Source organism: Quercus lobata, chromosome 3, assembly GCF_001633185.2.
Source record: "Quercus lobata isolate SW786 chromosome 3, ValleyOak3.0 Primary Assembly, whole genome shotgun sequence".
Classification (NCBI taxonomy): domain Eukaryota; kingdom Viridiplantae; phylum Streptophyta; class Magnoliopsida; order Fagales; family Fagaceae; genus Quercus; species Quercus lobata.
Window position 1 is genome coordinate 10,244,789 of NC_044906.1, and position 67,259 is coordinate 10,312,047.

At 36.5% G+C, this 67,259-nt stretch overlaps 4 protein-coding genes and 1 long non-coding RNA gene across 5 annotated transcripts; 2 read left to right on the forward strand and 3 right to left on the reverse strand.

Annotated features, from left to right (window-relative positions):
* Window positions 1-6,144: 6,144 nt before the first annotated feature.
* LOC115982454 lies at window positions 6,145-12,744 on the forward strand. The gene is made up of 4 exons (XM_031105064.1): window positions 6,145-6,770; window positions 9,281-10,724; window positions 10,812-10,890; window positions 12,412-12,744. Exons 1-4 carry the CDS (start codon window positions 6,485-6,487, stop codon window positions 12,565-12,567), a joined length of 1,965 nt encoding a protein of 654 aa, XP_030960924.1. The 5' UTR covers window positions 6,145-6,484; the 3' UTR covers window positions 12,568-12,744.
* A 5,001-nt stretch (window positions 12,745-17,745) lies between these two features.
* LOC115979270 (putative pentatricopeptide repeat-containing protein At1g12700, mitochondrial) lies at window positions 17,746-20,839 on the forward strand. The gene is made up of 2 exons (XM_031101252.1): window positions 17,746-20,325; window positions 20,436-20,839. Exon 1 carries the CDS (start codon window positions 17,964-17,966, stop codon window positions 20,148-20,150), a length of 2,187 nt encoding a protein of 728 aa, XP_030957112.1. The 5' UTR covers window positions 17,746-17,963; the 3' UTR covers window positions 20,151-20,325; window positions 20,436-20,839.
* Window positions 20,840-24,365: 3,526 nt separating this feature from the next.
* Window positions 24,366-25,640, reverse strand: LOC115981652. Its single transcript, XM_031103939.1, has one exon. It carries the CDS (start codon window positions 25,573-25,575, stop codon window positions 24,742-24,744), a length of 834 nt encoding a protein of 277 aa, XP_030959799.1. The 5' UTR covers window positions 25,576-25,640; the 3' UTR covers window positions 24,366-24,741.
* Window positions 25,641-33,450: 7,810 nt separating this feature from the next.
* LOC115981487 lies at window positions 33,451-45,951 on the reverse strand. Its single transcript, XR_004089368.1, has 14 exons — window positions 45,510-45,951; window positions 45,088-45,135; window positions 44,793-45,000; window positions 44,509-44,641; window positions 43,561-43,675; window positions 43,208-43,384; window positions 42,143-42,614; window positions 41,566-41,698; window positions 40,162-40,517; window positions 36,790-38,982; window positions 36,435-36,611; window positions 35,713-35,945; window positions 34,775-34,907; window positions 33,451-34,124 (listed from the first exon to the last, which is right to left on the reverse strand). It is a non-coding gene; the product is annotated as an uncharacterized LOC115981487 (long non-coding RNA).
* Window positions 45,952-46,409: 458 nt separating this feature from the next.
* Window positions 46,410-60,596, reverse strand: LOC115980295 (putative disease resistance protein RGA3). Its single transcript, XM_031102559.1, has 3 exons — window positions 60,579-60,596; window positions 46,716-48,378; window positions 46,410-46,497 (listed from the first exon to the last, which is right to left on the reverse strand). Exons 2-3 carry the CDS (start codon window positions 48,329-48,331, stop codon window positions 46,410-46,412), a joined length of 1,704 nt encoding a protein of 567 aa, XP_030958419.1. The 5' UTR covers window positions 48,332-48,378; window positions 60,579-60,596.
* Window positions 60,597-67,259: the final 6,663 nt, after the last annotated feature.

Here is a 67,259-nt window from a genome sequence, read left to right on the forward strand (position 1 = left end):
TTTACCAGTTGAACTAATTGAAATCCACATATTTCAATATTTACTTTTAGCAATGTTGGACAAATTGATGTTAATGTCTTTCATGTATTTAATTTAAATTAATCTCTTGTTTTGGTTGTTATTTGATAGTATAATTTTTTATGATAATTATGGTTGCTTACAATGTTTTATATTTATTTTTTAAAGTTTTTTTTTTAATATTTAATTTAAATCTTGGCTTCATCATTGTATATATTTGATATCCATGATCTAATAAAATTTTATATAAATATTGTTATGATGTTTCCGCTAGTCATCTGATTGATTCTGAATGGTATAATTTTTTTTTCAAGTTAATATCATTATGATAGTTGGTCTTGGTCCCAATCAAAAGGCACAGAACCGCGCGCCGTTGAGATTTGCCAAATACATGTCCAACCCTAAGAGATATAAAGATACACATGTTATAAGTTGAGCCATGTGGCAATACGAGATGAAAGTTCTACAATCTACATGGAACATCTAATTAAATCCAAGATTTAATTCAATATTGAATCCCATTGATTTTTTTTTTTTTTTAATTCCAAATAAAATATCCTAAAATTGCCCATAAATAAAGGCTCTTCATGTGAGAAAAGAATAAACTTAGAGAAACACCATACTAACTCTCTACCAAAAAGAAGAGATCTCTAAGTTCCTAAAGAGCACTCTTGCTCATTCAAGATCAAAGTCATTCATATTCCCTTAAATTGAAGTAGGAATTTTCTTTCAACTTTCACTTGACTTAGCTTGAGATCAAGCTAACAACTCTCGGCATTGAATCAAGTACTTCCATATACACATCTAGCAAGATGATTTCAAGAAATTATTAAAGCTCTTGGGTTGTAGAGTGTATTGGAGATCAAATTAAATGAATTTCTAATATTCTTTCTTTCAAAGAATCATTTAGATAATTGTACTCAAATTCATACATATCAATACAAAATCAACTATTCGTCATCGTGTGATTCCACGTGAAATTTGTGTATATGTGTACATTAAAATTAACAAGGAGTTGGGGGCAAAGTATAATTTAAATTCAACCATTAAAGTTTATTGACTTGCTAGAATGTGTGCTCGTGTTTTGCTACAATAAGTTGAGGTACGTTGCCTAGGATTTGAACATGTGCTCTCTCATGAGTCATGTGAAGAGAGACATAAATGCCAATAAAGTTCTGTTGCTTTGGTAGATTTTTTATTTTATTTTTATTTTTTACATTTTCTAGTACTTAATACATTGGAAAATATATGTCAAAATAAAACATTTTTCATTGTCAATTGAAAACAAGCCAAATAGAGTGGAAAATGCTTTCCACTTTTTAAAAGCCGAAAAAATAAATCATAAAACATCACTTGCTTAATAAAATCATCACAAATAAACTCCACAAAAAAAAAAAAAAAAAAAAAAAAAATCCTTCCCAAACGTAACCTCTCTCTCTCTCTCGATAACGATCTTTAACAAACTATTGACTAACCAGTGACATATTTTTTCCTAATGGCATTTTTGCTCAAACTTGTTGCCTTCTCATTTAATATTCTGCGCAAAAAATCCAAATTACTTGGGGTGTAATTATATAGAAAATAGAAAATGTTTTTTTTTTTTTCCTCTTTGGGTCTTGTATTAGTAAGGCAGCTGAAATCTATGCTTTGGATCGCTTCAACAAACATACCCCTACGAAATATTTCATACAGGTTGGCTGGAAAAAAACCTCCTAAGGGTTGGTTTACCCTAAACATGGATGGGTTGGCTCTTGGGATCTCGGGAAGGGCAGGAAATGGAGGTCTGCTCTGCAATAGTGATGGAAATTGGGTTAATGGTTTTACTAGAGGGTCAGGCAACACTAATAGCTGCCTAGCAGAACCCGCCTTGAGAGATGGGCTCAACATTGCTTTTGATTTAGGAATTCAATACCTAGGGTCTGTTTGGATACAGTTGAAAACTGAAAATTGAAATTGAAAACTGAAAAACACTGTAGCAAAATAATTTTTAAATGTGTGAATAGTATCGTGAGACCCATTTTTAATGAAAAAGTTGCTGAAAAGTGAAATTTGTGGGTCTGTGAACAGTACACGATGTGCACTGATTGGCTGAAAAAGGTTAGAAAAGTCAAATTTTGCGGTTACTGTTCATTGAACAGTGCCTGAATAGTAACCGCAAGTCTAAAAAACGCGTGAAAAAAAAAAGGAAAAATCGCAAACACTCTGGAAATCAGCGCAATCCAAACGTACTCTTAGTGTGCATTTGGGAAGCGCGTTTGCGTTTCCCAAACGCACGTTTTGCGTTTTCAGCTCTTTTTTTTTTTTTTTTTTTTTGCACGCGTTTTTGGCCAATTTTTTACTGTTCAGTCACTGTTGCGGCTACTGTTCATGAACAGTAGCCACAATATTTGACTTTTTTTTTCCGTGAACAGTGCACGGTGTACATTGTTTACGGACCCACAAATTACACTTTTCAGCAACTTTTTCATTAAAAATGGGTTCTATGGTACTATTCACACATTTAAAAATTATTTTGCTACAGTGTTTTTCAGTTTTCAATTTCAGTTTTCAGTTTTCAACTATATCCAAACGGACCCTTAGTGTCCGTTTAATATAATTAATTTTGCTAACTTATTTTACTATTCAACTTATTTTTGCTACTATTCATGGGTTCCACTACACTTTTTGATACTATTTATAAGTTTCACTATACTATTTCAGCTAACTTTTACTTTTATCTACAATACTTTCAGCAAAAGTTTTCAATTGCAGAAAAATAAGCGGATCTTAAACAGATCCTATATGTTTGGCTCCAGATTAAAAAACCAGTTTATTTTACTATTCAGCTTATTTTTGCTACTATTCATGGGCCCATTACATTTTTTGGTACTATTCATGAGTCCCACTATACTATTTCAGCTAACTTTTACCTTTATCTACAGTACTTTCAGCAAAAAAATTTCAATTTCAGAAAAATAAGCGGATCTCAAACAGACCCTGTATATTTGGCTCCAGATTAAAAAGCCAGCTTATTTTTACTATTCAACTTATTTTTGCTACTACTCATGGGCCCACTGCATTTTTTGGTACTATTCATGAGTCCCACTATACTATTTCAGTTAACTTTTACCTTTATTTATAGTATTTTCAGCAAAAAATTTTCAGTTTCAACAAAATAAGTAGATCCCAAATAGACCCTTAATTGTTGAAATGACAGCTTTGTCTATTGTTCAACTTATGAAGAATTTTACTCCTAACCATCACTTGTTATTGATTTCAGGAACTTTTTGATGAGCATGCCTTGGATTCAGATCAATCACATCTACATAGAAGTCAACCAATGTGCTGATGCATTGGCAAAACTTGACGCTAATTTAAACTAGGATTTTGTAACTTTTGATACCCACCGGATGTGGTGGAGAACTTGCTTACCCTAGATAAGGTAGTAAACATTTGTAATAAACTTATTTTTATTTCTAATTAGTCTAATATATTAGCCTTTTTAACCAAAATTATTTGGAAATTATATGAAATATTATTATTTTTTTCATGTGAGTCAAACATCATTAAATATTTTATACTTTTTTGTGGGTCATATTCTCGGTGACAACCAAATTACCGCATGAAAATGAATAATTTTTGTCAAAAAATAGTTTCCAAGTAGGACCTTCTTAAGAAAAAAAAAAAAAAATTTAAAAATTCCTGTTAGGACATATGGATAGTTGATCAAGAGACTCTCGTTTGCCGGAGTGTGTTTTGTCTTGTAACATTAATTTGTAATAATAATATGTCGTAGCTTTCTCATGCTACGAATTGGCACTTTAAAAATGGAAACCTTAATTTTAGCAAACTGTAGAATCCATGAAGGGATAGTTGAGACATTGAACAAGCTAGCTAGAATGAAGCATACATATACTAATTAATTAAAATAGCCCTTTGCGTGTAAGACCAAGTCAAGTAATTCCTTCCCCACAAAAATGGCATACCATTCGTGAGCCACTTGCGAGGTTACATTTTATATTTTGTTAGAGGAAAGTTATGGTGCAGATTGCAGAACCCTTATTGCCTGCACTGCATAGATCTCATCTCTTCTGTTCTCTTCTCTTTCCACGTAATTTTCTTTTATTCAGAAGTGGTTTTAATGCGTAACCAAAATATTCCTTTTACATTAGAGTCGATCATGTAAGAGGGATGTTACATACAATGGTTACACAAAATAAAATTTTTACATATAAAAAGGTATTTCCAAAACTCATAAAGGAGTGAATATCACACGAGATACTTTCTTATATTTTTATATCGACCTTTCACATAGTGGATACTCTTTAGATTGTTATACAAGAAAATTTTCTTATTACCTAAAGATGATTGATTGATTTATCATGAAGATCTCAAAGATAATATAAATATTACTAGAAAAAAAAAAATCTACTTTTTACTGGATGAAAGAGTGCAAACAGACGAATTTGTGAAGGTGGCAAGATGTCAAAATAATTGGTCTAAAAATATATATTATTGGAAAGAGTTTTAAAGGAGATTTTTATTGTGGTATTGCAAATTTTTTTTTTTTAATACAAGATAGAATTCTATTTTAACTTAATCTAAGTGTATATGTGTGTGAAATTCTCTTCTGGAGATTTGAACTCCGGCCCTTACCTCCCACACTCCACAAGTATACAAGCATTTATACTTGTGAAGTGACCATCGCATCAAGGGTGTGTGGTAGTTTTGCAATATTTGTAAAGAAAGGTGCACTTTTTTCTCACACAAATAAAGGAGAAAAATGAGCAGGGAATTGGTAAAACTTATCAAACTTCAAATATACACTTGTCACTGTTATCCGATCGAGTAGATAAAACCTAAAAAGCTTACAAAACATACTTCTCATTGTAATTTAACACTGTAATTAAGTTGATACTAAACTTGATTAAATTATCTTCCTCTCTTAACAAAAGAATCTGTGAACTGATCACAAATTACTAAAGATTGAATGAGGAATAAATTCCTAAACCATACAGAAGATTAAAGCATTAATTAATTTTCAGACGCAAATCTAATACCTTTAAATTTCTTCAATGAAAAAAAAAAAAAAAAAAAGAAGAAGAAGAAGAAGAATAAATGCGATTTCCTAGATAAACTCTTAAAAAGAAGTGACAAAAACAGTAAAGTGATCTCATAACCCATCTTCATATATTCACATATTCTACGTATTGAGATTTTATAGAGTTTATAAAATTCTATCTTATCCACTTTGAAAGAAGTGAAGTAGTTTTTTTTTTTTTTTTTGCATCATTACTAAATTAAATGGATACGAAAATGATTATAGTCAATATCTGATAAAATATATTAATTACTAGGATCATAATCCACCTTCTTCCTTAATTAGTTTAGAGACACAAAATTTTTTACAATTTTTTTCATAACTGCTGTTTTGATGTTGCTCATTATCATAATTCTTTTTTATTTCACTTTATGACAATTGTTTTTTTTATCATCAAGCCAATATATTAATTGGTTTTATTAATTTGTTTTTATTATAGGTAAGATTGGTATCCTAAATCTTATTTAACAATCAAAGACTTTATCAGTTAAATTTTTGGTATTTAGAACCTGTATTCAAATAACAACTTATTAAAACAGATTGGAGAATGGAATGGAAAACAAATAATAATTATCATTTCACATAAAAATGGCTATATCTTCACATTAAAAAAAAGGCTATATCCTTATTTTTATTAAATAATTTATTTCTTATTCAGTTCCCAAACAATTATTTTCCCCCTTTTCAAACATCTTAAATTAATAATCTAATTTATTTTCCTTTATAAACCCACAACTCTCACTATCAATCAAGACCACAACAATTATTACATTTATCTTATGTAGTAATAACGGCTTGTTACTTTTACATAAACTTACTGTTTTTTTCAATACCACTCGCAACTTGTCATCTTATTAGACATGGTACAAAGTTGTGCCCCAGTTGCGGTACTAGAATTTTTGAATCAAGATAACTAAGAGACCTTGTTAGGTAAGAGATTTCTAGTAATGTTTTTATTTTTTAAAAATACGTATAGATAAAAAAATATATAAAAATACATGTAATGTTATTTAAACACTGAAAACGGTAACAAACTACCCTCATTCTACACCAACAAGGTACAACAACCAAAACACACGACGAGTTACACGACAAGGCAAGACATGAGAGTCCCTTGACTGACCGATTCTTCTCGTTGCACAGTGAGTCCCACAAGACAATATAAAAAGGTAAGGAAATCTACAGCCATAGATCTCTCTCCAATCCTCATCATCAAATTTATTCGTCACCAACGCTTTCACATCACGGCGACTGACACAACTGTCACAGAAAAAACAACTGCAACTAAGTCAACCAAAACCAAACCAACTTAATCTCCTCCTTTATTTATTAGTATTAGACTCTTTCTCCAAACCAAACCAAACCAAACCAATTCTATCCCCAAAAATGGTGAGCACCACCAGCATCAACAACAATGGTGGTGGAAGCAAAACTACGGGGTTTGGTTATGGTGCGGCAAAGACATCTGTGTGGTGGGACATAGAAAATTGCAGGGTTCCAAAAGAAGGGTACAACCCAAACGCCATAGCTCAGAACATAAGTTCTGCGTTGATGAAGATGGGTTATTGTGGACCCATCTCTATTGCTGCCTATGGTGACACCAATGCTATCCCTGATCCTGTCCAGCATGCTCTTTCCAGCACTGGCATCTCCCTCTACCATGTCCCCGCTGGTATAAAATTGCTAACCCTTTTTATTTTATTTATTTATTCATTTTTTTATATACTTTACCATGTGCTGTGGTGATTTTTTTTTTAATGGAAGTTGGTCAATTGAGTTATGTGTATGAAATTTTGGAGCTTGATCTATGATTGGCTTTAAGGGGATCAATGTTTTTGTTGTGCTTTTGGGTAGAATCTGGCTTGATGGGTTATGCGTATGAAATTTTGGAGCTTGACTCATGATTGGGTTTAGGGTGATCAATGTTTTTGCTGTGCTTTTGGTTAGAATTTGGCTAGTTGGGTTATGTGTATGAAATTTTGGAGCTTTACCCATGATTGGTTTTTGCTGTGATTTTTTTGTAGAATTTGGCTAGTTGGGTTATGTGTAGAACTTTTGGAGCTTGATCCATGATTGGTTTCATTATGGTCAATGTTTTCGCTGCAATTTTGTGTAAAATTTGGCTAGTTGGGTTTTGTGTATACAGTTTTGGAGCTTGATCGGTGACTGGTTTCATGGACTTTGTTTTTTTTTCCTCTGTGGTAATTGTCTTTGCTGTAATTTATGTGGAAGCTGGCAGGTAGGTTTTTGTGTATTACCTTTTGGAGCTTGACCCATGATTGGTTTCATTAGTTTTGTTTTATTTTATTTGTTGGGGGGGGGGGAGGTGGTGTGTGGAGGTGGAGAGGTTTTGACGTAGCAAATGTTATGTAGTTGCCTATTGGGTTATGTATACTTTCAAGCTTGAGACATGACTAATTGTATGATTTTTTCCATCATTTATCTTACATTTGCAAAACTCATGTTGATGTTATTATTTTCTTGCAGTAGAATATGTGTGTGTTTAAACCTTAATTGAAGGTGCACTGGGTATATAGGTGATAGGGAATTGATCCAAGTTTTTTGGAGGAGATTTTATCATCCAAACTAGTTGACATTCATATAATTGTTTTATTTTATTATCGGTAGAATATTATATAAATTTTAGTCATCTCCTATTTGCCCATCTGACATGCATAGAGATTTTAATTAATTTGATGTGTGTAGAAAATTTATGTTCTATAACTTTATGATGTGGTTTTTGTTGTTGGTGGTTAATAATATTTAAGGTAAATTTCACTAACCTACCCTGAGGTTTGGGCTAATGCTAACTAGGTCCAAGACATTTTAAAATTGACCAATTTGGTCCCTTAAACCAATGTAGTCCCTAAACACCGTTAATGACGTTAGTCCCTCTCTTCTCTCTCTCCTCTCTCTGATTCTAACTCGTCCCTCTATTTTCTCTTTTGTCCTTCTCTTCTCTCCCTGTTTGTACACCAAACCTAGCCAAACCCATACCCCTCTCTTTTCTCTCAGTTTGTACATCAAACCCAGCCAGATCAATACCAAATTGGTGAGACATATACACAGAAAATATATGCACAAATTTTGACTAATGAATCCATCAAATTCTTCTCCTGTACAAAACCAAACAAAATCACTGCCTCACCTGCCCAAAAAAATCTTACCCATCACTGATTCAGGCACATATACTGATATACACAGTACATCCAAACCCATTTTGAAATCAACCCCAAAATACCATTTTCGAAACCCTAATAGCCAAAGCTCGAAACACTTAGAACTCCATTTTACAAATCCAAATCAAAATCACTAAATCCCTACAGCCAACAGAAAACTCAATCCCTAAATTAACCAAACCAAAAACCAATCACAAAACCAAACACAAAAGGGGGTTTGTTTGTGAGAAAATAAATGAGAAAAAAAAAAGAAAAGAGAAGAGAATAAGAGAGAAATAAAGAGTAAGAGGCAGTGGCTGGCGGTTGTGGTGGTGCTGTTGAGCTCACTGCCATTTGTGGTGGTGTGGGCTTCGTGGTGTTCGGCCATGGCTGAGCTTGAGAGGGAAAGAACTGAGAGACAGAGAGAGAGAGAGAGAAAGCCACTGCGGTAAAGGCTTGCAGTGACTGTGGCTTGATGTGGTAGCCATGAGGTTTTGGAGGATCTGAGTTTAGGGTTAGGGAATGATGAGAGAAGATAGGTAGATGAGAGAATCAGAGAGAGGAGAAAGAAGAGAGATCTGAGCTTAAGGGACTAACGGATTGAGATGGGCCTAACGGTGTTTAATTAGGACCAAATTGGTTTTAGGGACCGAATGGGTCAATTTTAAAATGTGTTGGACCTGGTTGGTATTAGTCCAAACCTTAGGGTGGGGGTTAGTGAAATTTACCCTAATATTTACTGCTAGCAATTAGCATCATAAAAGCTATGTTATGTTTTTTTCATTGTTCTTCTACTGTCAAAACCTTGTAATATCTTAATCCTTTTGGTAGTGTGTGTCCTATTTTGTGAAAAAGTTGCATTTGGTTTATTGAATATCCTTGACAATGTAGTGTAATACTGCTATGCTCTATACTTTGTTAATATTTGATTTTTCATTTACTTGTTTTGGTTGATTGCATTGCATCTGGTATTTTTGTTCTGTTATGATATATAATTTTTTTTCTTTCATTAATGTGAATATAGGGGTCAAAGATGCAAGTGACAAGAGGATTTTGGTGGACATGTTGTTTTGGGCAGTGGACAATCCTGCACCGGCTAATTACCTCTTGATTTCTGGTGACCAGGATTTCTCTAATGCTCTGCATCAGTTGAGCATGAGGAGGTACAACATTCTTCTAGCACAGCCTCAGCAGGCTTCTGCACCTCTTCTTTCTGCTGCTAAGAGCATCTGGCTTTATACCAGTCTTTTAGCTGGAGGGCCACCAATAATGAACGGTGAATTGCAACAGCTTGTTAATAATAATAGCTATTCATCAAGTTCCAACACATTACAGATGCCAGTTTCTAATGCCATTGGTATAACGCAACCTATGAAAACCTATCAGGGTAATCCCCATATTGGAAATCATACTATGGCATATATAGGAAAGGGGGTGGACAGTAGATATCAAGGAAAATCAACTTCAAGAAACTTCAGTCAAGCTAATGGATCAAAAACTTTGAGTTCACCAGTAGAACATTACAGCAATGTAAACTCTCATCAACCTGGTAATTTTTCTTATATTCCAAATGTTCCTCCAAGTGGACCTGCCCAAAATTTTGTTCATGGCAATCCTGGTCCTTCATGGAGCAATAGCAGTAACCACCAAAAAAATCACCAATATAATTATTCAGAGTCATTACGGCCAAACAACTTTGCCACTCAACCTGCATTTTCACCTCGTAGTATGCATCTACCTCCACTTAATACTAACACTTTTGTTCCTCCCTTAACCCCTCTGAGGCTTAATGGATCCAACTTTACCTCAAGACCACCTACAAAGGTGCCTGATATTAATTTCTTGAACATCTCTGGATATTCCAACAGTGTTCACAACCCTCCTACTGTCCAGCAAAGAAATCAAGAGCCTAGACATATTTCTATTACTAAGTCTACAAATCATGCATGCTTAAGCGAATCACAAAATGGATATATGGTGCAGAAGAAGCTGTCAGTTTACCCTAACATGCTGAATAATGGATATCCTCGTGACCCAGAGTATCCATCCTTGTCTTCAGCAGAAATGGGTGGCACTAGTACCTGTATATTGGAGACTCCTGGATTCCCAAAGCCTTCTGGGTATGTCCAAGGCCTACTAGGGGTAATCTTGCTTGCATTGGACACCCTAAAAAATGAAAAGATAATGCCTACTGAAGCAAATATAATTGATTGCATTCAATATGGAGACCCCAAGCATCGGAATATTGACATTAAAAATGCTCTGGAGAGTGCTATTGAGCAGCAGATGGTAGTGAAGCACATTGCCGGTGATGTGCAGTTGTATGTTCCTAAGAACGAGAAACTTTGGCATTGTGTGAACCCTATAGATGGTAATCCTAATCGATACTCAAAAGTTACATGGGATGAAACTGAAAATTTTCTAACATCCCCTGCCGGACGATCTGCAATAATCGCTTCTCAGTGCAAGTAACACTTCTAACTTTGCTTCTTATTATATGGCTTACTGGAATTTCCCTCCAGTTTCTCTTATCTTCTGTTCTATCTTTTATGTAGGTATGAAGCAGCTAGTATTTTAAGGAATATGTGCCTGAAAGAGCTTGCCTTGGGTGACATACTTCAAATTTTAAATATGGTAATTACTGTAAAGAAATGGATTGTGCATCATCTATCTGGATGGCAACCAATTATAATTACTGTTGCCCAGACTGAACTCACCTAGGGGCCATAGCTATTCCATAAGTGCAAACTGAAGCTAAACATGGGAAGGGAAAAGGGCCTGAAGAGATCTAAATGGTGCCATTTAATGATGGTGGTTTGGACTATAGATAGTTGAAAGGAGGCTCTTTTTCCCTAGAATTATAATATACTTAGTAATACCTAAAGGTTATAGAATAGTTACATATAATTTTATATCATATTTTAAGTTTTATTGATTCTATATATATTTTAAGTTTTATTGCTGGAGTTCTCAAGTTTATCTTGGGGAGAAATTGAAAGCAGTGCTTGGACAGAGTTAGATCAGAATTATATGATACAATTTTCTGAGGTTGTGGAGTTGCTAGTTGCTACAGTGGACTTCTTGTGAACCATTTAAATGGGGATTTAAAGAGAAGATCAAACCATTGGTTTTTTTTGCCTATGGAGCATCAAGCATGTTAGTTTCCCATCACCGAGACAGTTATATGTATCACAATAAGTATTCACTATTTGTTCGCTCCAATTGTTCATGAAGGTCCACAGAAAAGTGCATTTATATTTTGTGGACAGTAGTTTTTTATATTGGTCATGTCTTCAAGTTGAGGCAGGAGGTTGAACTACTGGACAGAGAACAGAAGACACTACTTACACAGTTGACAAACAAATGAACACAAGTTATACGGCTGAGGAAGCTTTTTATTTATGCAATCATGTAATTGGAATATGGAAATCTATTGGTGGAATCTGATTAGCCTTCTATGATCATATCATGCTATGAAAGAACATGGTGGGATTAAAGAAAATTGAAGCCAAATGACAAGGACATGTCATATTTTTAGACAGGAATGCAGCCTACAGAGCCTTTGAGTTGCTCTCACTGCATATTTGAATCATCTTGCTACATCTTGGTCTTTGGTTTTTTTTCCTTTTGTCATGGAACTTTCTACTGTAGATGCATGAATATGTTTCATGGTAGAGACATTGTTGTGCTCATAATGAGTTGAAGAATGTTAATAAATTTGTTGTCTGTATCCTTATTGTTCTCCTTCGTGATTGTTGTGTAATGGAAGCCCTTGAGAAATGATATGTTTATAACTTTATTGATGCATGCCTGTGCATTTACTTATACATACATATAATTGAATTTATGTATTAAGAGCATTCACATCAGATCATCTAAAGTCTTCTAAAATAGAACTACAGTGCAAATTTTACACATTTTGAGCAAAAAAACACCCACATCAATGGGTGTAAAAATGTGTATATATTTCCATGAGCTACAGTACCCGTGTATATTTACACGGATACTGTAGCTCGTTCATAATTATTTTATTAATTTCTTCTCTCTCTCCTACGTCTGACTCTCATCTCAACTCTCTCTTTCTCATTTCATCACTTTTCTCTCATCTCAACTCTGCAAAGCTGATTAGCTTCTCCTTCTTCTTCAAAATCTCAGGCTTTGAAGACGAAGACGACAATAGCTCGGCGAAGATCTAGTGCAGCACGGACTGAGTCCGATCGGCGAGTTTGGGTGGCGAGTGAGTTGGGAACGACGATCAGCCTCTCCGATCCAACAATCCGTTTGGAAACGAAGACGGTGACAGAGAATTGATCGGACATGGAGGGCGAGTGGGTCAAAGTTGTTGTGATTGTGTTGTTGTTGTGGAAGATCGGTGAATCAGTGGCCGGATTTTGTTGAAGGGTGGTTGGTTGGGTGTGGGTGTGGACAGAGAAGACAAGGTGATGAGTTTGTGTTAGAGAGGAGAGGGAATGAAATAATAAAAAATGTAAAAAGAATGAATATTTTATTAAATAAATATATAGAATAGATAAATTAATGTGGGTGTTTTGTAAAAGTGAATGTGTAAAATAGAAAAAGTAGATTTTTTCTTGCAAAATAGACAGAAAATTTGCACGAGCTGATGTGGTTGCTCTAAAATGGAAAGTAACTATTTCTAACAGCAGTGCTTGAAAGTTCTAGTGGGGGAAATCAGCCACAGCATCAGAAGCCACAACCTCAAATGTGATAAAATCGAGAAAAAGTTTTTAGCCAAACATGCAATTTGTTCTGAATATGATTCTTAAAGAGTTAGCCTTGGCTGTTGCGTTGCTGTGGACCATATATGGATAATGGATGCAAAGGAATGCCAAATTTCACAATATTGGGTACATCAATATAGAGGAGGAAATTATTTAAATGATTTCTAGTAACCAAAAAAAAAAAAAAAATCAAATGATTAGATTGGATGTTAAGGCTCGGATAAGTCGTGTAAATGAGTGAAAACTTGTACACAAAGTGCCTTGTGGTCTCTTTTTTCCGTAGAAAGGATGTTACTTGTTACTTTGTTAGCAAATAATTGTAAGGACATGGGCTTCCTGTTATTTGAATTGTAATTTGGATTATATATTATTATTTTAATAAAATGTACTTATTCATTAAAAAAAAAAAACACAATGTTATATATCCTGAGGGTAGAGCGTAGAGTATTATTCTTGGTAGAGTAATTTTGTTCTGCCTGCTTTTTTTTGTTTTTGTTTTGCGTACTTTATATTTGATATCATATGATTTATATCCCACTCAAATTAGGAATGGCAACGGGTCGGGTTTTTCCATACCCGGACCCGACCCGCGGGTCTTAGCCTGAAGCCCGAACCCGACCCGTTTATTAACCGGGTTTTTTTCCTAGAGCCCGGACCCGCCTCCGCCGGGCCCCGTGGGCCTCATCAAGCCTTGCTAGATTTGGGCCCAATCCGCAGCCCAACCAAAAAAAAAAATTTGAATGGCCATTGCCAATTTCTCTGCACATTTTTTTCCTTTTAGTACACAAAATATAAATATCTCAATATAAATATGGAGATGAGTAAATAATAAAATTTATAGAATATAGTTTTAAATGAGGAATCCTCTTTGGCCTAATCAGATCTATGATTTTCACTTTCAAAATTACAAACCAAACTGATTCTAAAAAAAAAAATTACAAACCAAACACAACTTTCAGATCTATGATTTTCATTTTTCCCTTTCAGAAATCATAAAATCAAACACAAACACAAACTCACACGGTTGAGGCAAACTGAACACAGAAAAAAAAAAAAAAATGGAGAACGAGAGGCCGTGTCACGCTTGTGGCCATGGGCGAGGAAGATGAGATGAGAGGGGCAGGGGACTGTGCGACAGTGTGAGATCGGCGACGGCGAGGATGAAACGGAGTTGAGAGAGTAGAGAGCTTAGGACCGGTGACACTAACAGAGAGCTTGGAACGGTGGCAAAGGCTTGGGACGGCGGCTAGAGTTGGACCGGCGGTGAGAGAGTTGGCTGATCTTGCACTGTCGGAGTAAGGGTGAGGATTGAGGGAGGGAGGGAGGCGTGGGTTCTGAGTCTTCTGACTTTGAGTTGGTGCTGAAGAACAGAAGAAATGAGAGAATGAGAGATTAGATTTAGGGTTAGATTATAAGGGTTATATATATAGGAGGGGTATTTTTGTAATATACAGTACCGGGTTTTTATCCGGGTCGGGTCTTGGATTTTTTAATAAAACCCGGACCCGTTTCGGGGTTTTTTTTTTTTTAAAAACCCATACCCGACCCTATTCTTAATCGGACCGGGTAAAATCCGACCCATTAGGGTCGGACCGGACTGGGTACCCGCAGATCGGGTAAAAATTGCCATCCCTAACTCAAATGTACCAGTAAAAAAACATAAAATTCATATAAATTTAACTCAATTCAAATGCCTTCTTCAAAACACATGAATGAAGAATTCAGCCAGACTCACATAATCATATTTATCATGGAAGAAAGTATACCTTGCATTCGTTGTATGCGGTGTAAACTTTCTCCTACCGTATGCCAAATAGAGTAATAGGAATTCAGCCAGACTCACATAATCATATTTATCACGGAAGAAAGTATACATTGCATTCGTTGTATGCGGTGTAAACTTTCTCCTACCGTAGGCCAAATAGAGTAACAAATAAGTGAGTTAAAAAATGAAAGAACCAAATGCAACGTGAAGTGCTATTTGATACATGTCGTACCTTTTTGTTATCACTACTTTCTTTCGAGATAGGATAGGAGTCTACCACCTGTGAAGGGGTGGGCCGTGCTAGTAGTATTGGGTTGCCTCCTGTTGCACTAAGCCCAAGTTTTCTGGATAAAAGAGTTGGGACCGGTCCAGCTTCAACTTAAGTTTGGTTCGGCTTGTGCGCAAACTAGGCCAAGTCTGCCAGGAACGTATTCACGACAGACGAAACTGTTTCAGACAAATTGTGGCAGGCAGACATAATAATAATAAAATAAACAGAAAATATCTAGCCACTTAATGGGGAATTGATCGAATAGCCCTTAAAATCAATTATAACAACAATACTATTTGTTTTCTTTTTTACAGAAGAGAAAAAGGCATAACAAAGGACATCAAATGTTAATAAGCATGGGTTAGTCGGAATATTAGAGGAAATCGACCGGAAGTCCAATCCGCAGAAGCAGAACCACAAAGGGAAGAACGTTCCTCCTCATAGCAGTCAATTTCTCAGGAAAAGAGTCCTGTCGTAGAGGTTAACTGCCTTGAGGGAAATGGGTCTGAGTGGTTTTCTGCGTAGATACTCTCGAGTTTTCTTACAGAGGGCCGGATTTCATGAGGGAGAGAAGGGACCAATCTACCGGTGCATGCCCACCTTTCTAATTCTCACTATTTTCTTTCTTTCTTCTCACTTCTTTTTCTTTGCTATTTCTTTTAAGTTTTTTATTTCTTAGTCAAAGTTCCCCTATTGTTCCTCTCCCTTTCTGTTCACGGCAAGACCCTCTTTTTATAGTGCCTGCCGTGACCAGATTTTACTGTTTTAGCCCTTAACTCCCTTTGTCTGGTCTGGGTGTACTGGCCGACCATCACTGTTCCATCTGTGCATCGCCCTCCCATCGCCAGACAAGGAAGAGTATTTTGTTTGCTAGTCTGCCGTGACACCCTTTCCTATTACGGTTTGGGTTATTTCTCTCTCCCTATCCATCATGGCATGCACCTAATGGTTCCAACTCAGTTTGTCTTTTTTGGGTAGTAAGCCATCCCAGTAGGACACCTCCCCGAAAGAGCCTGAGCCGGAGCCGGAACCTTCAAAATAGATTTTTCCCCTCTCCCCACCACCAAACCATACCCTCTGAATCTCTGACCCCCCGACCTCGCCATGCTCTGTATTGGCTAGGTACAGGTTGGTGGTGCCTGGGCCCTGCGCGTGCCTTCATTCCATATGTGTCCAAAACTTGCCTGCTGCCCGTTCGTCTGTCGTGGTCTGGAGGCTCGCCGTTCGTGTTTTTTGACCTCTTATGTAGGCTGGTTTTTGTTTTCCCGCTCCTTTCAAGAGTTGAGCTTCTGTTTGATGATGGGCCTTACATTTCTTTGGCCCATTCCTTGGTTTCCTTTATTTCCTACAATGTCGTTTTGTTATTCCTACTGTAATAATTTAATCCTGCTGGGCCTTTTTTGGGCCAGCCGTTTATTTCTTCTCTCAGTGGCTTGGCATGGCCACTGGTTTGCTTTTACTCATGGACTTCTATGTCCCTTTTGGCTTTCCCTTGGGTATCCTCGACCCATTTGCTTTCTTTGGGTTTTCTCGGCCCTTTTGCTAATTCTACATTCCCATGGGCTTTTTTACTAACTTCATTGGGCTTCCTTGGGCCAATAACTTTATTATCATCCTTGGGGTTTATGGGCCTGTCATAAATCCCTTACTTTCTTAGTTTGCATTACTTTGGGCCTGCGGCGATCCTTTCTCGCTTTTCTACCTCATACACTGCTCATGGGATGCTATTTTTCTCTTTCCGGGCTTCTTTGAGCCCACTTGTCTCTTCAAGACCCATTTGTTTATTTCTTAGACCTGTGATCCATTATTCTTGCCGTTTGGGCCTAATGGTTTTGCTGTCTGCCTTGTTAATTCTTTGTTTCCCTTGTTATTGGGCTTTCTTTCTTTTCACCGGGATTCTCACAAATGGCCCTCAACACCACCCATATAGATAATATACATGACATTATGTATTATGTAATTGTGTGTGATGTTATATATCTGCTACATAGGAACAAAAAACTACTATAACCTTTTAGCTTATTAATATCTATGCTCTTTTTCCCACCAAAAAAAAAAAAAGAGGATTGACTAGGTACTCCGTTTATTCAGGAGGAAAAGGATTATGAAGTTTTGTTTCAAACAAATTATATTCATGCACATGAGGAAGATTTTTGATTTAATCTACAACAAAATTAACTCTATCTTCTTCATACTTTGGGGGGAATCACGTCGGTTAATAGATACGAGTCTATAATTTATAAATATAATAACATATGAACTTTTGAGGTTTATTATTCATTTATAAGCACTAATTCATCATGTTCCTTCCACCCTTTTTTAATTCTTACACGTTTTTTTTTTTAATAGATATGATAGAATTTCAATTTATGATATACACTTCATAATGATTACTCTTATCATCACGCTAAAACACTAATCAATTTTTGACATAGGCAAGTTTGAATCCCATATCTTTTAATTGACGATAAAATTTTTTACTAATTGAATTAACTAAAATCCAAATTCTTACCCACTTTTCTAACAGAAAGTGATTAAAAAATGTGCAATAAAATGGTAATTCCAACTTCCAAGTGCAAAAGAGAGTCCATAAAGAATTAAGTAATAAAGCCCAATGGCCAGTAGCTTGGTAATATATGGGCCGGGAACAAACAGAGATGAATTGGGTGCACAGAACAAAACCCTTGCTTTCTTCCACATTTTAGCAAGTAAAATGCAAAAAACCAAAAGTCCTCCATTGACACTATCGTCTCTTCTCCAGTAGCCTCTGCTGAATTCAGTCTGGTGCATCTCTTCTCAGGTCAGTGATCACCATTCCTTTACATCTTCCTTCTCATTAGTTCATTTTCCCTTGAAAGTTATTTTCTTTTTACCCTTCGAGAAATTCTTCTTTTTCCGAGAAAATATAGGTTCATGTTCATGTACTCCTCAAATGGCTGTAAAGCTCTCACCTTTGGCAATTTCCAAGAGAATCCCCAAATGGGTCACTCTCAATGCATTCATTTCTTCAGTTTCATGTGCTAATACCATCGAAATTTTCCCTGAAAACAATCAAAATACACTGAACTCATCTGACTACGAACAAAATGTTAACTTTTTAAGGAATAAGCTTGCCCCGGATAACTTAATCCGGGTTTTGGATAATACCAGTGATTTGAACTCAGCAGTGAGGATATTCAAATGGGCTGCTCTCCAAAAAAGGTTCCACCATACCACTGATACGTATTATTGGATAATTCTGAAGCTGGGTTTGGCTGGAAATGTTAAGGAAATGGAAGGTTTTTGTCAGAATATGGTGAAAGATAGGTGTCCTGGTGTCGAGGAAGCTCTTGTGGCATTAATTAATACCTTTGTTAGGCATGGTAGGCCAAGTGAAGCTATTCGGGTTCTTGTTAATATGAACTTGGGTGGTTATAAGCCCTCTATAGATACATTTAATGCTGTATTGGGTGCTGTTGTGGAGGAGAAGGGGGAATTTCAAGATGTGATGTTTGTTTATAAGGAAATAGTGAAAGCGGGAATTGTACCAACAGTTGATAGTTTGAATTATTTGTTGGAGGCTTTGTTTGGGACCAATAAGGTTGAGTCTGCTTTGGATCAGTTTAGAAGAATGAACAAGAAAGGATGCAACCCTAATAGCAGGACCTTTGAGATAGTCATAAAGGGTCTTGTTGAGAAAAACCGAGTGGATGAAGCTGTTAATGTTTTAGATGAAATGTTTGAACTTGGGTGTCAGCCTGATTTGAGTTTTTATACCTGTACAATACCTTTATTTTGTAGGGAGAATAAGCCAGGGGAGGGGATTAGGTTGTTTAGATTAATGAGAGCTTCTAACTTTGTTCCTGATTCATTTGTTTACGAGGGTCTAATACGGTGTTTGTGTGAGAACCTTTTGCTGGATGATGCATTGAACATTTCCAAAGAGATGATAAGTAGTGATATAAAGCCGGCTAATAATGTGTATTTGGATATAGTAAATGGATTGTGTACATTAGGGAAAATAAATGAAGCTATAGAGTTCTTGGAGGAGAATGATGTTTCTGAAACTTCTTTACACAATATATTGCTTGAAGTTTGTTGCAGTTCTGGTAAATTTTCAGTGGCAAAAGGCCTACTTGAGAAAATGTCTGAAAAGAACATAGCCAACTGTGATTCTTGGAATTTTCTTATCAGATGGCTTTGTGAGAATGAGGGTATCAGGAAGGCATTTGAACTTCTTGGAAAAATGATTGTTTCTTCATTTATTCCTGATTGTGCCACGTACTTGGCTCTAGTTATTGGCAACTGTAAATTGAACAAGCATGATGATGCTTTGAAGCTGTTTCATGAGATTTGTGCTAAATGCTGGATTTTGGATTCTAAATCTTATTCCGAGCTGATCGATGGCCTATGCCAGGTGGAAAGGACTCTAGAAGCTGCTGAAGTGTTTTATTATATGTCTAGTAATAAATTCCCTCTTCAGTCTTCCTCATTTGATATGTTGATCAAGGGTATTTGTGCCACGGCAGAAGTTGATCAAGCAATAAAGTTATGGCAGTTGGCTTACTATTCTGGCACTTCTTGTAATAATGGAACTTACAGTACAATTATGCTTGAGTTATCTAAATTAGACAGGGCAAAAGATGTGTTAGTAGTTTTCTCACAAATGCTGATACGGGGTTGCAGTCTTGATCAGGAAGTGTATAGCTTCCTCATACAAAGCATGAGTTCACTTAATCGTATAAAGGAGTGTGTCTTCTATTTTAACATGATGGTTAATGAGGGTTGGGTACCTGATTCTAAAAGACTATTTGATCTTCTTTTGTGTATATCCAACCATTCTCAATTGTGTGTGGTTTCAAGTGCGATCAATAAACTTATTTCTAATTCTGAAATTCTATATCCTGAAATTTACAACATTTTGATTAATGGCTTCTGGAAAGAGGGTAATAAATGTGAAGCTTGTCGCTTACTGGATTTGATGTTGGAAAGAGGTTGGGTCCCAGATGCTACTACTCATGGATTGTTGGTTGGATCTATTGCTAGAGAGGAAGCAGACAGGGGGGCATATGCCCATGATGATTCCACCGCGCAAGATGCTGTTTGTAGCATACTTACTGAGGGCTTAGGAAATACGTGATGTACCCACTTAAAGTAGGCATGGACAAAGACAATGGCTGTTCCTCGTGAACCCTGATAATCAGAACTATAATGAGTGGCAAAAAGATGTTATACTATGTTCAGTGAGAAAGAGCTGTATTCTTTTTTCTTCATGCAGCGATGTAGGTGCTCATAAGGGCAATGACATCCTCAAGGTTTGGTTGTCATTATACTTACAGTTATTATATAGGTATTTGATGTTTTATTTTCTCTATTTATAACTTGCAGTAGATTTGAATGGTTGCATTATTTATTTGACTTGCAGGAGGCTGAAGCTGCAATAGTACAAAACTTGTGCCTTAAGCATGGAATTTGATGTGTTGGATGGGTGCAAATCAATCAAAAAATACTGGACCACTTTCCCTTAATTCTGATCTCTTCTGCTATCAGGTAATAGGAGAGCTTGTCCAGGAAAAAAAAAATTGTGTCAGGAAAGCTATCTGAATGTGGAGATTGATGGTGTTTGTAAGGTTTCATTCACCTTGACCAATCATGAGACATTATTGTTGGATGCCAAAACTACAAATTCTGCACCCATATGTATGAATGGTATTTAATGGTTTGTTTAAAAATGTCAAGGCTTACATAGGGAATAGGTCTTTATTTTAAGATGTAAGCTTGAAGGTAGAAGGCTCAAATAAAAGAATAAGAGTGTTAATTTTTTGTGTAGATTTCAAATTTGGGATTATTATCCTATTTAAGAGTTGAGACTCCCTCCTATTAAAAAAAAAAAAAAAGAGTTGAGAACTTCCAAATGTTCCAAAAAAATAGAATTTTTTTCACATTTTAATATTTTGTTTATATTAATATTTGGAGTTATAAGAAATAATAATGATTTTATGTACGTGTCAAATAATTGAAAATGTTTTTTGTTTCGGTTCTTTTGGTAGGTTTGCAATTAAACTCAAGTCATTTGCCTATATTTTGGTATTTTGTTGTTGTTGTTATTTTTATTTTTATTAATTATAATAAATTATAATAAGGTTAATAAGAAGATTGTATACACGGAAATCCCTATTACTAAATGCAGATACTGCTCATAAAGTCCAGGAAAATCTCATTTCACAGATTCCCTCCTTTTAGATTGAGATTCTCTAAAGTTCTTAAAATAACTTTGATGTAGAGAAAAAAAAAAAAGAAAAGCCCCATTGTGGAGTTCTTAAAATTTTGGTTATTTGTTGTTAAAATGAGTGGTTTAGATCACATTGTTAATATTTAGAGAAACATTAATAAACCCCTAAATCCTTATAGTTCAATGGTATTGTTTAAAATTTTAAGATCTCAATCGTGGAATTACCTTAAAAAAGGATTAAAGTGTTTCTTCTTCTTTTTTTTTTTTTTTGCCCGGGGTGGGGGGTTTAAATTTCAGTTAAGATTTTAAAATCTCTACTTTGAAATCACCCTAAAAAACAATCTTACATTTTATTTTCTTTAACAAACTTCCATTCTGATGTCCTCTCTTAGGTGTCTGGATTTACTTGGATTTGGATGTTAAAGAATTTACTAACACAGGCATATTTATCTACCCAAAATAGGGCTAGCTTCTTATCACTCTTTTATGTTTTGTTTATGGTTATGCCGACAAGCAAGTTGCCTCATATACATCGAGGAAATGACTCAGCTATTGCCTATCTTGCTATTCATACCAAAATGGGTTCTAAAAATAGCCATGTAGTTTTGACAAACTTGCATCAAAACCTTTCAGTACCTAACTACATACTGTTTAGCTTCAGCAGGAAAAAGAAATAAAGAAAAACTACATACTGTTAGCGACATATATGATTTTGGTTGCTTTTGAAAGGCGCCAAACTCATTTGTGCTAACCTCCATCTCATGCATTCAAAAAGCTAGATGACCCTACTTTTGAAATGCCCTCTCCATCATCATAAGGGGAGTAGAAAATAAACAAAAAATAACCAAATAGAAGTTCTTTTTTGTCTCCTTGCTCATGGCGCAATTTGATGAGGAAATAAATCAAGATGAATTGATTGGAAACATGGTTGTGTTGGGTGTTTCTCTCATAGTAATTGCAGCAGTTGTCATTGGCGTTGTTGCCGGGTTGGATCACTCCCAAAAACCCTAGTAAACACAAATGTCACCCTTGACTCGATTTGTAATGAAATAGATTGCAAGGAATCCTCTAAAACTAGCTTAGAACCAGTAGGTAATCAAATCAAAGTAATAATCTATTTCAAAGGTTCTGTCAATGTTGACCATTTCAGAGTTTTTTGGATCGATGGTAGATATAATAGCTGTGTAAGCCAGGAGTGACAGGGGTCAAAGCGCTGGTTTTGTGGTCCATAAAAGCAATATCGACCGAGACAAGTCTTACTACCTTGAAGGACTGAAGAATCATTTACCTGGGCATGCCACCGCAATCATTTTTGGGAGATTTAATTAGTCCAGAGGGATGGTTTAACAACAATAATACCTTTGGAATTAAAACTGACCCTTGCTGAGTATGGTAACGAGGGGTTTGGAGCTCAAGCCAACAAGAGAGTCAAATGTTTCACAGTTGGTCGATTCATTCAAGCACAAAAATGGTTACCAGGCACTGAAGTCCCTTTTCAGGCTGGGTTTCCTTCCTGAAGATAGAAAGAGAAACATGTGGGGGAGACTCAACAAAGAGAACATGTAATGTCTTTCTGCCGCCAACAAGAAAAGGAAAAAGAAAGTGATTAAAAGAATTGGAGAGAGCTGTCAATTTTATTTTGTTCAGGTATGGAGAGCCACAAACTTTAGGCAAGCAACTTGAAAGCTATTTGCCATCCAAAGGTGAAGAATATTTGTATTTAGAAGAACCTAGGATTAGAAGAAAGCATCCTCAATGACAAATGCTGCTGCATAGCTTCTGTTTTCCATTGATTGTTGCTAGAAAGATGCATTCAGAAATTTTAACCCAAGCATTGCGTTTAGAATGCAATCAATTTTTCTTTCAGGTCTTCCCATGTTCAATTTCTTGCAATCTCAAACTAACCCTTCTTTTGTAATCAAGAACCAACTTGTTTCTCAAGATCTCTCTCTGGTCCTTTTTGCAATCCTATTTCTGTGGGCTAAGTTTGTGTTGTTTGTAGGTCTTATGCATGTATATTTTGAGCGTGCTAACATCTTTGTCTTAATCCATGGCTGTTGTATGTGTAAATGAAGATTTAAGCCGAAGTAAGAAATAAATGCATGATTCACTGATTCTTGCTGACATATTTGGTAATACAGAAACCATAATCATTGAATAACAAGTCTCTTAAACCTATGTTGTCTTAGTTAAAGCTATTGAGAAGCAGCTGGAATTCAGGAATGTAGACATGCAACCACCACGACCTTTTCTGGATGGCATGCATTATGCCTTTCTGCTTTCCTTTGGTTGCTGCAAACCAATTTCCAACTTTTGCTAAAAGGGCAGGGAAATATATTGAGAAGGTTCATATATGCAGAAATCATAAAATCAAGAATTTTTTTTTCTACTATTCCAAATGAATCACCTACTAAGTGGTAGCGAATATGTGCAAAATTAATAAGCCAAGACTGCAAATTTGATTTTATACTCAAAGGAAGATGTGATGAACCACACACAATGACTTGTGCTTTTCTGCAGTAGAATAGAAATACAACAATTTTACTACTAATCTGGCAAGAAATCTTCCCCCTTTATAATGTGATAAGAATGAAAGATTGCATTAAGCAAGATCTGAAGCGAACTAGTGTAACAAAGAATGAAAAGGTCTCTTGGCAAAGTACTAAGACATAAAAAAGAGAGGGTTTCAGATCATTGAATTCAAAATAGTTTTCTATAAGTTCTATGTCCATATATTGTGATTGTGTATATATACATATATATATATATATATATATATATATTGCCAACCCTAATGTAACACATTATTAGTGCCAAACTGCAGCCTGCACTTTGTCTGGTATACCTCTGTTCCAACAAGAAACCCATAACGCATAAGTCCTTGAAAAGATCTACAGTAAGTCAAAGGACAAAAATCTAATGCAGAAAGAAATTTGCTGGATCAAAACAATAGCACTAGTTAAATAATTCATTAATGAACTTGGAAAAGTTGAATTTTCTTCAAACTTCATAAACAACTCAACCTTTGGCTTAGCAAAAAATCAACTCAAGAAAATTTTTTGTAGCTGTCATTGTGATTAATATTTACAAAATCCAACAAAAGCAAATATCTGCATCACTAAATACAAGTAAATATATGCCATTATTTCACTAGAAAAAGAATAACATCTTCGTCTTTAACCAAAACAGAACCAAAAAAATTGGGAATTAGCAACTATCTATATCTGTATTAGACTGACTACCAACGATAACAATGTGCCTACTAAAAATTACAACTGAGCACATCGAATCAATTATAACTACACATAATCACATAATTCTCAAAAACCCTCCCAGCAAAACAGCCAACAAATGTATACAATCACTCACCGAAGAACATTCTTCGCGTGCAATTTCACATATAGTGAAACTTGAAATCTCTTTTGCAATTCATTGAGCCGAACTCCCAATGCACCTGCAATCACATTGAAAGTGCACACAAACACAAAACTACAAATTCCTAGCTCTCATTTTCCTTCCCATTTTCGCTCTGCACCCCATTCACATTATTTGCCCTACACTCAACCTCCAATTTTCTCTCCTCGAAAACCCCACCAACCCCATTACTACAACTATTGTTATTGTTATTATTCTTGGGAACCACGCTTTCCAAAGACTTCAAATTCCCATTACTCAAAACCCCATCTTTAATCTTATTTTCAATGCAGCAGTCCTTCCGTCCTGCTTTAGCCTCCACCATTGCTAGATGCTCCATGGCATCGCGTGCGCGCTTCTTGGCAGCTGCAGCCTCGCGGACCTTCCTCTCAGCCTCAGCACGCGCCACGGCAGCAGCCTTGGCCATCGAGGCGGAGGCAATGCGGGCGGCGCAGAGGAGGACGGAGGCGGAGCGGGCGTCGAGGCGGGTGGTGGCGGTGTGGGGTTGGAATTGGAAGAAGGAGAAATTGGGGTCAGAGCAAGGAGGACAAAGGTAAGAAGAAGAAGGGTTGTTGGTGGTGGTGGTGTTGGGGAGGCAGTGAGTGTGGGTGAGAGAGGAGCATTTGGAGCAAGGGGTGTGGTTGTGAATTGGGGGGTTGGGAGGGGTGAAGTGGTCAAAGCAGAGAGGGCAGAAGGAAGAAGGGTGGAGGCGGAGGACGCAGGAGGTGCAGAGGAGACGGTCGACGCCTCGGAGCCTGACGTGGTGGAAATGGAATTGGGCCCACTTGTGGTTGTGGGTGTCGGTGTGGGACCCGCCTGATTGGCTTGCTTTGCCGCAATTGTTGCATTCTGCTTGGCCTTTTGGTGATGGTGGGTTTCGATTTGTGTTGGGATTGTTGGAGGGTGTGGAGAGGTTCATTTGATTATTGGTATTAGGGTTAGGGTTAGGGTTAGGGTTGCAGAGAGAGGAAGGAAGGAAGGAAGGAGGAGAGTGAGAACGAAGACGAAGAGGGAAGAACGAAGAAGTGGGTTTTCGTTTTATTGGGGTTGAGCCTACGACGTCGTTCTTTAAACTAAGGTTTTTTTTTTTTTTTTTTAATTAATTAATTATTTTTTATTTTTTAATAATATTTTTTAATGGCTATTACTTTTATATAATAATAATAACAATAATAATAATAATAATAGGTAAAGTAGAGAGAAAATCCAATTAAATTTCAAATTGGAATTTAATTAGAGTTTAATTTTGCGCCATGTGTCTCATCTAATCTAAATTTTACAATTTTGTGCCAAGTGAGTTAATTTAGTGTAAAAGTTGAATTTCAATTAGAGTTTAATTTTGCATCATGTATCCCATCTAATCTAAATTTTTAAATTTTTGTGCTAAATTAGTTAATTTAGTGTAAAAAACGAGAAGTCCAATATAGTAAACCATAAAAAACATAATCATATAACTAAAAAAAATTCAAATTTATAAGTCATCTATATATATATTAATAGGTAAAGTTTAGAGAAAATTGAATTAAAATTTGAAATTATAATCAAATTTTACATTATGTGTCTAAATTTATGTGAGATCTACAACATAATTATCCACTTTAGCTTATGCCATGTGTTTACTTAAATTTTTTAATATTTGTGTCAAGTGAGTTAATGAGTGCAAAATACTAAGAATCTAATATTAATAAACTATAAAAAAAAAAAAAAAAAAATCACATAAACTCAATCAAAATCACCACATGTTTCTCAAAAAATAAATAAAATAAAAATCACCGCATAGCAAAAATCACCACACGTTCTATTTTATTAAATGTAAGGACACGATTGTTTAACGACCTAAGAATGACATTGGGCTCGTGGGTAAAGGGCCCTAACAATGTAATTTGTAGAGAGTGGACTTGAAAGGCAGGACCTTGGTCACAAGTCAGCAGTTTAATCATCGTTTTTATGGAAGCTTTTACATGGGAGGGCTTAGCTTGACTAACTAATCATTCCATTGGTATGGGTTGTAGGATTTAAGTCCTCTAATTGCGTCCGAGGAGCACAGTATCCTTCCCATTCCCCCTTTTGCAGGATTTTTCCCTCCCTTTGGGGGATCCCCTTTTCCTTCGCTTTCTTTTTCCTTTTATACTAGTGTTCACTTTCCCTTTTAGTGTCCACGTGTAAGTTTTACTTTCTGGGGTGCAAACCTGTCCTGTCAATCCATACCTAGAGTGGTTGGGGGCGATTGGAAAAGTTAAATAGCATGGTTTGGAGTATGGGCCTGTCAGATGCAGGATTCTGTATTACGATGTTGGCAGCTTTCTCCCTCGTCCTGCCCCTGTACTGAGTTTGTCCTTTTCTTCAGGCGTTTTGTGAGGTGCTGAGCATAAGATCGTCCTCGGCCATATCCTTATGCCTTTTTTGGGCCTTCACTATGCGTCCTCGGTAATAGCTCTCCTCGGCTTAGGCCTTGGGCCCTAATGTAGAGTGGGCCTGGGCCACGAATTCTCTGGCCCCACAATAGCCCCTCAAAATCCTGCTGCCCGACTTTTTAGTTGGGGAGGAGGGTTTTGGTGATGTTGGGCCCACATCATGGCTCGCTCAAATTCTGTACTTTACTGATGTTTGTGTTTTTCCATTTGCATGGGAGATGTGCCGAATTAAGAGGCATCCCTTTAGTTTTTACTTACGCGGTGTCCTTTGACGTTTCAGTGCTCGAGGCGCACCTTCACGAGGATCTTCAAATCTTATGGTTGCAGATGGTGTTGGAAATCAAGCCAAAACCGTCTTGTCCGTAGCATTCCTTGGAAACCTGCATAAATTAAATGCCACCACCTTGCCCTTTATATAAGTAGGATAGGAGGTTATTCCCCTTACACATAAACCCTTCGGCTCCCTTCAAAATCATAATCCTTCAGCCATAATCACAGTCTCCATATCCAGTGCTATCCCCCCTTAGTGCAATATGTTTGAGGCACGGGTGGGGATGAAGGAACTACACCCGCTATAGAGGCATCGGACCCTTCCGAGACTCAAGGTGGTGCGGTCTAGACAGGGGAGACACAGACTCAAGATAATCTTCCGTTTTGATAAGGTGGGGATGGTATCTCTGCCTCTTTCAGTCAAAATCCGAAGCAGGTACTAGTCGCATCAAATTCTTGGTGCGTCAGAAGTGGTTTTCCGCTATCAGCGCCGTCTGCTCTATCGCAGGCGTGGCTAACATGGAGGCTCATCAGCTTCCGGCTCCCTGCACCTTTTCTTCAACGGTGCTAGCCCCAAGCTGGGTTCTTTTGTTGCCTGAGTTATGGGCATGTAAAAGTATTGAGGAATGGTTTTCGTAGACACCATTTTAGAACTGCTGCATCTCTCTTTTGTTTTTTGTTCACTTCCTTGTATCTTTTCTTTTTGCTTATGTAATTAGTTTCTAACATAAGCTTATTCAAGCTCTTTCATTGTACATTGTACTCTCTCTTTATTTTAATAAAAGATGAATCTATTTCCTTCTATATACTTTTCTATTCTGCAACAATTACTTTGTGAATGGGTGTACTACATGTGTATTTTCCTTTAATGATACTTAGGGTAGGAAACCTTGAAACAAAAAGCTATTAACTTGAACTTAGCGACATTATCGAATATAATAATGCTAACCTACAGTATATTAAACTTATGAGACTAACCGAGATAACAGCTGAGCGCTCCGTAATGCGTGTGAGGCAGCCGTCCGAGAATGATAAACTCAAAATAAACCATCCGAGAAGGTTGCCGAGTAGTGAGGGACTTTGGCCGTGTTTTTGATAACACCTGGCCCTATCACAACCCCGTCAGTTCCCCTGGTATTGAGGATCCGAGGGTAGACTGGGGATTCCATTCAGTCTAGGTACTAACCCAACTATTAATGGGTAACTCCTCTCCGGGGTAGAGTCTAAGGGCCATATAATGTCCAGGTTGTGTCCAAAACTTGTATTTTTTCTCTTAAATAGTCGGTTTCCCCATAGGCTTGAGTCCGAGGACCATACAAGGCCTTGGTTCTGTCCAAAACTTGTATTTTTTCCACTAAGTAGTTGGTTTCCCCATAGGCTTGTGTCCGAGGACCATACAAGGCCTTGGTTCTGTCTAAAACTTGTATTGTTTCTTCTAAGTAGTTGGTTTCCCCATAGGCTTGAGTCCGAGGACCATACAAGACCTTGGTTCTGTCCAAAACTTGTATTTTTTCTGCTAAGTAGTTGGTTTCCCCATAGGCTTGAGTCCGAGGACTATACAAGGCCTTGGTTCTGTCCAAAACTTGTATTGTTTCTTCTAAGTAGTTGGTTTCTTCTAAGTAGTTGGTTTCTCCAGAGGTTTGAGTCCGAGGACCATACAAGGTCTTGGTTCTATCCAAAACTTGTATTGTTTCTTCTAAGTAGCTGGTTTTCCCAGAGGCTTGAGTCCAAGGACCATACAAGGCCTTGGTTCTGTCCAAAACTTGTATTGTTTCTTCTAAGTAGTTGGTTTCCCCAGAGGCTTGAGTCCGAGGACCATACAAGGCCTTGGTTCTGTCCAAAACTTGTATTGCTTCTTCTAAGTAGTTGGTTTCCCTAGAGACTTGAGTCCGAGGACCATACAAGGCCTTGGTTCTGTCCAAAACTTGTATTGCTTCTTCTAAGTAGTTGGTTTTCCCAGAGGCTTGAGTCCGAGGACCATACAAGGCCTTGGTTCTGTCCAAAACTTGTATTACTTCTTCTAAGTAGTTGGTTTCCCCAGAGGCTTGAGTCCGAGGACCATACAAGGTCTTGGTTCTGTCCAAAACTTATAATTGCTTCTTCTAAGTAGTTGGTTTCCCCAGAGGCTTGAGTCCGAGGACCATACAAGGCCTTGGTTCTGTCCAAAACTTGTAATTGCTTCTTCTAAGTAGTTGGTTTCCCCAGAGGCTTGAGTCTGAGGACCATACAAGACCTTGGTTCTGTCCAAAACTTGTATTGCTTCTTCTAAGTAGTTGGTTTCCCCAGAGGCTTGAGTTTGAGGACCATACAAGGCCTTGGTTTTGTCCAAAACTTGTATTGCTTATTCTAAGTAGTTGGTTTCCCCAGAGGCTTGAGTCCGAGGACTATACAAGGCCTTGGTTCTGTCCAACACTTGTATTGCTTCTTCTAAGTAGTTAGTTTCCCCAGAGGCTTGAGTCCGAGGACTATACAAGACCTTGATTCTGTCCAAAACTTGTATTACTTCTTCTAAGTAGTTGGTTTCCCCAGAGGCTTGAGTCCGAGGACCATACAAGACCTTGGTTCTGTCCAAAACTTGTATTGCTTATTCTAAGTAGTTGGTTTCCCTAGAGGCTTGAGTCCGAGGACCATACAAGGCCTTGGTTCTGTCCAAAACTTGTATTGCTTCTTCTAAGTAGTTGGTTTCCCCAGAGGCTTGAGTCCGAGGACCATACAAGGCCTTGGTTCTGTCCAACACTTGTATTGCTTCTTCTAAGTAGTTGGTTTCCCCAGAGGCTTGAGTCCGAGGACCATACAAGGCCTTGGTTCTGTCCAAAACTTGTATTGCTTCTTCTAAGTAGTTGGTTTCCCCAGAGACTTGAGTTCGAGGACCATACAAGGCCTTGGTTCTGTCCAAAACTTGTATTGCTTCTTCTAAGTAGTTGGTTTCCCTAGAGGCTTGAGTCCGAGGACCATATAAGGCCTTGGTTCTGTCCAAAACTTGTATTACTTCTTCTAAGTAGTTGGTTTCCCCAAAGGCTTGAGTCCGAGGACCATACAAGGCCTTGGTTCTGTCCAACACTTATATTGCTTCTTCTAAGTAGTTGGTTTCCCCAGAAGCTTGAGTCCGAGGACCATACAAGGCCTTGGTTCTGTCCAAAACTTGTATTGTTTATTTATTTATTTTTCGAAGACTAGCCCCTCAACCAAGGTGGGGAGAGTTAGCTTGATGTTGGAAGCCCCTAGAGCTGCCCGTGCCATTGGCACTGTGAGGCGTAGCCCTAGCAAAAATTTATGTCGGAGCAACAACAGCATGTTGCTGGAAATGGAGGAACCTTCGCAGACCTTTGCTTGACAGAGGCTCAACTCCACCGCCACCTGTGCCAACGCACAAGCCTCCCCACAAACGGCGTCAATTATAAGGACACGATTGTTTAACGACCCAAGAATGACATTGGGCTCGTGGGTAAAGGGCCCTAACAATGTAATTTGTAAAGAGTGGGCTTGAAAGGCAGGACATTGGTCACAGGTCAGCAGTTTAATCATGGTTTTTATGGAAGCTTTTACATGGAAGGCCTTAGCTTGACTAGCTAATCATTCCATTGGTATGGGTTGTAGGATTTAAGTCCTCTGATTGCGTCCGAGGAGCACAGTATCCTTCCCATTCCCTCTTTTGCAGGATTTTTCCCTCCCTCAGGGGGATCCCCTTTTCCTTCGCTTTCTTTTTCCTTTTATACTAGTGTTCACTTTCTCTTTTAGTGTCCACGTGTAAGTTTTACTTTCTAGGGTGCAGACCTGTCCTGTCAATCCATACCTAGAGTGGTTGGGGGCGGTTGGAAAAGTTAAATAGCATGGTTTGGAATATGGGCCTGTCAGATGCAGGATTCTGTATTACGATGTTGGCAGCTTTCTCCCTTGTCCTGCCCCTGTACTGAGTTTGTCCTTTTCTTCAGGCGTTTTGTGAGGTGCTGAGCATAAGATCGTCGTCGGCCATATCCTTGTGCCTTTTTTTGGGCCTTCACTATGTGTCCTCGGTAATAGCTCTCCTCAGCTTAGGCCCTGGGCCCTAATGTAGAGTGGGTCTGGGTCACGAATTCTCTGGCCCCACATTAAAAATTAGAAAAAGAAAATGATTATAAGTAGTATTAAATTTAGGTAAGAATTTTAATATGTGACTAATTACGTTTATTTTTAAAAATAATTTGACTAATTATCTATATTTTATGATAAAATTGTGTTTAATTTTAAATGTATCTATATGTATGCATGAATGCATGTGTTACATGCTTTAAAAAAAAATTAATTTGACTAATTAGTTATATTTTTATAATAAAAATTTTGTTTAGTTTTAAATGCATTCATATGTTTGCATAGAGTTACATGCTAGTTTATTTTAATGGCCATAACAAAAAAAGTGTTTAGAATCTTCAAACCTCTTCGAGTATTTGGCAAGAAGTTTCAAACCCAAGATCTCATAGATATTATGAGATCTTAAGAACTGCTAAGCTAACTCCTTAAAGTTATTACTTATTAGAATTTAGAAGTAATATTTTTCAATAAAACTAGGACAACAATTTTACAATGATCCAACGGAATTTGCATTCTTCTATCTAATTAATTAATTTATTTTATAATCCATGTGTGTGGTAGTAGACAATTTTGAAAATATTGTGAATTTTTGTTATACTTATAAAAATACTCAATATATTTTTGTGATTAATTGAAATCTTTTTAACCCTATGATTAATTAATGTGCAATTTTAAAGAGAAAATTTTGAAATAAATATTGCGTTTAATATACAATTGCTATGCAAGTTATGCTATGTTAATGAACTTAAATAGAGCTCTTGAACAAAACAAGTTTGAAACTAAAAAATGAGTTTAGTGTTACTTCCATAAGTATCCCCAGAGGTAGGCTCAATGGACTTGAGATGTAACGTAAAGTTGGAGGTTTCAGGTTTTATTCACCACACTATAGATTCATGGATAAATACCGCTTCTTTAATTAATATTAATTTTTTTTTATTTATCAATTCCATAGTTATAATAGGGAAAAGAGATTTGAACTTTAAATGTTTTTGTTAGAAATATTAGAAAGTGTTAATTCAGTTGAGTTACAAGGATATTAAAAAAATAAATAAAACCAAATTGAGCTTAGTGTTAAGCTTTAAGGATTTTTTTTTGGTGAGTCTACTAAGCGTGAGTTTTATAAGAAAAAAGAAACACACCAATATATATATATATATATATGTGTGTGTGTGTGTGTATTTATTTTGAGAACGAAAATACACCAAATTTGAATGCTATAATACTCGAAAGGATTTGACTTATAACTTATTTAACTAAGGTCACAAATGTGAAATAAAATTTTAAAAAAAAATTCAAATTCTCTCTTTATAAGAAAAAATAATTTTGAATTTTTTAATATAGAAATTTAAAATTTAAAACAAGTACAAAGCTCTTACATTTTATTTTGTGATAACAATATTGTCCAATGATCTTTGAACACTAGACTCTTTTTTTTTTTAATTTTTTTTTAATGTTTTGTAAAAAGGTATGGACAATAGTATTAAAGATGTGACTTATTTATTGTCACTTACAAGATTCAATAGTTTGAAAATGTCCAAATTAAACATTTCCATAAACTTGAATTGTTGAGACTAGGTTTTAATGTTGGCAACTATGAACAATACCTTGCTCAAGTTCGGGGTTTTTAAACAAGTGTTAAAATATATTCAAGATGAAGTGCATGTTATTGCGCAACTCGTAGTTATCACGACAGATGCTTGATCAATTGAGAATACCAAGTGTCAATTGATTGAGGCTAGCATTCAATCAATCCAAAGTCAAGATTCTAGTTTTTTGTTTTCAACCCATTCTAGCCCACAAATTGCCAAGGGTTTTGTGCCTACCAAACCCAACTATAAAAGAAGGAAAATACTAGAAGTACAAACTATCTTACAAATTTTTTTATAAGTTACTGATGTAGTGAGTGACTATTGATAAGTGAAAAAATGATATTAATGGTAGGCTCAGATAAGAACTAGTAAAAATTGGCCACATCAACAATTTGTAAAAATATTGTAAAATAGTTTGTAGCTATAGCATTACTTATAAAAGAAACCCTAGGGAACATGAACAAATACTTTTCAAGAGCTTTTTATTGCATCTAGCTCTAGAACACAATTGAATCTTCTCATTAACTCCTCAAATGTGAAAAGGATTATCACAATTACAAATCAAACTTCAGGGCACCAATCTTTCATAAACCAAGCCAATAGGACCAAAAGCACTTGAATATTAGCTGCCCTAGCCATTTAGGCTTGAATTTTTTAATTACAGCTCCACACAAAAGCACAACACACATGAACAACATAAATATATAAACAACTTGCTTCTAAAGCCACCTTGTTGACTTGACTTATAGTAAACTGGCTGATTCAAGATATTAAGACTCCGGCGCGTCTTTCAGCTGCAATATTTTATCTTTGATTATTAATGATCAGAAAAATGAAATTTAACAGAAGAATCACTTGACATTGTTTCTTCTTGACATCCATGACGTTGAGTAGAGCCTCGTCTATAAGCATTTTTGCATCTATGAATTGAGTATAGAGCTTTGAGAAAAGGACAAAGCTTTAGGGAGGAGAGAAAGGGAGCTTTGTTGTTCACCCTAATGACCTTTGCCATTCTGCTTCTGGATCTTTCTCAATAGCAACTTGCAACAGAATGTAAGACATGGCCATTTGAGGTGGATCCCCGCCTAACAATTTCACCAGTATAGACAACTCTTCTCCAATAGGTACTGCATAAGTTTTACAAATGAGGCTATTGATTTAAGACAAAGGGGAGAAAACAGGAAAAAATACTAATGAGTTAAGCTTGAGAAATGAAAAGTTTCAACTATAGGTTTATTATGGCAAATCTAGCGGAATTTTTTTACTTTTGAAATCAAAATGATTTTATCTATGGACAATAAAGGGAAAACTTCTCTTCTAATGCCCTTTTCTAGAAAAGAACAATTATACTTGCAATGTTTTAAGCTCTTGTAACCTCCATCCATCCCAAGATCAATCTGGTGTTTGATTCCACACCCACGAATTCTAGCAATTTCTCAAAGAAGAGTACAACATATTGAAAAATTTAGTAAGTTTTTCCGTATGCTGGATATAAGACCAGTATTTCAATGAAACATTCTATGTAAGGCAATTATTTATATGAACATTATGTAAAAGAAGGCTTGGACTAGACCTCTACTGCCCTGTAAGTTGAAACTTGTTCAATGTGAAATTAAACTCACAAAAACACAGCAGAATGACATTAGGCAATATTTACAGTAATAATAAAAAAAATCGTAATGATAATTACATAATTATATTGTTCTACTTCTCGGATAACATGAAAAAGTTAACAGAAAAGCACATTTTGAGAAAAATAAGAATACTAAATACGTACATGTCGAGTTGAGATATGCAGTGCCAGTCCACCAGAACCCAGAGTTTATTTCGTTCATGTACTTTGAAAATAAGTTGCTGATTGTGCGGGAAGGCTGAAGCCATGAACTCAGCAAATAGTATAGGAAATTGAACTGCAAATGAAAGACAAGATAACTAAACAACAAAGGTCTATTAACTCTTTATGCACATAGTGACTATCAATTTTGATGTTTTGAAACAATAGCAAACAATTCAAATTTTGAATTTTTAGATTTCTTTGCAACTACCAAATGTTGTTTTTCCTCCCCCCCCCCCCCCCCAAAAAAAAAAAAAACCAAACGTTGGTTGGCAAATAAATTTTTTTTTCATCCAAACAGTGTGAAAAATAGCATTTCAGTCAAAAAAAAAAAAAAAAAAAAAAAAAAAATACAAATACAAATAAAAGAGAAGCAAATGAGAGTTGCAATTTCAATTTGAAGGTATTATTATATGTTAAGAAGTACAAAAAAGTCAATGATAAAAGTATATATCCTTTTTTTTACTTCAATTCTCCTACCAAGAATGCTGGTGCTACAACTGCTTGGAAATTTAAATATAATAGAGGTCATGTATGATGTACCTTCCGAGTGACGGTAAAAAAATAGAGGACATAAAGGCTACAAAGGATGAAATTAGAGGCCAATCTTTCAAATCATCATCACTATAAAACTGCTATAATGGACAATACCATTCTCCATGCGTGTAAGTTCTATCACGAGTTGTTTTACTATGTTAATTACCCTTGTCTATGATTTGAATCATAGTATTATACCAACAGATTAATGCGGCATAAGAAAGACAAAAGAAACCAGACATGTCAAATAAAGAGCCTAATACAGAATCAGATCAATATTTAAAGTACAAATCTGAGAACATTTGGTCACTGGACATATTAGTATGTCAAGTGGGAAGACTTACCTCCTAGGCAGTTCAGATTCCTTGCTTGCATCTCCAATTGCTTGCTGAACTTTTCTGTCCTCAAAGTTCCCACGTAAAGTGTGGATTGATTCCTATGGCTGGGATAGAGCTCCCTTCTAAACTACTCTTCTATTATGCTTTTCTAGAAAAGAGCAAAGACACTTGCAATGTGTGAGCTCTTTTAAACTGCATTTGGAGATCAATTTAAGGATTTGATTCCCCACCTACCAATTCTAGCAAATTCATAATAAGTACACCATTCTGAATAATATACAAAATATTTTGTGTACTGGATGTAAGCCCAATATTGTAATGTAACATTGTATGGAATTGAGCTGACAGGCAAACTGGTATTATTTGACAAAATTTTCCTAATTGTGTGAGATTGAGATAAATCAATTCACGATGTCTAAAAAAGAAGAGCTAGATATTCTTAAATTGACAAAACAATATGGAAAAGGGAAGCTTTGACTAGACCTCTTAATCCCCTGTAATTTGCAACTTGTTGACTATGATTTAAAACTTTGATAACCACATGGTGGAATGATGTTTGAACAATATTTTTTCTTACCTTAAAAAAAAATGTTTAAACAATTTTATGGTAATAATATAGATATTTGAAAAAGTGATTACAAACACATACAAATCTATCGTTCTACATCTTACATAACGTGAAAAATATAACAAAAAAGAAATAAGAAAAGAAGAATAAAAATGCAAACCTTGAATGTCAGCCCGATGATGAGGAGAAAACAGAGGACATTAAAGCAAAAACAGATGAAATTGGAGGTCAATCATTCAGATCATCATCACTGTGGAACACCACGCTGGAGAACACAACACCATTCCCCATGCTTATAACTTCAACCACGGGCTGTGCCTAGCTTAATTAGCTTCATCTGTGATTTATATGATCAGTGACAACCATTCCGATAGATTAAGGTAGAGAAAGATAGAATAAACCAAATAGTTGCATGCCAGATAGAGAACCTATTAAGGCATCAGAGCAATATTTGAAGGACAAATTTGGAAAATTTGTTGCTTGGAAATATTTGTATGTAAAACAGGAAAACTTACTTCCAAGGCAGTTCAAAATCCTTGCTCACATCCCCGAGTTGTTGCTGAACATCCCTTCTCTGTCCTCAAGGTCTGGTGGGTGGGATTCAGGGATTATACAAGCATCACTAAACTAAAGAAGTTTGCAATGAAAAACATAATGTTTTAAATGATTAGAATAATATACTTTTAATCACAATGGACAACAATGATAATGATCTAAAATAAATATAAGGCCTAGAGGCCTAACCTCTATTTCAAGGAGATATAACACGTTAAGATGAATTTCAAAGCCTAAGCATTAAACTAGGGATGAGCATCATGAGCCATACATGAGCAATCCAAAGAGTACTTAGCAATGCTTTCTCTTTCTTTCTTCTTTTTTATAAATTTTTGGGTGACTAGTTTTACAGACTATTTCCAACAGCAGAATGTCAATTCCTATAGTGGACTTCACTACTACGCATTAGATGTTGAAAACCCACTTACAAACATTAGAATCAACAAAAACCAGCAATTTATTCAATTCCTATGCAAGATGAAGAGCATAAAAATAAGTATATAACCCAAAAAGTATAATTCCAATTCCTACAACAAAACAGAGCTATCAAAGACTTTATGCAAAGGAGAAGCAACAAAAGTATGGATTTAATAATCAAACAAACAAACTAAGAAAAATATATCATCTACCATATTAGGGTTTTCTTTCTAAGATAGATCTTGTGTCTGTTTCCAATACTCAAAATAAAAATCACAAGCATATCTTGATTATTAGTTCCAAAGGGATTGAGATGGTTACTTAATCCAACAAATGAAGCCAAAGTATTTGTAACATCTACATATCTAATGGTAATCGCTTCTCATACTTTGCACTCTCCCATGCTCAGAAACATTTAAGCCTCTGAAAAAAGCAAAAAGCACGAAATATTTACTTAGGAACTTGATAGATGGCAAGTACATAACCCTATAACATCAAGACCAGATGATTAATAATTATAGGTTTGAGCTATGAGGGCACCCCGCTTTCTTCTTTAAAAAAAATTATTACTAGTTGAATAAAAAAAGTTTGAAGAACTAAACGATAAATGGAAGAATGAGTACAGTTATTAAAAAATTAAATAGTTTGCTTTCATATGTCACCATTGAAGATCGACTGCTATAGAAAACCAGATTACAGGTTAAGCTTGTTTGTAGCATCTTTGAATGGATAACAGGGCTTTTATTTATTTTTTATAAGCATTGGGGTTTTTGTACTTAAAGCCTTGCCCATTTCTCTTTCTCTATCTCTGAATTATCTGTTTCAGTCCCTACCTACCTATCTTAGTTTTAAGTTTGCATAATGTGTACAATGAATGAGGCCAAATGAGAACAAAACATTTTGCATGATGTTCTAAATGAATAAGACCAAAACATTTCTGCAACCTTAAGGGTTGGAAATTAAAGTTATTGACCATGGATTAAAAATCAGATGCAATAGCATGAAAAGAAGAACATAAAGTTACCTATATGTGAATTAGAATTGTATGGCCCAAAGAAAACAATTGTAATATGGCTTCATTGCCTCCTTCTTTTTTATTGAACATATTAGTTACTAATTGGGGTCTGTTCATTTTTGAATGCCATTCCAAAATTGGGCAACTGCTGCTGGGAAAAAACAAGAGAGGCATTTCTCAGCTCATCCCCTCCACTCCTGGTGGTAACATTCCATTCTCCCCCACACTCTACACACCTTTGTACTAGATCTCCCAAATCTATAACACTAAGCCAAGAATTTTAGCACACTAGATTTCATACCCTAAGACTTTGTTTTTGTTATGGTATTAGGTGATAAATGGGACTCACATGTGTTTTGAGAGGAAATTCTCATGAAACAGTCTCATAAGATACTTTTCCAAAATATAGAGCACTAAAGCCCACACCCTAAATCAATACATATTCTATAGTCAATACATGAAAATGAAATCTTGACTCTTGAGAACCTGCTATAAATTGATTTGTACTTTGAATCCAATATGTCAATGTAGAAGTTGAGTTGTATCCCAAGCTTCTGAAACTGAAAGCATATCCTTTTAGATTGTGCAACTGATATTAGTTAGTGTGTGGTCCATTCCCACCAAGGTTTTTGGGTTGCTCCCTATCTCAAGTGAGATTCCACTTGTTTGACTCGTATTACCCTCCGGCTGCTACTAGGAGGAACTAGTAAACCATATTGGGCTGTAATATTGACAAATAATATACTATTATTTCCAAATGAGTTAGGATCGTCACGAAAAATGAGGAAGAAATGTCACAACAAGAATATATCTTATCATAAAATACTAAAACCTCGAAATTTCTTTCTCATATACACAAATGTAGGTACGTGAGAAGAGTATTAGAAAAATTTATGATTTAAATCAAAATTAGAGAAAATTTGTGTAACTTATGCCAACAAACTTTTTCATTAATCACCAACTAAGGAAGAAAATCATTCAAGGCGGAAGCGTCAAAGGCTGTAATATATGAGTGGTCAATAATGTTTTTGCAGGAAATAATGTCATCAAACATGGAAGATGAATGCATTAGAGGAATAATAATACCAACACCTCTCATTTTCAACTCTTCTTATGGTTGATGGAAACATCATCCCAAATTGATAAGATGGTACCATTGTGATCATTATGAGCAACACTCTAGAAATTATTAGTTTTGGATCCAAAATTTTCATTAATGGTCTCAACAATTAAAATGTAAAACAAAAAATCCCTCAAGTCTTTAGCATATCAATGGCACATACTAATACATACATATACTGCATTATATCAACTTATTGATTTTAAGAAATAAATCAGACTGCATAAAGAGAACTTGGCCCCCAATTCCCCCACCAAACAAGGCCATAATTGAGCTTAATATATACTCAGTACTTGGACAAGGCTTTGCTTGTGCTGATCTGCCCTCCCAATGAGGAATTTTCCAATTCCATGCTTGCTTGAATAAATTTACTATTTTTGGGATATAAAACAATGTCTTCAAGCTTGTCTAAATTGAACCAAGCGTGTAGCAAGTCAACAGATCCATATAAAATGTTTGCTGGGATGTGAACACAATCAGCCATCATAATGAATGGTATGCAGAAACTAGAGCTTGATCATGAATTATAGGATCACCTATACACAATCTTAAATCTTCACTAAGAAGTTGGTCCATATGAATGTCTTTTCTCTTGTTTTTTCATTTATTTTTTTTTATAATATTTTCTTGGTTATACATCACATAAAATGTCTTAGTGTGCGAAACTAGTGGGCAGGCAAACAAGTAGAAAGATTATTTAAGAAGTGGGCAGAACATATTTCCTTCTTCAATTATATATAATGAAGAATATTTAATAAAAAGATCTCAATTGTGCAATACCTCTTGCATTCCTTATGGATATCTCAATTTTCTTCCTTGATCTATGTCTGCTACAAATTCTTCCTTCATCTTCATCTAATACACTAGACACTCTAAGAGGAACATCCCTATCAGTTGAGAAACCAACTGACAAATTGGTTTCAGCAAATGGTGAATTCGCTGCCAGGGCTTCCCTGTTGGAGATAATGCCTTTTGCTTTGCCATATGGTTAAACAAGTCCTCAACTCCCACAGTTGTTTGGATGGCAAACCAAGATGAACCTGTTGATGAAAGAGGTTCAGTGCATTTCATTTTGAGGTGCATCCTTGCCTAACAATTTTCAACAGTATAGACAACTCTTCTCCAATAGGCTTAGACTGCAAAAGTTTTACAAATGAGGTCATTGACTTAAGATGAAGAGGAGAAAACAGAAAACATACTTATGAGTAAAGACTGAGAAACAAAAAATTTCAGCTATAGGTTTATTATTGTGGATCAAATGAAAATTTTTTTACTTTTGGAAACATAATGATTTTATCAATGGACAATAATGGGCAAACTTCTCTTCTATTGCCCTTTTCTAGAAAAGAACAATCATACTCGCAATGATTAAGCTTTTCTAACCTCCATCCATCCCAAGATCAATCTGGTGTTTGATTCGCCACCCATGAATTCTAGGTTTCTAGTAACTTCTTGATAAAGTGTACAACATATTAAAAATTTTAGAAAGTTCTTTTGTATGCCAAATATAAGACCATTATTTCAATGAAACATTCTTTGTAAGACAATTATTTATAGGACAAAGTTTAGCAATGAAACTAGTTGTAGCCTACAGCTACAACCTTATTTAATAAAATAAACATTACTACATATTTTGAAAATCTAAACATTGAATTGCATGTTCTTTACGCTCTTAATACACAAGCCAAATTTTGTATCAATGAGATATTATTTACTATATGATCTATAAACTTATATTTTATGCATAATTTAAACTACAAAAACTTGCAATTTAAACAATTTATTGATGACATAGTTATTAGTCTTTAATTTTCTAGAAATTTTGCAAGTAAGGAGGATATAAGAAGATGTAATATAATGGTGGATTTGTCAAAATTCACCTTTAATAAAAATATATTGAGTAAGGTTGTAGCCTAAGGCTACCAATTTTGTACCTAAACTTTGTCCATAATGGACATTATGTAAAAGAAGGCTTGGACTAGACCTCTAATCCCCAATAAGTTGCAACTCGTTCACTATGAATTTAAACTCACATAAACACAGCAGAATGACATTGAGCAATATTTATAGTAATGATACAAAATTCGTAATGATAATTACATAATTATATTGTTCTACTTCTCAGATAATATGAAAAGGCTAACAGAAAAGCACATTATGAGAAAAATAAGACTTAATAGGTACCTGTCAAGATGAGATATGCAGTACCAGTCTACCAGAACCCAGAGTTTATTTGGTTCATGTACTTGGAAAATAAGTTGCTAACTGTGCAGGAAGGCTGAAGCCACGAACTCAGGAAATAGTATAGGCAATTGAACTGCGAAAGAAAGACAAGATAATTAACAAAGATCTTTAACTCTTTATGCACAGTCACCATCCATTTTGATGTTTTGAAAGAATAGCAACCAATTTAAATTTTGATTTTTAGATTTCTTTGCAAATACCAAACGTTGTTCTTCTCAAAAAAAAAAAAAAAACCAAATGTTGGTTGTTGAATGAAATTTATTTTTCATCACAACAGTGTGAAAAAAAAATCATTTCACAGTCAAAAAAAAAAAAAAAAAAAGGAAAAAAAAAAAAAAAAAAAAGAGAAGCAAATGAGAGTTGCAATTTCAATTTGAAGGTACTATTATATGTTGAGTACAAAAATAGTCAATGATAAAAGTATATATCTTTTTGACTTCAATTCTCCTACCAAGAACACTGATTCTACAACTACTTGGAAATTTTAATATAATAGAGGTCATATTAGTCTACAAACCTTCCTGATGATGGGCAGAAAACAGAGGACATAACGGCTAAAAAGGGCGACATTGGAGGTCAATCTTTCAAATCATCATCACTATAAAACCTACCGCTATAGTGGACAACACCATTCTCCATGCTTGTAAGTTCTATCATGAGTTGTTTTACTATGTTAATTACCCTTGTCTATGATTTGAATCATAGTATCATACCAACAGATTAATGCAGCAAAAGAAACCAAAAAATTGCATGTCAAATAAAGAATCTAATACAGAATCAGATCAATATTTGAAGTACTCTGAGAACATTTGGTCACTGGACATATTAGTATGTAAAGTGGGAATACTAGGCAGTTCAGAATCCTTGCTTGCATCTCCAATAGCTCGCTGAACTTCCTTTTTCTGTCCTCAAAGCTCCCACATATGGTGTGGTTGATTCCTATGGCTGGGATAGAGCTCGCTTCTAAACTTCTCTTCTATTACGCTTTTCTAGAAAAGAGCAAAGGCACTTGCAACGTGTAAGCTCTTTTAAACTGCGTTTGGAGATCAATCTAAGGATTTGATACCCCACCTACCAATTCTAGCAAATTCACAATAAGTACACCATTCTCAATAATATACAAAATATTTTGTGTACTGGATGTAAGCCCATTATTGTAATGTAACATTATATGGACTTGAGCTGAAAGGCAAACTGGTATTATTTGACAAAATTTTACTAATTGTGTTAGATTGAGATAAATCAATTCATGATGTCTAAAAAAGAAGAGCTTGATATTCTTAAATTGACAAAACAATATGGTAAAGGGAAGCTTTAACTAGACCTCTTAATCCCCTGTAATTTGCAACTTGTTGACTATGATTTAAAACTTAGATAACCACATGGTGGAATGATTTTTAAACAAATTTTTATTTAATTTTTTTTTTCCTGACCTATCAAAAAAAAATTGAACAATTTTATGGTAATAATATAGAAATTCGAAAAGTGATTACAAACACATACAAATCTATTGTTCTACATTTTAGATAAAATGAATAATCTATCAAAAAAGAAATAAGAAAAGAAGAATAAAAATGCAAACCTTGAATGCATGCCCGATGATGATGAGAAAACAGAGGACATTAAACCTACAACAGATGAAATTGGAGGCCAATCGTTCAGATCATCATCACTGTGGAACACCACAATGTAGTGCACAACACCATTCTCCATGCTTATAACTTCAACTACAGGCTGTGCCCAGCTTAATTAGCTTCATCTGTGATTTATATGAGTAGAGAAAACCACCAATAAATTAAGGTAGAGAGAGATAGAATAAACTAAATAGTTGCATGCCAGATAGAGAACCTATTAAGGCATTAGAGCAATATTTGAAGGACAAATTTGGGGAATTTGTTCCTTGGAAATATTTGTATGTAAAACAGAAAAACTTACTTCCACGGAAGTTCAAAATCCTTGCTTGCATCCCCAAGTTGTCGCTGAACATTCTTTCTCTGTCGTCGGGATCTGGTGGCTGGGATTCAGGGCTTATTCAGGGTAACAAGCATCACTAAAAGTAAAAAGTTTGCAAAGCAAAACGTAATGTTTTAAATGATTAGAATAATTTACTTTTAATCATAATGGGCAACAATGATAATGATCTAAAATAAATATAAGGCCTAGAGACCTAACCTCTATTTCAAGGAGATATAACATGTTAAGAGGAATTTCAAGTCTAAGCATTAAACTAGGGATGAGCATCATGAGCCAACACGAGCAATCCAAAGAGTAGTTAGCAATGCTTTCTCTTTGTTTTTTCATTTTTATAAATTTTGGGGTGACTAGTTGTACAGACCATATAGAAACAAAAGAATTTCAATTCCTAAAGTGGACTTCACTACTATGTCTTATAGGTTGAAAACCCACCTACAAACATTAGAATCAACAAAAAGCAGCAACTTATTCAACTCCTATGCAAGATAAGGAGCATAAAAATAACCCAAAAAGTATAATCCCAATTCCTAAAACAAAACAGGGCTATCAAAGACAAGAAACACATCACTAACACTAGAAATCTATGTTCATCCAGATTCAAGCTTTTAAAGTTGTAACATCAAAGCCTGAAGATTAGCAACTATACATTCAAGCCCTCAAAATTAAGGATAGAAGGTTGCATAAGTTGTAGATAAGCAACTATACACTCAGTCTGGGTTCTTTTTAAAAAATAATAATAAAAATTCTTCCTTGACATTCACCATCATTGGTGATAGTATCGTTGTGAGTTTGGCCTAAATTTGAGAAAGTTGCTAGTAATTTCTTTGGTGGGAGTTTTTGAGAGATAATTAAAATAATAAATTGATGTTTCAGCCAAATGACAGATGTAGCAGAAGAGGAAGAAGTTACCATTTATTGGTTCAGACTTGCTCACACGCAGATTTCAAGATTTCATCAACATGCGATTAAGAAAACCATTGCTGACAGTGTCGTGAGTTTTGCCAGAATTTGATAAAATGACGGAAGGTCATTGTTTATTTCCCTGAAATCAAGAATATGAGCAAGACCCACATAAATATTAGGCAAAAATGCAAAACTAACCCTCTAACTTTCACTTTTTTTTTCTTTTTTTTTTTTAATTTGGAATTAAAAGAAAATAAGAAAAATCTGGAAAAACCAAGCAGAGGCCCAACCCTATCCTATCGCTTGGATGGTCTCTCGTCATCCTCTCCACCATATCATCGTCATCCGAATCATCTTTATCCGACCTATTCCTCTTTGCCGGAACATCAACCTTCCCCACCATCTTCGTCTTCATCCTCCTCATCGATTTCTTCCTCCTCGCTGCCGTTCTCCTCTGGCTCAAAATCACTAGCATCTTCCTCATCCTCGGCACGTTCCCTGAAATCAAGAAAATGAGCAAGACCCATATAAATATTAAAAAGCAAATGAAATAGAAAGAGGATGAAATAAGTAGGAAAATGTTACCAATCAGTATCAGAATCCAAGTACGCTTCAGAATCCAAATCCCCATCCCTAAAGAAAACCATATGAGTTATTAGTGTACCGAAATCAAGAAAATGAGCCAGACCCATGGAAATATTAAACCGCAAATGACATAGAAAGAGGTAGGCATTTGATTTGAGTTGTTCACTTTTAAATGCAAATGAGTTAAAATTCGGTGACATTGTTCATTTGATTAATCTATCTAAAATTCCAGCCTAAAATTTCAAACCCATCAAGCAATTTTGGATCCATCACAATATAGCTGAATCTAAGCAACAACAACAAACCGCTTTAATTCAAATTTATGTGAATATGTTAAATTTCATCAATCTGCGTTGTTAGTAATTTATTTTCCGTCGGAATTTTAACCAGAAAATAAAAGAAGAAGAAGCAGAACGAGTTACCTCATCATATGCTCAGGATGATCAATTAATTTGATGATTGGGATGTGAGAAATGTTGTGCCAGTCCTCGCCTGTCTCTCTTTGGCAACGTTTCTTGATAATTGGGCAGTCAAAGATCTCCAATTCCTTCAATGGAGTTGTACGCAGGAAATCCGGCAACGACCCTAAGTTCCAGCAGGAGCGAAGTATCAACTTTTGAAGACGTGGCATTATAGTAATACAGTCTTCGTCTTCTTTTGCTCCTCCTCTCGTTCCTCCAATCCATTCTTCCCACTCGGGGAAGCCATCGATTTCGAGATATTTCAAATTTGGGAATATTTTTATGTCTTCTTTCTTCTTTTCAGATTCTATTCCCAAAAATTCAACTCCCACTTTTTTCAACCTCTGATTCCATCCATCCAATATAGTTAATGATTCGAGGCACGGAAGAATCCCCAAAGGAGGCAAACTCATTAAGTCCAAGGCGAGATCGATATGAAGCTCTTTCAAATTGGTTAAAGACGCCAACCAAATAGGAGACATTGTGGTGCCCATGTAATTACTAATGCGTAACTTCTCCAAGTCTCGAGGTGGCTCTAACGCATTAAAAATTAATAAATTACTCTCAATTGTTCTTCTATCAGGCCGTGGTAAAACCGTTTTACCAAAAGATAGAGACAAATCGCGAAGGTGGTTCAAATTTTTTAATCCTTCAAATTCACATCTTTCGCTATCCTTATCACTATTGAGGACACCATGTAATGTTCTAAGAGAAGTCAATCTTCCAATCTCTCTTGGAATTACTAATTGACCTCCAGTAAGAAGTCTTAAGTTAATTAATTTACCTATCTTCCGCGGTAAAATTGAAATATTATTACAATCAAGCCTCAAAAATTGTAAATTGCATAGATTACATATAGTTTCAGGCAATACCCATTCGCCACAAGGAAAAGCCTTTTTGGTCCCACTCAAATCGAGATACCTTAGGTGTATTAAATTTCCTATTGTATCTGGAATTTCCATATCGGTCAAAGTTAATAACCGTAAACTGCTAAAATTCTGGACTAAATTAGACATGTTATAATCACATTGATTAAAAAAGATGACAGTGCGTAGATTTTTGGATATATCAGCAGATGGAGGAAATTGGGATGCTGTTGAATATCCCAAATGGCAAGCTTTGGTAATTGATTGTGCAAAGTCATGCACTATATCATGCATTTTGTACCTCTTGCGAATGGTGCTCTGGACTATTTCGCCATCAAATTCATCTTCCTCTTCCTCACATTCTTGGAAGAAAGAGCGTATGACTAAATTTTCAAAGTATTCTCGTGCCTTGATTTCCACCTCCATATTTCCCTTTGACTCAACAAATCCGTGTGCTATCCACATATTTACCAACTCATCAACATCAAAGATATGATCTTTCTTTGTCTGCATATCTTTCTTTGTCCGCATATCTACCAACTCATCAACATCAAAGACATGATGTTTCGGATCAAAGACATGATGTTTCGGAAAGACAGCACAGTATGAGAAACACCGTTTCAATGGTGATGACAAATCATAATAACTCAGTAACAACGGTGCAAAAAGACCTCTTTCAACATCTTCAAATTCCCACAAATTGTTATTCAAAACATACCTCCATTCTTCTCTACTTTTCTTAAAGCGCATGAGACTCCCTAGAGTCTTTGCAGCAAGGGGCAAACCTTTGCACTTCTTTGATATTTGTCTGCCAAAGTCTTCTAGTTGCTCACATTCCTGAGGATCTTTATCAAAAAATGCTATTTTACTAAACACCAACCAACAATCTTCCTCAGACAATTCGTTCAACTTGATCGCATTTGCACTTTCCATCATCGTTGCAACTTGGTCTTTACGTGTGGTGACTAGAATTCTACTACCTTGGGAGCAACAACTTTTAAGTGCATCTCTAAATGGCTGCCACATTGCACAGTCTTCGGTCCACACATCATCAAAGACTAGAAAAAACTTTTTTCCCCGAACTTTATCACAAATTCCATCCAATAGATTTTGCAATGCAGTCAAGTCGGAGGATCCGCGTTCAATAGATTCAAGGATTTCTTTGGCAACCTTGCACTGATTGAAAGGATCCGAAACACAAACCCACCCTTTTATCTCAAAATGGGCTTGCACCTCCTGATCATTGTAGTTTAATTGGGCAAGAGTAGTTTTTCCAATACCGCCCATGCCCACCAAAGAGATGACATGGGGGTGTTTTTCTTTTTCAGTACCCTTGCCCAATAGACTGCTCACTAGTTCATTCTTAACCTTATCACGACCAAGAATTTCAGACACATCAACATAAGAAGTAGTTTTTGGTCTCTCAAATACTTCTTCAATGGGCCCACTCACTTTAAACCCGAACATCTGCTTCTCTTTGATAATCTCATCTAATTTTTCGTTAAGGTCTTTTATCTTATGAGCAATATCACGATGCTGAAAACGATCAAGAACTGAGGAACTGAAGTTGGGGGTAAAGTGCCGTACCTTCCTCTTCTTAGCAGTACTAGTTTCAGCTTTTTCTTCTTCTTCGAATTCTTTTTGTTGTTTCTCAATCTCGGATTTGATCATGACAGTGTTCCACTCATCCAACACGTCGTCGATCTCGTACGATACGCCTTCGAGCTTCTCAAACCAAAGCTTCACAGCTTCCTCCTTCAGCTGCCTCTTCTCAGCATCATTGAGCACTGCCCGAATGGTACGGAATTTTCTTGCAAGCTTTTCGACTTCTTTCTTAACAGTTACAGTCAACTTGAACTCTGAAGAAACTAAAGAACCAAGCCGCTCCACGATAGCAGAAACTAGAGCAACAGCCATAGTTTGGAAATGGGAATTTGCTGGATAACACAAGACAAAAGAAGAGCCTGTTAAAGAGTACGTAGGTAGATGGTGAAACGGTTGATTATTGAAGAGAAACCAAATAGCAATAGCAAATAGTCTAGCTGCTCAAAGTGCTTGCAATAATGAAGATGAGGGCCCACGTTTTGATATCTCAAAAGCAAGGCCAGCTCTGGTCAATCAATGAATAAGTCCACACTGTATATCACCGGTTCACACTGTAATCCACGAGTCTTTTGGCTGAATATTGCTAAATTTGAAGTTAATTTGTGTTATAGGTACTGTTTCAACTTATTTAGGAATCTGAGGAAAGAAAATGAATTTCGGCAATACCATTGCCGAAATTCAACAAAAGTAGGAGAGAGAAATTTTTGATTTTCGGCAACACCATCACCGAAATAGGAGGGAAAATTTTTTATTTTTTTTCCCTCCTATTTCGGCAATGCCATTGCCACATTTCACTTTTTTTTTTTTTTTTTTTTTTAAGAAATGATATGTGCACACAATTTTTACAATATTTTTACAACATTTTTACAACAAATCACAGTAATTAGTTATTATTAGTTAAAATTTGAATTTAACACTGAGATTATTTTTTAATCCAACAAATATAACCTGCCACTTAAAATTTGTTTAAAAATATTGTAAAAAAATCGTGTGCACATATCATTTCTTAAAAAAAAAAAAAAAAAAAAAAAAAAAAGAAAGTGAAATGTGGCAATGCATTGCCACATTTCACTTTTTTTTCTTTTTTTTATTTTTTTTTATATATATTTAAGAAATGATATGTGCACACAATTTTTACAATATTTTTACAACAAATTTTAAGTGGCATGTTATATTTGTTGGATTAAAAAAGTAATCTCAGTGTTAAATTCAAATTTTAACTAATAATAACTAATTACCTGTGATTTGTTGTAAAAATGTTGTAAAAATATTGTAAAAATTGTGTGCACATATCATTTCTTAAAAAAAAAAAAAAAAAAAAAAGAAAAAAAAAAGTGAAATGTGGGCAATGGCATTGCCGAAATAGGAGGGAAAAAAAATAAAAAATTTTCCCTCCTATTTCGGTGATGGTGTTGCCGAAAATCAAAAATTTCTCTCTCCTACTTTTGTTGAATTTCGGCAATGGTATTGCCGAAATTCACTCTCTTTCCTCAAATTCCTAAATAAGTTGAAACAGTACCTATAACACAAATTAACTTCAAATTTAGCAATATTCAGCCAAAAGACTCGTAATCCACCCTATAATCTCAAAAGTAGAGCCTGGGGATGGTTTTTGTTATCTTATTTTATAATTCAACCTATTTTTTTATTATTATTTATAAATTTTATTGTACTTTTAGTATTATTTAGAAATATTATTATATTATTTTAACTAATTTTATTACGTGACACTCGGTAAAATTATAATCCACGTAAACCTACCATTTTATGTTAATTACTTATAAGTCCTTCAATAAAACAATTGAAGCCCACCTCACCAATAAGTGAAAAAAGCAAAAGCCGTGTCCATTGCCCCTTGGAAGTGGAATCCACTATCTCAAAAGCCTGAGGGCTGAGGGCCGCAATATCACACTCACACTGATCCAAGCTTTTCTTCAACCCACCGACAAGTAATATGAATTTCCACACTTTTACACTCATCCTAATATATAGGACCCTAACGAAAAGACATAAGTTTAAAACCTAATAATGGAAATACCATTAATTTCTTGTTGGTAAGAAAAACTTGGGAGATCTTTTTATTTTTCACAGTTGAGATTTTAAAATTTTCCTCCGTTTATATTGTTCCATCATTAATGGGAAATTTTCTTTTTTCTTTCCCTAATAAAAGAAAAGAACTATAAATTACTTTTATTCCTCCAATTGTATTATTTCATCATTATTTTAAGTTTGGAGTTATGAAAACATAACCCAAGAACTAGACCAAACAACTCTAAATTTAATGGGCTCCACGTTTTTTTTAGTTTTGAGGGATGAATTTTGAGTTACATCATTCAAGACAACTCAGACCCAACACTTTCTTGTTATCTTTACAATAAACTAGCCAACTTTTAATTAAAATATTAAGGCTTCGTTTGATAGATCACCTTAAACACATATTTTCAGTTTTTAAACAATATTACACGTATTTTTACACACTTTTTTATTCATACATATTTCAAAAAAATACAAATAACATTATTCAAATTCCTCTACCAAACAGACTCTAAAAGTTTGTCGAAGAGATTTTTAATTTCCAAGCGATATGGTTCTTAGAAAGTTTTATTTCCATGATATTGTTGCAATGTAAAGAGTGTAACTAGTACCTAGAAAGTTCAAAAAGTAATTGGCCACAGTTCACACCGAAAGCAAGACTATGCTTAAGTCTCCTCTTCCTTGCAAATAATAAGAGGTTTCTTGGAAGAAGGCTGTTGCAGTTTCTTTTTATCGAAATTGTGGATTTTATTATAACTTTTTATAAAGGTTTTAAATTAATTTATGGTAGTGAAAATTATTTTTGAGGATGTTTTATTTTGTTGGGATCTGACAACAGTTGTGAAAAGTAATAACTATAGTATTCAAATTTGATTTGTTTACTTTGTTATCAAAATCAAGCCTAACACAAAGCTCAATTTTTATTTTCAAACTTGATTTTTAAAAAAAAATTATTTAGGTGAAATTAAACTTGTTCAAGAGCTTTGTTAAGTCCATTAAAGTTTTTTTTTTTTTTTTAACATAACATAACTTTTACTCATAGTTACTGCATAGGAGCAGCATAATAGTTGTGGGGTCCAATAGTTTGTGGCCCTGGCCCATTTATTCATTGGGGCCTAAGGCCCGAGCCGAGAAGGATTATAGCTCAAGATCGATAATACAAAGTACAAAATAGTCTTGGGACACAGCCGATGACGATTCAGTCCTCGGCATATCCGAGATCTCACAGGAAGGAAGGGCAAAAATGGTATAGAAAAGCTTGGGAAAAAATCTAAAAATATCTGTGTCAATAGAAAATGGTACGCTGGAAAGCATAACGACCAGGAAAAGCTGCCCTTACTGCCATTCACTGCCATTCAATACTCTGCACCTGACAGAGCCATACTCTCCAACTTTTACAACCACCCCCAACCACTCTGGGTATGGGCTAATGGGACAAGTGATGTCTTGGAATGCCAATCCTATACGTGGACAAAGGATAAGGAACACGGGCCAATATAAAAGGAAAAGTAAGCAATCCAGAGAAGGGGCTGGGAAAAATGGTCAAAAACCAGAGCCTCCCAGCCCTCCTTCAGGAAAAAGACTCCTAGGGCGAAAATGACTTAATCATGTATGAACACCACGAAAAACCCACCGTTTGGTGACCAAGGCCTAGCCTTTCAAACCCACGCTCTACAAATGATATTGTTTGGGCCTTTTTACGTGCGAACCCAACACTATTACGGTTCGTCACAAATCGTGTCCATACAATTAGCGCCGTTTGTGGGAAAGGCTTGTGTGTTGGTATAAACGGTAGGTCGAGACAGTTCCCTTATCATTTCTAACAGCCGGTTATAGTGTTCTAGCGTAGAGTTCCATTAGGGGCTATGATTCTTGACTAAGGGCTACGCTTCGTAGCGTCAATCGCATGGGTGGTTCTAGGGGCTTGGCCGAGGGGCCAATCCCCCTAAAGCCAAGGCCCCATGCCAAAAACTGAGTTTTGGACAGAACCAAGGTATTGCATGGTCCTCGGACTCAAACCTATGGGGAAACCAACTACTTAGATGAGAAAACTGAGTTTTTGACAGAACCAAGGTATTGCATGGTCCTCGGACTCAAACCTATGGGGAAACCAACTACTTAGATGCCAAAAACTGAGTTTTGGACAGAACCAAGGTATTGCATGGTTCTTGGACTCAAACCTATGGGGAAACCAACTACTTAGATGAGAAAAATGAGTTTTGGAAAAAACCAAGGTATTGCATGGTCCTCAGACTCAAACCTATGGGGAAACCAACTACTTAGATGAGAAAACTAAATTTTGGACAGAACCAAGGTATTGCATGGTCCTCGGACTCAAACCTATGGGGAAACCAACTACTTAGATGAGAAAACTGAGTTTTGGACAGAACCAAGGTATTGCATGGTTCTCGGACTCAAACCTATGGGGAAACCAACTACTTGGAAGAAAAACTGAGTTTTGGATAGAATCAAGTTATTGTATGGTCCTCGGACTCAAACCTATGGGGAAACCAACTACTTGGAAGAAAAACTGAGTTTTGGATAGAACCAAGGTATTGCATGGTCCTCGGACTCAAACCTATGGGGAAACCAACTACTTGGAAGAAAAATCGAGTTTTGGACAGAACCAAGGTATTGCATGGTCCTCGGACTCAAACCTATGGGGAAACCAACTTCTTGGAAGAAAAACCGAGTTTTGGACAGAACCAAGGTATTGCATGGTCCTCGGACTCAAACCCATGGGGAAACTACCTGCTTGGAAGAAAAATCGAGTTTTGGACAGAACCAAGGTATTGCATGGTCCTCGGACTCAAACCTATGGGGAAACCAACTACTTATCAAAATCAAGTTTTGGACAGAACCAAGGTATTGCATGGTCCTCGGACTCAAACTTATGGAGAAACCAACTACTTATCAAAATCAAGTTTTGGACAGAACTAAGGTATTGCATGGTCCTCGGACTCAAACCTATGGAGAAACCAACTACTTATCAAAATCAAGTTTTGGACAAAACCAAGATATTGCATGGTCCTCGGACTCAAACCTATGGGGAAACCAACTACTTATCAAAATCAAGTTTTTGACAGAACCAAGATATTGCATGATCCTCGGACTCAAACCTATGGAAAGGTCAGCTACTTAATAAAAATTTTAAGTTGCTCGATCCTTGACTCAAACACCAGAAAAAGGTTAAGGCTATGAAAGTTGTTTGGAAGATAGTGAAGCACCCTATTACTCAGCAACCTGGAGGGGCTGTTCATTTTTGGGCTATATGTCTTCGGATGATTACCTCCTACACCGCACTGAGCATTCAGTTGTCATCCCGGCTATTTCGGGGTAAGTGTTGTTTTCTCAAGTCGGCATTATTGTGTCAGACAACTCCATTAAATTCATGATAATATCTTTTCCTTAGCAAGAGTTTTGACCCTAAATATCATTTGTTTGAGTCGGTATTATTGTGCCGAACAGCACTCATAAGTTCATAATAGTGTCTTTCTCCTTGATAAGGGATTTCGGCCCTAAGTATTGCGCTCTCAGGTCGGCGGTATTGTGCCAGGCCGCCCCAATAAGCTCATCATAATATCCTGTCTTTTTCTTCTTAATGTGGGTTTCAGCCCTAAGTATTATTTGTTCGGTTTAGTATTATTAAGTCAGATAGTTTCAGTAAACACAGAGTAAGATCTTGTTATTTAACTGGGATTTCAGTCCTAGACATCGGTCAAAGTGTAAAAATAAAAAGAATTCACAAGATAGTATGTCTATTCACGGCGTAACCATTTCAGAAATAAAGAGATAGAACATGTGAAATAAAGCAATAATGATTTTTATTAATATAAAGAGGTATTACAACGTACAAAAAATGGCTTAAACAAGCCTATGCAGAAGGTGGATTACAAAAACAATAAAAAAAAAAAAAACAACAACAACAATATGACAAGTAAACGGTCAGATGTCTCTTTAAACTCGTCTCCGAAGTTCTTCCAAATTCTGCCCTAGTAGCGCCCATATTGAGAGAAGGACCTTCTTCAGAAGAAGATGGATGAGATGAAAAAAAAGAGGGAGGAGAAGAAGAGAAAGAAGGAGGAGAAGAAGAGGAAGAAGGAAAAGTACCAGGATGGATCTGGTGGTGGAAAGAAGAAGAAAGAGAGGCAAAAGGAGGCACCAGTGAACGAAGAGAGGAAGAAGCAGGGGCACTTAGTCCCTGCGTCAGTCCTGACTCCTAACACGCTAGTGTCATATTAGCTATGCTCATGAGAGAGCGGCTGGTACTAATAATGGGTGACCCCAACTCAGTCGCGCCGAAAGTTTGACGTGACGAGCCCCTGCTTCGAATTTTGGCTGAAAGGAAGGCAAGAAGGATCTTGAGCCTCTGCCATCCCTGCCCTGACCGAGCCATTTTGAGTTTCATAAGAATATGGTGTTTCTGGGAGGGGTATGGTTCCTTCATTACTTACTCCTATCTCGAAAGTATCACAATTTGAGGTGTAACTAGCGGGTAAAGTAAACTCTGGAGAAGGCTAAGGGTTTCAGATTTCAGAAGGATGAAAAGGGTCCCTGTACAAGAGAAATAGCCTCCTGCTTTTCTTCTTATATGAAGGGCAAAACGGAAGGTTTTTAATCTGTCCAGATTTCCAAGAAAATCTGTAAACGAGAATGTACCCGTTCCGCTTCTCCACATCGTCAACAAACCGTCGAATTTAAATAATCTCGTAAATAGAAATTATTAAAGGCGCGTTGCGGATAATCAAACAGCGGGGACGCATTGTGAATGAATTCATAGGAATGTCTCGTAGTCCGGTATGTTTCCTGGGTAAATGAAGGGACACCAGCATTAATGAAAGATAGAGTTAAGTAAGCCATAATAAAGGCTTGGCGTTACCAAAATCCCCCTCTCCAACCAAGAGGTCAGACAGCAGGATTTTGAGGGGCTATTGTGGGGTCCAATAGTTTGTGGCCTTGGCCCATTTATTCATTGGGGCCTAAGGCCCGAGCCGAGAAGGATTATAGCCCAAGATCGATAATACAAAGTACAAAATAGCCTTGGGACACAGCCGAGGACGATTCAATCCTCGGCATATCCGAGATCTCACAGGAAGGAAGGGCAAAAATGGTATAGAAAAGCTTGGGAAAAAATCTAAAAATATCTGTGTCAATAGAAAAGGGTACGCTGGAAAGCATAACGACCAGGAAAAGCTGCCCTTACTGCCATTCACTGCCATTCAATACTCTGCACCTGACAGAGCCATACTCTCCAGCTTTTACAACCACCCCCAACCACTCTGGGTATGGGCTGATGGGACAAGTATCAGTCTTGGAATGCCGATCCTACACGTGGACGAAGGATAAGGAACACAGGCCAATATAAAAGGAAAAGTAAGCAATCCAGAGAAGGGGCTGGGAAAAATGGCCAAAAACCAAAGCCTCCCAGCCCGCCTCTAGGAGAAAGACTCCTAAGGCGAAAATGACTTAATCATGTATGAACACCACGAAAAACCCACCGTTTTGTGACCAAGGCCTAGCCTTTCAAAACCACGCTCTACAAATGATATTGTTTGGGCATTTTTACGTACGAACCCAACACTGTTACGGTTCGTCACAAATCGTGTCCATACAATAGTCATCGTAATTTTTATTCAAATTTTTCTCTTTAAATTTAAAATTACACGTATTAATTAATCACAAAAAATATTACTTTTAAATTAAATTCACAAATAACCAAATAAAAAAAATGGAAAAAAAAATCTCTCTCTCTCTCTCTCTCTCTCTCTCTCTCTCTCTCTCTCTCTCTCTCTCTCTCTCTCTCTCTCTCTCTCTCTATATATATATATATATATATATCACAGTAATATTTAATGTTGCTATACTTTTGTTGCGCTAACTCATACATCATGCCATATATTATTTTTTAGATTGTGTTTTGTTATTATGTTTCTTTCATTTCCCACCACAGAGTTTTCTTCCTCAATTTTATAGCTTTAATTGAATTTTGGTTTGGGTTAGTACTTAGTTTTTTTATTAAAAAAATAGGAATTTGAGTTTATATTAAAGCACAATCTCCATAATTATGAATTTGAATATGCCTACCAATTGTTTGAGTAATAAATTATTATAAAGTCTATTTTTTATTCCTTTAGTTTCATTTTAATTTTTGGTTATGATGACATTATAATTTTATGATGAGTTTTGATTTTTATGATAATCTCCTTATTTTTTAATAGATGATAAACTTGAATAATAAATTTAAAACTTATAAAGTTTAGTTGCATATTAGGAAAATATAACGCATTACAATAGAAGTTAGAAAAATATGATTTACCTAAAAAGAATTTTAATCAAACACACACAAAATAATAGAATTATATATTTATAGAGATAAAAAGATTAAAAAAAAAAAATACTTGTAAAATTTTTTTTATAAAAAAATAGACAATACCTAAAGTAAATGTTATTTTTTTATATATGACACCATGTTAAATAATATATTTATATATTCAACTAATTGTAGTAAACGTTGTATACTTGTATTATACAAAATAATACCCTAGAAGAACTCTACTAGCAGGGGCGGAGCCACATAGTGGCTTGGGGGGGCCGTGGCCCCTGCAAATTTTTTTTTTTTTTCCATTAGACTATGAAGAAAAAATAAATAGCCCCCCCCAACATTACACAGCCGGCCCCCCCACCCATTCTCCCAGCCCTCAATCAAAAATTAGGAACACCATCAAATTAAAAAAAAAAAAAAATTATTTGTTCTACTTTCAAGCAAAAAAAAAAAAAAAACCCAAAAAAAATTTGAACTAAATCTGAAAAAAAAAATATATATAATATAAATAAACAAAACCAAGCCCACGGCGAGCCCATTATAGGTAGCTCGCTCACGGCAAGCCCACGGATTCTCAACCAAAAAAAAAAAAAAATACAGAGAATCAGAAATTGAACCCATCACGTCGCGTCGTCGCTGGCAGAGAGATCAGACCCCAATACAAAAGCAAACCAAACACAGAACTCAGCAAACCAAACACAGAGCACAGAGGTGTTTATCAAAAAAGAAAAAATCTCTAATACACAAACCAAAACCAAACCTAGTAACCCACGGACGGTCACGTTGCCATCGTCGTCGCCGCAGCGAGCTTGTCGTCGTCGTCATCGCTCGCCCGGTTGCCCCTCATCGCAGATCGGAGAACGCAGATCGCTCTACCTCTGCTCCGGTGCTCGGTGCTCGCCGCTCGGTGCTCCCTCCGGCCCTCCCTTAAGATATTTCGCTCTTTTTCTCTCTGACTCTCTCTCTCAGTTTGTCGCTCTTTATCTCACTAAAATTAAAAAGGAAATGAATCGCAAATCGACATCGTAGACGGTAGATCAGTCATCGGCTCATCGCTCTACACCTCTGCCTCTGCTCCGGTGAGCGGTGCTCGTTGCTTCCTCCGGCAGTCCGGCCCTCCCTCAAGGTTTTTCTCTCTGACTCTCTCTCAGACTCTCAGTCTCTCTCTCTTTATCTCACTGAATGACTGAATAAAGAATGAAATGAAACTTATAAATGAAACTCAGCATTTTTTTTTTTGGATGTGGAACTGTGAGAATCTGATTGGCCAATTTGGCTGACTTTCACTTCTTTTTTTTTTTTTTTTTTTTTTTTTTAAATTTGGCTGTCCACACACTGTGCTCCCTTGCATCTTACACGCCTGCACTCATAATTTTTTTTTTTTTTTGGGTCCTGTTGTACAAACACAACAATGTTTGTGTGTTGTGTGTTTGTGGGTTGTGTGTTGTGTGTTTGTGGGTTGTGTGTTGTGTGTTTGTGTGTTATAAGTGTTTTTGTTTTTGGTTGGTGTGTTTGTGTGTTGGGTTGGGCTTGTTGTATCCTATTTGGTTTGGACTTCTTTAAGGCTCAGAAACTTTGAATGGATTTTGAAGTTATTCACTGCAGTACTTGGGCTTGAGCTTCACATATTACCCAAGTTTCAATTTTGGAATTGAAACTTGGAAAAAAACAATTTAAAAAAATTTTGAAAATCATATAATATAAATAATATCGGTTTTTTTTGTTTTTTTAAAGGACTTCACCATCCAACTTTTATTGATTAATATTATTTTAGTTGCGGTCCATTAGCTAATGGATACAATAGATAGTTAATTAGTTACAGTATCACTATTATACTATAATTAGTTAATTGTATAATTAATCACAAATAAATTAAAGCAATATAGTTTATTGTTAAGCTAAACAACAATAATTAAAGCTATATAATTAAATTAACCAATACATTATAAAAGACAAATTAATTAAATTATTTTTGTTTTTGTTTGAGGGGTTATTATTAATTAAAGTTGTATTAAAAATGGGTTGACTGTTTAAATTATAGTGGAAATTTTGTTTTTTTCTTGAGTATGAATAACATTCATATAATTAAGTAAAAATTTCTAATTAAAATTTTATTTTTTAAAATTTTTTTCAGGTTAATTTTTGAGTCATATTCTTAAACCTAAAAGAATTATGAGCAAACGAAAAACAATTGATGCATTCTTTAAGAAAAAAGATGTTAGCAATTCAGAAATTAGGACACCTGTGGCTGTAGAAACAAATGTTAATACTTCAATGCCTGATGAACATCCCTCCAAATGTCCAAAACTTCAATTTGAAGAGATAGATCGTGATCCAGGATCACGTAAACAAATATGTAAATTTCCTATCAACAAACAAGATGAAATCCGACGAGCTTATATCGAAAAAGGTCCATATCAACCTAAAAACAATTGTGCGTATGATTGTTTTTCTTTTGGCATTTTCTTTTATCTATTTTTTTGTTTCTCACAGGTTTGGAATTTCGGTTGAATTCCCAACATGTTCAAGTATATGATGATATATGAAAGTTGATAATTTTGTATCCAATAGAGTTAAGAATTATATTTAGTATATTTCTGTTACAACCCGGCCCCCCAAGTATTCATTCCTGACTACGTCCCTGTCTACTAGTAATTAGGAAATAAAAAATATTACAACAATATTTTAAATTTTAAATTTGGTCTTCCTTAACAGTTACAGTCAACGTGAACTGTGAGGAAATGAATGAACCAAGCCGCTCCACGATAGCAGAAAATAGAGCTGCAGCCATACTTTGGAAATGGAAATTTGCTGTGAAAGAGTACGTAGGAAGATGGTGAAATGAATAAGGAGAACCCAAATAACAAACAGTCTAGCTGCACAAAGTGCATGCAATAATGACCCTCAAAAAACAAAAAAGTGCATGCAATAATGAAGTTGAGGGGCCACGTTCTGATGTCTCAAAAGGAAAGCCAGCTCTAGTCAATCAACGAATAAGTCCACATTGTACATCACCAGTTCACACTGGAATCCACTCTATAATCTAAAAAGCAGAGCCAGCTCTACTGGGATCCACCCTATAAGGGCCAGCTATTATCAAGGAAGGATGAATCTGACGTAAGCTTATTTTTTTAATATAAATTATTAATTTTATTAACTTATTTTATTATTTAATTTTTTTTATTATTTATATATCTTATTACATTTTTTTTAATATTATTTATAAATTTTACTATACTATTTTAATTAAATTTTACTTTTACTTTTAATAAAATAAACGAATTTCAAACTATTTTGAGTTATGATTACCATGGACAACTTTTTTTTTAATTTTTAATTTGTCTTTTTTATACCTTTATTTTATTTTTTTCAACTTTATAAATACCATTTAATATATTTTTTTTTTAATTTTTACATTTTTATATCATTCATCATTTTTTTTTTGGCTACTCACAACTCATTACAAGCTAGTTGTATCACAAATGATGCGACTATACGGCACCAGTATAACTTCAAGTGAAGTGTATTTCTCCACTTATTTACAAAGTAATGAACTTTTTAAAGTTCTAGTACTAGTGGAGTCTTCGCCAAGATGAAAAGACCAAAGGAAAATGTTTCTTCACGGACTCTTCTAAAAATTTTATTAAATTTTAAAAATTTATCGGTAGTTGTTTATATTCTTAACACCCATAAAATTTTATTTAAATTGAATGTTATTTATCAATGAATTAATAAATTTATTTTTTATGCAAAATTTTAACCCACAAAAATTTAAATTTTAAATATTTAATTGATAATATAGCTATTAATTTTTTGTTTTTTAAAATCTCACAAGCATGTAAGATATAATAATAACATTCAATGCAATCTAATAATTAAAATTTTAAAATTCATATATGATAAAAAATTATAGAGAAAGTTTGAAATGTTTTTCAATAATTATGAAATTTGTTTGATTTTAAACTGTAGTGGCTATACAGTAATCTTAGTTCCTTGTAACTTCTTAATTGCAAAGAAATAAAACTCATACATCTACCATTCATGGCTCTGATACCATTATCTACCAAAGAGAGAGCACAGCAGTAATATGGAAGCATAAACAATGATAAATATATGATAAAGAAGAAAATAGCAAAATAGATATATTCAAAATAAGTTAAAACGGAATATGAAAAATGAAAATAGAAATTAGTAAAATCTTACTTGAATAAAACTTCTGTCTCTGATTAAAATTGAAGACTTTTGTCTTTGATACAAGCTTTGAAAATAAGCACTGTCTGAAGAGTTACAAGATTACAAAGTAAAATATGTCTTTGAAACTGAAAGGTTACAAGATAAAGTCTGTAAGGGAAAGGTTGCAAGATTACAAGAGAGGAAAGATTACAAAAGTCTTTCTAAGGGAGAGAGGAAAGCTGTCTTCTTTGAACCTCTATTTTGGATCTTAATTCTCCAATTTTTTGGGACTTGAAACTTTGGACCTCTGTTTGGAACCTCTCTTCTATATTCGGAGTCTGTCCTTTAAAGACGAACTAAGCCACAATAAGTCTTTAAAACTAATCCAAGTAAGTAAAGTTAACCCAAGTTAATCTGTCGACAAAAACTTATAAAATAATGTGGAGAATACTATTGATGTGTAGTAGTCTGTTTGGGAATATATTTAATCTCTTTTCACGCATACTAGTAAACGGTAATATTTTAAAAAGTAACTTTTGGCCAGCTGTTATCAACGAAGGATGAGTCTGACGCGAGCTTCTTTTTTTTTTTTTTTTTGCTTATTTAGTTTTTGGGTTGTGCTTGTGGTGCCCGTTAATAATAATTTTTTTTTTTTTTTTTTTTTTTTATAGTTTTATTTTATTTTTTTAACTTTATAAGTGTTGTTTGGTGTTTTTTTTTTAATACTTTTTCTGACTTTTTTTTTTTTTTTTTTTTTTTTTTTGTGTGTCTTTTTTACACCTTAATAAGCACCTGCCAGTGTTGGTTAACATTTTCTTTTATTTTTTAGTTTTTTTTTTTTAGTATTTGTGAGACATATTGTATTTTTTTATATTATTTATAGGTCCTATTATACTATTCAGCTAACTTTTTTTTTTAAAATAAAAAATTTCCAGTTTCAGCTAAATAAGCTGTTCAGAAATTTAAACCATACATCATTAGTTCACACTCATCTATTTTCAAAGTGAATTTCTCGGCTTATTTACCATGCACAAGGAGAATTTCTTCGCTTATTTACAAAGCAATGAACTTTTCAAAGTTCTAGTACTAGTGGAGTGTCGACCATGAAGAAGAGAAAAATGAAAAGGTTTCTTTTCTAGAGACAAACTCTTCTAATTCTCTATATATCTTTCTATTTAATGTAAATTTTAACTTTTGGATTGTATATTTTTTTTTATGTTTTTAATACACATAAAATTTTTCTCAAAATAGATGTTATTTATCATTTAATCAATAAACTTCTTCTTTATACAAAATTTTTGTGGTTGCACGATTTTCTTGGCCCAAATTCTAGTGATCAGGCTTTGACCCAAGACGCAACCCACAATGAATGTTCGTAGAGAATGGGTGAAAGAACTTGGCTTCAGTGAGCCCGTTCGGTCGAATGCATGGATAAGGTGGTTGCAGAAGATAAAAGACACAGGAAAGATTTCTCAAGTCTCCTTATATTCCTTTTCTCTTTAGGTCTTCTTACAGTTTTTTCCGTCCCTTTCTTTGGGGGACTGCATTACATTATATAGCTCTCCTTCTTTCATCTAAACCTTACACCTGTTGATCATCTAAGCATCCACTTGAGCGCCTGTCCCATCAGCCGCCCTCACCACTCCCTTTGTGAGTTGCAGAGGCCAAGGCGGTACTGTTCAGGGGTCTTTTCCTCATTAATGCGGCCAAGAGGTTGGTTGGGGCGCAATTAATGTGGTGGTAGCTTTTCGAGGGATATTTTGGATTTTATTCATTTTATATGTCTGGAGGGTGAACTGAATTGGCTGGGGATGGCTCTTGGTTTGGGCTTCGTGATGTCCGAGGAGGAGTTTCTCCTCGGACAGGCTTCCTGGGCGTTGCTGGGATTGAGTAACGCTTCATGTGTGGCCTCTCCTCGGAAAGGACGCTCCTCGGATGGGCCTGGATTTGGAGTGGCCCATTATTTTTGGGCCGGGCCCTACAATAGCCCCTCAAAACTCCGGTTTTTATCTCCTTCCGAGGAGAAAAGCGGGGTTTTGATGTTAATGAGTGGATAGGGATAAGGAGGACCTGGGGCGCGTGTGCAGATCGTGACCTTTGACGTGCCACAATTTTCGAGGCGTGGCCATTAATTTCCGGAGGCGTTATGTTCCCTTCATCCAACGGTGTGGCGCGGATCGAACGACCATCGTCCATTCGCGTATTTTTAGGCAGGAGTGATTTCCTCTCTCTCCTCCTGACTATATAAGGCGTCAGAGGGGGGTTCAGTTCCTTCTTTTATCTGCGTTTCATAAACCTCAAAGGGCTCCAGAGATCTACAGCGAAACCCAGAGACATACAAGCACTTGCGCCCTTTACGCCGCCGTGACCATTTTCTGCGAAACGTCTCATCTACAAGTGATTTCCAGGCATCCCATCAAGCGTTTTGTGAAGGTACCAGTACATTTCGCTCATCTCGTCGTTTCAATTCTCTCCTCGGACCCTTCTTTTCTGCTCAGTCTTTACTTTCGTTTCCCAGTTCAGTTCAGATGGGTAGGTTCGAGAAACTAGTAAATACTCCGGCCGCTATGGAGGTCTTTAGGGCTAAATACCGCATCCCCCCGGGGGTTGGGCTGCGGTACTGTCCTCTTGAAGGAATAGTGACAGATAAACGTCTGGGAGAAGTTGTCATTCCCATGATTGCTTTCATAGAGGGAGGGATGACACTTCCCATGCGTAGGATTACCAGGGAATACTTGTTCAACCATAGGTTGGCGCCGCAACAGTGTGCCCCAAATATGTTCAAGATATTAGGCTGTGTAGATGTCCTAGATGAGCGGATGAACCTAGGCCTTACTTGGCACGATGTGGCCTATCTGTACGAGTGTCACCGCTTCGGGGATGAGGGGTATTATCTTAAATCCCGAAACGAGGACGTTAGGTTGATCTCTTGTCTCCCGGTATCCAATAAGACCGTGAAGAATGACTTCCTCATTGCTTCTGGGGAGTGGTTCGACGGTATTCATTGTCCAACTCGGGCAGGAAACCCAGGTGCGGCGTCCTTTAGGATCGGTCCTTGTTAGGAGAGGAATTAGTGTTGAGGGTTTATTTTTACTGCTTTCCTCATAACTGGTAGATTTCTTGAACTAACCCCACTCTTCTTAGTTGTTTGCAGATAAATCTCACGTAGCTCCTCGGCTTAGCCTTGTGAACGTGCCAGCGTTGAACTACCTTCTTAGGTCGGAGATTTACGTTTCCGAGGATGGACAGTTGCGTGCGGCTCATCTAGTTTTGGGCTATCAACCTTTAAGCAGCTCTTTCCAGGCGATCGGTCACGCTATAAGGGCTGGCAGTCCGAGGCTGGCCAGGATTGACGTGTCCAAGGACGGGTTCCTAGCCGACCACGATTTACCGCCAGTTGTGTTGCCCGGTGTTAGAAATCCCTACTTGGCAGAGCAGTTACCTCCGCCAGACGAGCCTGGCGTTGCCGTTCAAGTTGAAGAAGAAGCTGAGTCGTCTCGTCTCTCTCTTGAGGAAGAGATAGACGAGTTCCATTTTGAGGAGGAAGTCCAGCAATCCCCCTTAGCGGAATTTTCCGATCCCGAAGGAGAGCGGGATCGACATTCGGCAGTTGGTGCTCCTTCCCTTGTTATCTGCTCGGACGATACTTCGGACGAAGAGACGGAGCCCATGGCAGGAAAGGGAAAATCTCTGAAGGAGCTGTTGGGTTCCAGAGGGAAAGGCCAATCATCGAAGGGACCACCTCCACCACAAGCCAAGGCCCTTCCTCCCGTGGTCCCTCAAGGAACTTTGGAACCTGGTCTCAAGGTCAATCCGGACCTGAAGAAGAAGAGACCGGTTGACACCCCTGAGGAGGGTGAGGTGGCTGCTCAGCCCACCAAGCAGCAGAAGACTGCTCGGGCTCCAAGGAGCAGAAGGGGCAATTCCTCGGAGAGTAGGGACGAGGAGAGCCTTGCGGATGTACGTGTTACTCCGCGTGTATGGAGCCCCAAATTGGAGTTGGAGGGGGTTGCAATCCCTTACAATGCCTCGATCAGAGAGTACAACCGCGGCCGAGCTGGGTACGTGGCTGAGGCCTTAGAGCAGCCCCTGCTCCTTCCTCGGGACATGGAGGCTTACAGGCGTTTCTCTCAGTCCGAGATCTTCCTATCCCTTAAAAGGGATCTCGCGATGGTAAGTGATCCTTCTACTGTTTCATTAACTCTTTTGATCTCGTTAGATATTTTTAAAGCATTTTGGTTTTGTCTGTAGATTACTCAGCAGGTATTTGTGGCTGAGGAATTCTGCCGGAGTGAACGTAATCGGACTGAGGTCGAGATCCAGGCTCGGACGGAGGTGGAGAAGACCTTGGGGTCCCTCAGGCACGATCACCTTATACTCACGAACGAGTTCAAGGAGTCGGAGCACCGGCGCAAGAGTGCAGAATCTGGTCTGAAGAGCGCCGAGACCCAGGCGGAGGACCAGCGCAAGGAGCTATACTCGACGCAACTCAACCTTGTCACCGAGAAGCAGGCAGTGCAGGATCTCAAAACTGCCTTGCAAAAGGTCGAGGATGAACTGAGAAGGGTCAAAGAGGAGGCTCAGCTGATCCGAGAGGCTACAGAGGCTGAGAAGAATGCTGCTCGCCAGCTTGGGGCTGAGGAGACGGAGGCCAGGCTATCAGAGGAGGTCCCCGAGGTGTGCAGGGATTACTGCAGTATCTCCTGGGCTCATGCTCTCGATGCTGCAGGAGTTCCTGCGGATTCGGCACTAAGACTGCCCGAGAACATCTTCTACCCTCAGGAGATCCGAGCGAATCCTGATGATGCCCAAGTGACTTCAGAGCAGGATTTGGCAGCGCCTGATACCGCCCTTGTGCCTGAGATAACGAAGAGTCCCGCCGTAGACTCAGTCGTTGAGGCTTCTCCTCCTCAGCCCGAGCAGAAGGAAGATCCCCCTGTTGAGGCTTAGTCTTTTAGGCTTTTGTTTTTTGTACTCTTTCTTTCTTTTTCTTTTTTTTTTTCTTTTTTTTTATTTTTTTATTTTTTATGAGAGCCGTCCTGTTTTTCCATTTTTTGTAAGGACCTCTCTTTCCAGTGTACTCGAAATATTTATCTGGAATGTTAGTTTGGCTCTCTATGGATGTATGCCAGTAGCGTTTTACTTTAAATACTTGCAATGATGCAGATATGACTCTCGATGGATGTGTGCAGCGCATAGAAATGATTTCCTTTAAGCGATAATCTCCCGATCTGTCACAAGTAATAGTTTCCCCATAGGCTTGAGTCCGAGGACCATGCAAGACCTTGGTTCTGTCCAAGACTTACGCGATTTTTCTTTTCTGTACTTGGTTTCCCCATAGGCTTGAGTCCGAGGACCATGCAAGACCTTGGTTCTGTCCAAGACTTACGCGATTTTTCTTTTCTGTACTTGGTTTCCCCATAGGCTTGAGTCCGAGGACCATGCAAGACTTTGGTTCTGTCCAAGACTTACGCGATTTTTCTTTTCTATACTTGGTTTCCCCATAGGCTTGAGTCCGAGGACCATGCAAGACCTTGGTTCTGTCCAAGACTTACGCGATCTTACTTTTCGTACTTGGTTTTCCCATAGGCTTGAGTCCGAGGACCATGCAAGACCTTGGTTCTGTCCAAGACTTTAACGCGATTTTACTTTTTCGTACTTGGTTTCCCCATAGGCTTGAGTCCGAGGACCATGTAAGACCTTGGTTCTGTCCAAGACTTACGTGATTTTACTTTTCGTACTTGGTTTTCCCATAGGCTTGAGTCCGAGGACCATGCAAGACCTTGGTTCTGTCCAAGACTTACGCGATTTTTCTTTTCTATACTTGGTTTCCCCATAGGCTTGAGTCCGAGGACCATGCAAGACCTTGGTTATGTCCAAGACTTACGCGATTTTTCTTTTTGTACTTGGTTTCCCCATAGGCTTGAGTCCGAGGACCATGCAAGAACTTGGTTCTGTCCAAGAGTTACGCGATTTTACTTTTCGTACTTGGTTTCCCCATAGGCTTGAGTCCGAGGACCATGCAAGACCTTGTTTCTGTCCAAGACTTACGCGATTTTTCTTTTTGTACTTGGTTTCCCCATAGGCTTGAGTCCGAGGACCATGCAAGACCTTGTTTCTGTCCAAGACTTACGCGATTTTTCTTTTTGTACTTGGTTTCCCCATAGGCTTGAGTCCGAGGACCATGCAAGACCTTGGTTCTGTCCAAGACTTACGCGATTTTTCTTTTCGTACTTGGTTTTCCCATAGGCTTGAGTCCTAGGACCATGCAAGACCTTGGTTCTGTCCAAGACTTACGCGATTTTACTTTTCGTACTTGGTTTCCCCATAGGCTTGAGTCCCAGGACCATGCAAGACCTTGGTTCTGTCCAAGACTTACGCGATTTTACTGTTTCCGTACTTGGGTTTTTCCCAATTAGGCTTGGAGTCCGAGGACCATGCAAGACCTTGGTTCTGTCCAAGACTTACCGCGATTTTTCTTTTCTGTAACTTGGTTTCCCATAGCTTGAGTCGAGGAACCATGCAAGAACCTTGGTTCTGTCAAGACTTGCGCGATTTTTTCTTTTTCTGTACTTGTTTCCCCAATAGGCTTGAGTCTCGAGGACATGCAAGACCTTGGTTCTGTCCAAGACTTACGCGATTTTTCTTTCTGTACTGGTTTCCCCCATCAGGTTGAGTCCGAGGACCAATGCAGACCTTGGTTCTGTCCAA

Bases quoted from the DNA above. Each gene is read 5' to 3' on its own strand.
- LOC115982454 (XM_031105064.1), top strand. From the start codon at position 6,485: ATGGTGAGCACCACCAGCATCAACAACAATGGTGGTGGAAGCAAAACT. The intron at 6,771-9,280 runs GTATAAAATTGC...ATGTGAATATAG, and splicing joins CCTCTACCATGTCCCCGCTG to GGGTCAAAGATGCAAGTGAC. The intron at 10,891-12,411 runs GTAATTACTGTA...TCAAAATCTCAG, and splicing joins TACTTCAAATTTTAAATATG to GCTTTGAAGACGAAGACGAC.
- LOC115979270 (XM_031101252.1), top strand. From the start codon at position 17,964: ATGGCTGTAAAGCTCTCACCTTTGGCAATTTCCAAGAGAATCCCCAAA.
- LOC115981652 (XM_031103939.1), bottom strand. From the start codon at position 25,575: ATGAACCTCTCCACACCCTCCAACAATCCCAACACAAATCGAAACCCA.
- LOC115980295 (XM_031102559.1), bottom strand. From the start codon at position 48,331: ATGGCTGTTGCTCTAGTTTCTGCTATCGTGGAGCGGCTTGGTTCTTTA. The intron at 46,498-46,715 runs GTACAAAATGCA...TGGAAATTCCAG, and splicing joins CAGAGCACCATTCGCAAGAG to ATACAATAGGAAATTTAATA.